This window comes from Copadichromis virginalis, linkage group LG11, assembly GCF_057382275.1.
Source record: "Copadichromis virginalis isolate Kocher_CV1m ecotype Utaka linkage group LG11, C_Virginalis_male_GT1.1, whole genome shotgun sequence".
NCBI classification, from domain to species: domain Eukaryota; kingdom Metazoa; phylum Chordata; class Actinopteri; order Cichliformes; family Cichlidae; genus Copadichromis; species Copadichromis virginalis.
In genome coordinates this window covers 19,716,280-19,787,329 of record NC_140628.1, presented here as the reverse complement: position 1 = coordinate 19,787,329, position 71,050 = coordinate 19,716,280, and the positions used below count along the sequence as shown (strand labels likewise).

General features: G+C 38.9%; 5 protein-coding genes and 1 pseudogene across 5 annotated transcripts; 4 read left to right on the top strand and 2 right to left on the bottom strand.

Moving 5' to 3' along the window:
• Positions 1 to 9,291: 9,291 nt before the first annotated feature.
• On the top strand, positions 9,292 to 12,126 carry LOC146698405 (uncharacterized). Its single transcript, XM_085473494.1, has 6 exons — positions 9,292 to 9,725; positions 10,035 to 10,297; positions 10,493 to 10,683; positions 10,817 to 10,910; positions 11,092 to 11,285; positions 11,906 to 12,126. The coding sequence occupies exons 1-6, from the start codon at positions 9,528 to 9,530 to the stop codon at positions 12,091 to 12,093; spliced, it is 1,128 nt and encodes a 375-aa protein (XP_085329620.1). The 5' UTR covers positions 9,292 to 9,527; the 3' UTR covers positions 12,094 to 12,126.
• A 34-nt stretch (positions 12,127 to 12,160) lies between these two features.
• Positions 12,161 to 14,259, bottom strand: LOC146698404 (uncharacterized). Its single transcript, XM_085473495.1, has 5 exons — positions 13,901 to 14,259; positions 13,501 to 13,694; positions 12,857 to 13,004; positions 12,557 to 12,761; positions 12,161 to 12,477 (listed from the first exon to the last, which is right to left on the bottom strand). Exons 1-5 carry the CDS (start codon positions 14,048 to 14,050, stop codon positions 12,173 to 12,175), a joined length of 1,002 nt encoding a protein of 333 aa, XP_085329621.1. The 5' UTR covers positions 14,051 to 14,259; the 3' UTR covers positions 12,161 to 12,172.
• An 8,924-nt stretch (positions 14,260 to 23,183) lies between these two features.
• LOC146698403 (myelin-associated glycoprotein-like) lies at positions 23,184 to 28,404 on the top strand. Its single transcript, XM_085473493.1, has 13 exons — positions 23,184 to 23,263; positions 24,483 to 24,559; positions 24,882 to 25,277; positions 25,373 to 25,666; positions 25,810 to 25,909; positions 26,101 to 26,136; positions 26,217 to 26,249; positions 27,341 to 27,379; positions 27,613 to 27,636; positions 27,790 to 27,825; positions 27,901 to 27,972; positions 28,093 to 28,120; positions 28,212 to 28,404. Exons 2-13 carry the CDS (start codon positions 24,514 to 24,516, stop codon positions 28,272 to 28,274), a joined length of 1,167 nt encoding a protein of 388 aa, XP_085329619.1. The 5' UTR covers positions 23,184 to 23,263; positions 24,483 to 24,513; the 3' UTR covers positions 28,275 to 28,404.
• A 2,204-nt stretch (positions 28,405 to 30,608) lies between these two features.
• On the top strand, positions 30,609 to 45,485 carry LOC146698402 (uncharacterized). The gene is made up of 24 exons (XM_085473491.1): positions 30,609 to 30,661; positions 30,757 to 31,140; positions 31,226 to 31,513; positions 31,587 to 31,886; positions 36,965 to 37,342; positions 37,793 to 38,080; positions 38,174 to 38,473; positions 38,808 to 39,185; positions 39,508 to 39,795; positions 39,873 to 40,166; positions 40,876 to 40,905; positions 41,007 to 41,345; positions 41,437 to 41,733; positions 41,829 to 41,943; positions 42,074 to 42,121; positions 42,566 to 42,592; positions 42,737 to 42,781; positions 42,858 to 42,884; positions 42,973 to 43,017; positions 44,289 to 44,315; positions 44,431 to 44,469; positions 44,558 to 44,620; positions 44,723 to 44,756; positions 45,117 to 45,485. Exons 1-24 carry the CDS (start codon positions 30,619 to 30,621, stop codon positions 45,138 to 45,140), a joined length of 4,101 nt encoding a protein of 1,366 aa, XP_085329617.1. The 5' UTR covers positions 30,609 to 30,618; the 3' UTR covers positions 45,141 to 45,485.
• A 10,596-nt stretch (positions 45,486 to 56,081) lies between these two features.
• LOC146698401 (uncharacterized) lies at positions 56,082 to 62,889 on the top strand (annotated as a pseudogene).
• Positions 62,890 to 65,863: 2,974 nt separating this feature from the next.
• Positions 65,864 to 67,081, bottom strand: LOC146698400 (uncharacterized). The gene is made up of 4 exons (XM_085473489.1): positions 66,868 to 67,081; positions 66,658 to 66,792; positions 66,286 to 66,396; positions 65,864 to 66,193 (listed from the first exon to the last, which is right to left on the bottom strand). The coding sequence occupies exons 1-4, from the start codon at positions 67,070 to 67,072 to the stop codon at positions 65,994 to 65,996; spliced, it is 651 nt and encodes a 216-aa protein (XP_085329615.1). The 5' UTR covers positions 67,073 to 67,081; the 3' UTR covers positions 65,864 to 65,993.
• Between the last annotated feature and the right edge of the window lie 3,969 nt (positions 67,082 to 71,050).

Genomic DNA, 71,050 nt, shown 5'->3' with positions numbered 1-71,050 from the left:
AGACGGGAAACTGTTCTTGAGGTACACTGAGAAAGAGAGAGAGAGAGAGCTGTGCATGAAGTGTGATTTTATTGTGGTGGAAGCGGAGGTGGTGAAAGAAGACCCCAAACTTCCCACCGACCGCTCATATGTAGTGTTGCTGCGTGCTGTTCTAAAGTGCATTTAAAACAAAGGAGGGCATGGTGCTTCCTGCCAGAGAGCAGCACAGCTCCTCCCGAAAACCCTCAGTGTCTATATGCATTTAAGATTGAGGGTTGGTCACCAGCCCCAGAGGTGGGTTTGAATACACAGACCATCCTCTGGACGCTGTATAACGTGTCCACCCCCAAGGCCCTGTATGTATGTGTTATGAGAGTATGAATATGAGTATGAGAAGACGATTTTTAACATTTCCAATTTTGGAGAACAGTTATTAATGTCTGACATATTTAGGTATATAGAACCAGTTTTCTCTGTGGTGGGGTTGGGTGGACTGTCCCGGGTTCTGTGGGGCCGGGGGGCGCTGCTGCGCTGGGCCCCGGTCTGGATGGGCCTGGGCCCCCTTTCCCTGGCGGGTCGCGGAGTATGGGAGTGCCTACTGGGGTCAGTGGGGGAGCTGACCCCAGGGAGGGGTCACCTACCCCTCCCTTCCTTCCCTCCCCATCTCCAGCTGCCTCCTTCTTCCCGCTCCACCACAACCACCCACACATGCAGGGCCTTGGAGTAGGGGTATGTCACCAGGGTGCAGAGGAGGCTACCCCCCCTTGTCCCCTTCTGGCTGCCTCTGCCTCAATTTTATCCCACAACTTAGAGATTCACATTACTCACACCCTCATTACACATACATATAGGATCTTGGGGGTGGGCACGATACACGGAATCCAAGTTACCATCAGGGTGTACACCCCACCCCTGGCATCGTTGCCCACCTCTCAATTTTAAATACACGTAGACATTGAGGGCTAGCAGGAGGGACTATGCGCTTACCTGCTGCTCTCTGGCAGGTAGCTCCATGCCCTCCTGGGTTTTAATTGCACCTTAGAACACACATGCATCAACACTACAATGAGCGGGTGGAGGGAGGTTTGGAGTCTTTTCTCACCCCCATTCTCTGCGGCCTGCTGGAGTGGGGGGGCTAGGAGGAGTTGGCCGTCCGACTGCGGTCTGGGGTGTGGGGCCTCCCTGCTGCTGCGGAGTCGGGGCGGTCTGCCTCTCCCCACCGCAGGGAAAAGGGTAACACCACCTGGGTCTGGGTGCGGTTCCCCCCTCCAGGGGCAAGAGTACCTAGACCCGGTTTGTAGAGTACGCTTGGGGAGTGTGATCGTGTATACAGCGTCTCTTTATGTCTGTCTCCACGTCGGTTGAGTGTGAAGTGCACATGAGAGCATGAGGGTGGGAATGGATGTTTGTGTCTGTGTGTGCCTGTATGTCTGTGTCTATATGTCAGGTTGGGTATGAGACGCCACCTCTCTGGGGACATCTCGGGCCTTCCAAGGTTTGGAGGCCTATCTCCACCCACCACCACTTCCCCTGCCGGCGGCGGACTCCCTCAGGTGTCGGTGCGTTGGTGGTTCTTTGTATCTGGGGGTGGGCGTCCGGGTACACACCGGCTCACTCCTTGGCGGCCGCTTATTGGGGCTCGCTCGTGCCACTTCGGAGGTGGGGTGCCCCCGGCCTCTCGGCCTGGGGCTCGGTCACTCAGGCACAGCTGGCTGCCGGCGGAGTTCACGGGCGCGTCACTGCAACTCCCCCTGGCTTCTGCTCCGCGGCTGCTGAATGAGCCCTCATCTGGGACTCTCCTTAGCTCTTACTGGGACAGTGGCGCGGCTGCCCCTCTGTGGGTCTTCCTTGGTCTCTTGTGTTCTGGGGGCCTCTGGATGTCTGGAGTTTTGATCTCCTCCATACCTGCTTGATACCATAAAGGACAGGGCTGTGGCTCCCCACACTCCCTAGCAGATCATTACATGGAGAAACCTTTGGAATGCAAGCATGCTGATCCACACAGGTATGCACACAGGTGTACACATGGGTATTCACAGACGCGGACTACAGCTTTCTTGGCTGCTGCCTCAAAGCACACTGTGCGCTGTCTATCTTGCGTGCTGCACAATATCGTTTATTATTTAGTAACTATTGATATCTACGGCTAGCTAGTTTATTGTGATGGTGCTTTTTTTTTCTTATTATGTTGCTCTTTGTTGTTTGCTGTCTCCTCTGTTTTTTTTTCTCCATACAGGTGACCCAGGAGTTTTGTTTTTTCTGTTTGTTTGTTTGTTTTTCTCTCTTCCCCCCCTTCTCACAGTCTCTTCTCCCCTTTGGTTTTCTTTCTTTCTCTCCCTCTCTTTCTTTCATTCTTTCCCCCTGTCATGTCTGTCCCGTTTGCAATTGAAAATAAAATAAATTCATAATTACAATAAAGGTCAATCAAATGGACCAATATGGCAAGGCCATGATGATCCACTTGGTAAAATAAATCCGCTTGGCATCTTTCTTGGCCCCAAGACAACAATTCTGATGGCTAAAGATCCAAACGGGACACAAAAAAAAAGAAAAGAAAAAAAGAAAAAAAAAAAGGTATAGAGAACCAGATATTTTTTGATAAACAAGATAACAACATAGACCACAAGTTCCCAAAAAGATAGCCATCAAAGGTAATGAAAATAGAGGCTCTACGTGATTTTGAGCATCCAACAGCTCTCCAAATTGAAAAAATATTAACTTCAATTTTAAAAGCCTGCTGCAAGTGCAAAACAAAAGTGACATATGCTGGAGACATAAGAACTAAAGATGGCTCCAGTCCAGTTCATGCAGTTCATGTAACATCATCAGGGAAATGTCTGTTTTTAATCATTCATTTCTTAATTTAGGTTATAACAGCTTCATCAGTTTTTAGTTCCCGATTCTGTCTTCTCAGAAATTTAGCACAATACAAGTTAACCCTTTAAGACCTATCATAGAACCAAGTCCGCCAGAGCTTATATTATATTTTTAAATGCTGTGGAGCCATTTTTGGGAGCATTTCAAGTTGCTATACATCAATACAACCATTATATCCCAGATTTTAATAATATGTATTCATTAAGTGCATAGTAATTACATAAATTGCAAAAAAGTGCAATAAACTACAAAAAAATTGAAAATCGTTTTTGCTTTTTTAACATATATTTCTACTTGGAGAAATTTAAGAGGCTTATCCCTCAAAACTGTAAATACAAAAAAGTTGCACAAAATAGTTTCCCACCACAGAAAATTTATTTTGAGTGTCTTCATAGTTTTATTTTTGAAATACACCAATTTTTATACACTGCAGGAAAAACGAAAATAAATATTATACTGCAAATTTGCAAAAAGGCAGCATATGCATCAAAATAAACTATTTCCAGCAGTGCAATATGAGTCCTAAGCATCCCAGAAACGACACAGAAAGTCATAAAGTCAAACATAACTTTTAAAAAGACCAGTATAGGCCCTGAGGCCCTGATGGTTAAAAAAGACTACATTTCCGCGAAAATGACGTCACTTCCGGTTTCGGGCAGGTAATGGCGGAAATGCAAAAGTTCGCGCTGACGTCTATTCCAACGTAGGAAGTGTTATGAACAGCTGATCGGATCGGCAAAGCGTGTTTCTGGAATATTATGTTTTTGTTGCTGCAAGCGCTTTTTATGCAGTTTTTGCAAAGCTTTATGTGGAAGGAAACCGTTACCTAGGACAAGCTAATGGCATAAGATGTAAGTACAACTCCTCCGGTTTCATATGCAAAAAAAATTTTTGCGCTAGCTTACGTGGTTGCAGTGCTACCGGGATTTAAAAATAGTTAGCAAAACAGAGCGTGTCCGCTCCGATCGGCTCTAAAGGGTTAAAGTTTAATTCGATGACTTTTTTTCTGCTTGCCTGTGAAGCCTCCAGAACAGAATTGGATTGGTAGCAATCACACTTCGGAAAATTCTGGGATAAGTGACCGGTGACCCTGAATCATCACGTAGTTCTGCTGAAATAAGCTTTTCACTATTTTTCTCTAATAGTGTGTCTTTCATCCTGGTTCTCTCTGTGTTCGCTTCTATTTTCTGTCACCCCAACAAGTCATTGCAGATGACTGCCCCCTCCAAAAAGCCTTGTTCTGCTGGAGGTTTCATTTGGTTAAAAGTGTTTTTTCCTTACCACTGAAACAGATCAGATTCATGATAGTCTATACAACTGTTTATTTGTTCCAGTCTATACAACACATGAGGGACAGTTTGGCTGTGTTTGTCCTATATCTACTTCACATTGCACATACTTTACTGCTATTGGATCTAGAACAGAATGTAGACCCAGGAACATGGATGAATTTCAAGATGGCTGCTGAGATGAAAAGTTCAAAATAAGATTTAAAGACCTGATTTAAAGATTTAAAGCACTGATGTGCCCATCGGTGCACAGCTGGCAGCTGTGGCTACAACTGTAGCTTGCCTCCACCAGTGTGTGAATGTGAGAGTGAATGAATAGTGGAATTGTGAAGCGCTTTGGATGCCCAGAAAAGCGCTATATAAATGCAATCCATTACGTGGCATGTCTCATTCCTTGGGGAAGACCATTCAGTTTCATCACTTTTTGACATCTATATTTCTCACCTTGCAGACTTGCAGTCACTCTCATCCTTGTCTTTAAACTGACTGTATGACTTCGGTTAAACAATACTGCTATAGCTCACCTGGTTGAGCAGGTGACCTGTTGTGAGCTACAAATTGATTACTTCTGTTCTATCTAATACAGATCAAAAGGTTTCCATGAACTCCTCCTATTTCAAATCTTTGTCTATACTAAAATCACTGAGATTATCTGAGTAGAGAATCTTTTTGCTATCTTAAAGAAAATAAGGAGCAGCACATGCAAAGCTATTTATTTGTTGGGTCTCAACCCTGATTTGCACCAAGAATAGAAGATAGAAAGGAGGAAAATATAGAATACCTCGTGCAAAACAGAGGGTAAACTGTGCAGGCAGGTATAGCTACTTGTAATCTAACAGTGCAGGAACCTTTTGCGGGATAGCAGGCGCAACAGAGAAAACACATACACATGTACAAGCAAATACCCACCTCTGTCATCCCACACACACAAACATCAGGCCACACCGGATGAGGATAGACTGAAGGGCCACAGCACTTCCCCACTTTTACAGACAGAGAGTACAGCAGACCTGAACAATGTTTGTATATTATTACTGCATCTGTTCTAAACATAAAATTAGCCAAAGGCAAGGAATTTGAGCTTGAAATAACAATAAATTGCATAATTTTCCTTTTGGTAAACACTTAAAATGAGTGACTTGTAATGATGTTGTCCTATTACAGTGCCAAGCTAAAATTCAGTGAGCTCTTTAGAACAAGCCACTCTTTCTCAAATACTTGTAAGATCCCATGGCAATGTGTTTAATTTTATGCACCTATGACAAACGGTCTGAAAACACAACACATTTTCCATATGGTATATGTTTAAAGCAGCTGCATTGCATATTTTATCAACTCTCTCACATGTTTTTTAATCCTGTGTCTGTACTAATATTTATTGGTTACCAAATCATGCACGGACTGCTTTTCTGTGTAAACTGTCTTAACTGTGTTCTATTTAGAGTCTAACATGTCACTTCCCATCAAGATGAATTCTGCAAATATAGAAACGAAAAAAGATACTGAGAAAAGCTAAATGACATTGAGAAAAAAGAAGTGAAAATGTTACAAACACAACCAATGGCTAATCACCAGGGGAATGTCTGAGGTTAAATTTACTTAATTTTGTCTGTCTCTAGTAAAACCTTATCTTGACGCATGCTCAATCATCCAGGTAAATCCCAAAAGGTTGATTCTGTTCATCTGGACGTAGCGTTTTCAGTGGGAGAAACGTTTTCGTCACTCATCAAAGTGACTTCTTCAGTCTCAGCTAACTGCAGGTTTCTCCAAATTTATAAACAGTACATTTGCACAATGACTGAAACTAGACCTGAAACAATCGCACAAGTCCTGCTGATTGGCTGAGGAAGAATAAAGTAGTCATGGCAAACCAATCACATGACAAATTTACAGTTTTTCCCAATTTTACACACAATTACTTATATTTCAGACACATGACTACAAAATGTAACTGATGCACCAACTCCCTGAACCAATTTTGCTAAACTACAAGCACAATTCCTGCTTTACTATGGAGGACCACAAGAGCCAAGTGCATCTAAATAAAGAATTCTGTGTTGAAATAATGAATTGTAGAATAAATTCTTCATTTGTAAATTCATTTTCGAATTCCAATTTAATACTGATTTTTAAAATGCTTTTTAAAAACTTCATTTCAAAAAAATTTTTGAATTCCAATTTAATAAACTTCATTTCAAAACCCTTTTTCCAATTGCACTTTAATAAACTGCATTTCAAAATCCATTTCCCTTTCCTGTTCGCTCAGGGATTAACTTTTGGATTATGTGTTGGATTAACAACTTCATTTTAAAAATCCTGCAGCTATTCAAATTAGCCACACCGTGGGACGTAAGGAGCTCTCTGATTGGTTGGACAGACACAGACTGTCTGCCTGGATTTTTTAGCTCATAGCTTCGCCCTGCTAAGAAGCATGTGTGCTTGTACAAAGGCTGTTCAGCCTCGGGATTTACATTCGGCTCGATGCAGATATGTGAAGAATGAAGGGACCCTGCAGCGAAACGGAGAGTGCAACCTCTGAGTGCCTGTTTACACAGTTTGACCACCTGTTGAAGGTAAGGTGCTAACATGGCTAACGCTAGCATCACCGTTTGTAGCCCCGTTATTTTAAGGTCATCTTAGCTTATGAAAATTTTACGTCGCAGCTGTACGAGCTAGCTACGTGTATTGTAAGCTGTTGTGCTCTTCACAATAGTGATGGGATTTCCGGCTCTGTTTGGAGAACCGTCTCTTTCGGCTCCCAACCGGCTCTTCAGGTTGTTTTGTTGCTTTAATTAATTTATTATTAACAGTAATATAAAATTATGCACAAAAAGAATTACTAATGTAAAAAAAAAAAAACTGGTTTTATTTATATATGTTTATATATAAATATATGTGGTGGCCCCTACAGACAAAGCACATATAAACTCCAAAAAACACGTACAAACTCCAAAACACATTTCTAGCATTAACTGAACTCCCAAAACAGAGCTACCTAGATCACTTAAATAACACAATTGAAAGCATATGTGTATTGTTTGTGTATTTATACACAAGCACTCATATATATTCAAATAATTAAAAAAAAAAGTTCATTTAGCTTTTACTACCATCAATCCCTTTCTCCCCTTCTTTCCCCCCGTCAAGTCTGTCCCGTATTCAGCAAGTGAAAATAAAATAAACAATAAAAGGTGAATCAAATGGACCATTACGGCAAGGCTGGGATGGTCAATTTGGTAAAGTAAATCTGTTGGGCATCTTTCTTTGCCTTTAGACAATAATTCTAATGGCATAAGAGCCAAACGGGACAGGCAAAAAGAAAAAAAAAAAGACAACATATTTCAAAATATTGATAGGGTCAGTTTATAAACACTGAACCATTCCTTGAACAGAAATAATCTGAGGATGAACCAGCTCTACGGGGTGCCATTTGAATACAATTCAGAAAGAGTCAAAGAACTGCAATACAACTATGTGCAAGTAAGTCCCATACAGTCCCACAATTGATGCATACTTCAACACTATAAATTACAGTATTGTACAGTAATCATACTCTGATTATGCTTCACAATAGTGACCACTCCAAGTCTATATTATGTATCATGTGTGTTTCAGAGTCGGTAACTGGTTCATTGTCCACCCACACTTTTTATCTCCGTCCATATTCTACATTCTTCTGTTGTTTGTACATAGTAAACCATAGTACACCATAGTATATGCAACTTTGTGTTGGTTGGGATGAACACTGTGTACATTGCATTTTTGGGAAAAATACAGTAAATATATATTTGGTACTATGTATGTGTGTTTTGTATACACATGCACTTATGTAGACCTATGTACTGTCTGTAATAAGTGTAACACTGGGGGGAAAAAAGGCTTACAGTAAGTTATTTTGATGACTGGAGAAGAAGTGGTCATAGTGTTTTACATTAAGCACATCAGTGTTCAACTGTTTCTTATAAATGTCTATTCATGTGATGGTTTGTGTGTCTCGTTTGAAAACAAAATGCCATTTTGACAAGAAATTACATTGTTTTGAATGTAGTTTCATCTTGCAGAAGAATTGAAGGGTTTTATCCATTTTTATTTGTGTGTAGAGTTCTCAAATATGAGGCATGCTTTCAGAAAATGTGTGTAAACAATTGGGAAAAAACTGCAAGATGAAATAGAAACAAGATGCTGTCAACCCAAGACAACCATGATTCTCCATTTTCGTGTTAAAAGTGTGGCCTTCAAATATATATATATATATATATATACACACACACACACCAGTTTTAAATTGTGGTGATAGGCCATGTAAAACCAGAGTCATGATAAAAAAAAATATATATACTCAATGCTTTTCTGAATACTATTGTTCACAGTCTAACTGTTAGGTGTGGCTGTGTGCAGACAGGAATAGGACCCAAGGTGCAGACTCCGGAGACAGTCGTGAACTCAAAAAGGCTTTAATTTGGTACTCAAAATATAACATAACTGAAAAAACTCAAAACAACCTTAAACTGGAGGAATGACAGAACACACAGCTAGGAAACCGGTAGATCGCGACACGGACACAGAGAAACACAGGGCTTAAATACACAGAGGGAGCAATCAGGGAATGAGTAACAGGAGGGAAACACAGCTGGGACAAATTAGAACTGACGAGACCAAAGAAGCGTAATCTGAACACACTGAGATAAGACAGAGACCTTCAAAGTAAAACAGGAAGCACATAACACAGACTGAACAAAGACACAGACTCACATGCAGGCACTACAAAGGGAACAGAGACGTGGGACCCGGGCAGACACAAACACTGACTGGACACGGGGATATAGGAACTAAGGATACACAGAGACGCGAACTAGACAAGGGGATACAGGTGACAGGGGAGACAGAGCCATTAAAGAAGACAGAGACATAAACCATAAGACAGAACTCAAAGAAACCAAAGACTAGAAAGTATACATAATATAATAAACTCAAAAACCCTGGGTCAACGACCCAGGCATCCTAACACTAACGACAGTGCTTGCAAACACTCTGCTTGTGAACAAAAGGAAAAGAGAAGAAAAGAAAAAAAAAACACCCCTTTCCTATTGGTGGAAAAATGTACCATGTTGACCAATCAACAAAGTATGTGGCAAGGTCCGTGTACTTTTCGGTATTTGAAGTTTTGTTTCAGAAACCAAAACGAAAAAACGATATTTAAAAGAATTTTCATTTTTTAAATTTTTGATAAAGAATAAAATGGGCGAAAATAACTTGTTTTTTCATTCGGTGGTAACAAATAGCCGTCATACACTTAAAATTAGACGTGCTTTTTTGGATTTCTTCGTGATTCAAATAATGAAAGTATACTAGCGCAAAAACAAAAAAATAGACGCATTTTCAATGTCTGAAACGGGAAGTACTTCTTCTGCGCGTTTTTTTATGGCGCGCGCACACCGTCCCCCACACAAGAGATCGACGGCCTTAAAGTTACACTGGAATAAACAGAGGATGGACCATTACGTTGTTTTTAGGAAAACTAAGAGAGTGACACTCCGGGACGAAGACATGACTGCAGAAAAACTGGGTCGCATCTTTCAGGTAGATATGTAAACTTCGCAAACTTTGCTTTCAGCAGTTTTTTTATGAACGTTATTGTTCTTCCTTACTGCGGAACGGCTAACGTTAACATTTGGTGATTTCATGTAGGCCTACTTTTACTAATACTATGTCTAGCCGTCTTCATTGTGCTAATATGTGAATTGTGCACATGTGCTAATGTGTAAATAGTTATTCATTGACTTTTACCGGCTACTAGCTAATAAGTAAGCCTTTAGAGCCTATTAACCGTGTGCACAGGAGTAACACGTTAGCAGAGCAACGTGATTTACGGAAACTTTTCTTAAACAGGTATCCGCGCATACTCTGTACATCACGGATGATTCAAACGTGGCTATGTTCCCCGGTGCGGTCTCTGGTGTTTTCAGCGCATTAGACCTTACACCCAGAGGTCACTATGAAGTCCACGGAGAAGACATGGAGTCAATTCCAACAGCAGGTTCCAGCGGGCAGCGTTTTGCATTTATGCGAGCACCAGCTGTGGCAGCGTCTGCACCTTCACGTTCACAGCAGGCTACTTCAAGTTCCCCTATGTCCTCCAAAACATTTCAGAGGTAGGATGAGTCTGTGTTCTTGAATATTAAATTACAGAACAGGCAAAATAAAAAGAAACATAAGGTGCATGGATAGTTGAATTGTTAAGAATAGCAAAGCTGTTTTAGTACAATTTGCCTATAGCAATCACTGAATGGATTTGTGGCCTGCTGTCTTTTACAAGATATGTAAAATTATTATGTTTTGTTTTACAGATCAGTGTACTTTGCAGATGTAGCTGGTGGGAGGTTGATTCCCAATAGAATGGTGGTTGTACGATTCCTGGAGTCTGAGGCTACGCTTCAAGGGATAGTAGGAAAAGTGCAAGATGCCACTGGTAATTACAACCCAATAATTTTGACAGATGCACAGGGCAATGCAATTCTGGAGTCGGAGGGCACAACAGGTGAGCCATAATATTACAGCTAAAGCCCATATCTTATGGAGAGACATGTCTTACCAGACTCTTTGTAATATTTATTGGGTAATATGGTATTGGCTTCTAAACAGGTTTCTTTGGTTTTGTTTTTCATCTGTAGGGTCACAGTACTGGAGACAAAATGCACGAAAAATTCTTGCTGTGCCTGAACAAGACTTTAATTGCCTCCAGGGAACAAAGAGGAAGAAACTGAGGTATGTGAATAAATATGTATATACTATAGGATGAACATCAATATAGAAGAATTAATTTGATTTAAATCCTATAATAGCAGTAAGACATCACTACATAAATCATCATCTATCAGTAAGTGATGTGATGTTTCTTTAAGCCAGTAAGTAGCTTTGACATCTGATTATCCATTTTTATTTGTAGCAGCCGTAAAGATGATGACAGTGCCAGTTTGGGAGAAGTGAGTGACAAAATAGAAGAGTTGGTGTTGGCATCTCAAAGTCTGCCAGCTGTCACAGCAGCAATCAAAGAGCTCACTGATCTTGCAGTTGCCCAGAAAGTCACAACCCCCAAGCTGCAGACACTCAAGGAGGGATTTAGCTGCGTGGTTTGTATGAGTATGTTCAAATGTTGCTTAGTAAATACATTACATCTACACTAACATTTTAATTACAATTAAAACAATGTCAAACCACATTCAATCATTACTTTGGACAAACATTTTTTTACCAAACATAGGCTCTTTATTCAGCAGTGTCCATTTAAATACTTAGGCACAGACAATCAAGATGCAGGTCTACTGTAACATAACATTCAAAAGTTTACATGCACATTTAATTTGGGTTCTCCTTGCAATCTTGACTATGAAAGTATAGCTTTTCAAATTGATTACAATGTCAGTATGGGTGACGGTACACTGTTCACAGTAATGTAAAACTAAAAAGTTCACATTTAAAATGGGACTGTAGTTGCATATATTGAATCAAGTACCTGTAACTTTTTCATTTTTCTTGCTTGCTAATTGAGAAAATGTACTGATTTTGCCCCTCATCAATTATAGACAAAAATATAGACAGGGACTTTCTCAGAACAGCGTGAACAAGAGGAATTACAGAATAACCAAAAATATTCTGCATGCTGTCTGTAAATTTATGTCAAGACTGACTTTGAACCTATAGTTTGAACTAAATTCAACATAAATGGATAACAGTCTCACTTATCTGATTTACTTTTGCAGACATCATTGAGGATCCAGTGTTCTCACTGTGCTGCAGAAGCATTATTGGCTGCAAGACATGTGTGGAACAGTGGCAAGAGACATCACAGCACTGTGCAAAATGCAGGGAGAGTAACAACGGAGTTCTACAAATTACTGGTCTAACAGCTGCATTTTCTGTATTGAAATCTTTTTTTGCAGAGGAGTAATGTAGTGTGTACACACAAATGTTTACAGTCAGTTGATTTTTTTTTTTGTCTGTTCTGTACAGTTTACAGATGCAATGGTTCATACATTTCTCTGAGTTATGTTTATGAGACAGAGCAGAGCTTCTTTGTATGGCATAAAGTCACCATTTACGGCTCTAAAAAACAAATGTGAAATATCAGGATATTTTTCTGCAAAATGACTCTCTGTTCTAAGTTTGTCCTGTTCGGTTGTGAAGGGATCAACTCCAAAAGTCGAATATTCTTTGAGTGCAGATCCCAAGTGCTGCCTGTAAAGGTCCGCTGCTTCAAGTGCATTTGGCAAGAGCTCTGGAGAAATTCTTCTTTTACACCCATGTTCTGCAAAGTGATTTGGTATGCCTTTTCCTGTAAAAAATAGAGGAGGTGTTTAAATGTTCATTATCAGGGTTGTAAGCAATCTGACTTTTTTTTTTTTTTTTTTTACCTGGGATTCTATGAGCATTCCATGATTCTACCACACTTGCAAGACCAATGTTACACAGCTGACAGGTTAGATTGGACACACAGTATCGCACAAGGTTATCCTCCATATCTATCTCCTCCTGGTCCATCAGCTGGAGTAGGGCAGTTTTTAGTGGGTAGTTGACACGGTTGTTGATTTCAGGCCAAATCCTTTCAACTGTGTGGTTCTAAAAGAGTTAAAAGAAACATGTCTTAAATGTACGTAGTAGTACACGTAATAGTATAAGAATTTCAGCTGATGTTAATGGTACTTAAATCTTACTCTTGTGGATGAGGTCTGTAAATAAGGCAGTCTCTCCTGATTGAAGCGATGATGTGACAGCATCTCTTGCATGAACAGTGTTAAATAAAATTCCTTTCCATGGTCTACTCGCACCTGGTCCCACATACCATAGGTGATCACTGCAGGTCTGGTACAGGAAAAATAAAGAACATTTATTAACTATTTTGCTTTAAGACCAGCAAAGGTGTTATTATTTTGAATGTATTCATTCATGTTTTTTTTGGGTAATATTTTAGTTGTAGTAGGACAACATATATTTCTTAAGTTTCTTTGCAATGTCACTGTCATGCTCAGACTTTAGATGTATGTCAGAACAATTGAAAGATATGTGGAAATCCAAGAACCTTGTTCCATTCATAAATGAACACTGATTAATTGCAATAAAGTAGTTAAATGATTCATGTGCAATTCCATTTTATTTATTTTTACATTAATAGAAAATGTTGATCAAAATGTTTGGTAAGTTCTTAATATATTATATTCAGGAACATAACCAGACCCATCTGTTGCATGTCTAATTTAAATTCAAATATTGTAAATTTGGGTGCAGCTCATGTCCAATATGACTAACATGTCCATCAAAACACTTAAGATGAAATAAATGGTTTGAGAGGTTGTATTACCTGAAAACATATTCATAGATGCTCAAGTTGTTTTTGATTGGCATTGTGGAATGACTCACAATCTTTTTACTGAATCCATCTACAGCTAAAACATGGGTGACTCCAAACATTACAAGTTTCTCGTTTTGGTCCAGGTGAACCTTGTGCCCCATGCATTCAGCATGGTACGGTGTGGGATTAAGATTCCGAGCTCCCTTACAAAAAAATCACAAAAATAAATGACAGCTGACTGGATAAAGGCAGATTTGATCATACGTTTGAGGAAGAGTCAAGTAACTGTTAAAGCAGGGCGTACATCTGTTAAACAGAATTAGGCCCTACCATTACATGATGTATATCACAAATATGACAAAGAACATTGGAATACAGTTCTAGTGGAAGATTAAATAACATAGGCTACCTGGCGTCTTGCTTCATGATAAGGTTGATGCACCTCTCTTAAAATTGACCCAATTCGTCCCTCTGCAGCATGTACCCCTTTTGTGGACAGATAGCCCTTCATCATTTTGCGGCCATATGTTGGGCCCACCTGTTTAAAATAAAAGATCATGCTACTACTAGAACAACAAATGTAAAGTAGCTTATTCTGAAAGCAAATGTGTAAAGCTAAAGTATTGTGCTAATTAACTGTACAAATACCAGTGAGAGACATCTTTAAAATAACTAACGTTACCCACCACCCGCAAGACGCTAAAACGCGCGGGCGCGCGCACACAGTCTAGACTAACCCCCTTACAACCCAGTTAAGACAACCATACACAGTCATAAGGTGAAGGAAGAAAGTACCTTAGCTCATTTATAGCTTGTGTCACCTCAAGCTCCAACCGTGTGTCCGAGAGTCGACAGCTAGTGATTTGCTCAGCACAAAACTTTCTAACATTTCTCGCAGAAAATCCTCTCACTTCCCCGTGTTCATATGACAGACGCTCTGATATAATTTCCGATGACAGGCCTTGTTTTGCCATCTCCATGATCACGTCTGAGTATTTTTCCAACGTCATGATGTCCACACTACAGTGTTTGCCATAAGTTTGCGCATCACTTGTACAGGTTGTTGACCTACTAAAACTTCCGGTTCAGACAAAATAAATAAAGGGCCCTTTCTCGTTCTTTTTTCTTGGGTTTTTCGTTTCTGATGTGCGAAAGGACAAAATGAAAAAAACAATTGTTTTACGTTTTTCATTTTAGCTTTTTAAGTTGAGAATTAAATAAGTGTCTCATTTTCTTTTTTAAATTATACTTTCTGAAACGAAACTTCAAATACCGAAAAGTACACGGACCTGGCAACATGGCATTTGGATGTTTAGGCAGAGGGGGAGCTTTTAGGAGTGATGGCAGTGAGAGAATGAAAGAGAGGCCTTTGAGATGTGAGAGATTTGTGATGTTTAGTGTGTTTGCAGTGTGTATCTAGTGTGTAGTGTAGTCAATAGTTTTGTTTTGTGTGTCAGAACAATGAGGTGACTGGTCAATGTCACAGTTCCTGCCAAAAAGCTACTACAGGCAGACTGCAGTGTAAACGCTGTCTCCCGGTGAAAAAAAACAGGAGGAGTGATACACCTCCTGCTATGAGGTGCCGTAAGGGACATTATTACTGAAACGCTCTCACACACACTACTGAAACACTCTCACACACACTACTGAAATGCTCTCACACACACTACTGAAATTTTACCTCTCACACACACTACTGAAATGCTCTCACACACACTACTGAAACGCTCTCACACACACTACTGAAACGCTCTTACACACACTACTGAAATTTTAGCTCTCACACACACTACTGAAACGCTCTCACACACACTACTGAAACGCTCTTACACACACAACTGAAATGCTCTCACACACACTAGTGAAATTTTAGCTCTCACACACACTACTGAAACGCTCTCACACACACTACTGAAACGCTCTTACACACACTACTGAAATTTTAGCTCTCACACACACTACTGAAACGCTCTCACACACACTACTGAAACGCTCTTACACACACAACTGAAATGCTCTCACACACACTAGTGAAATTTTAGCTCTCACACACACTACTGAAACGCTCTCACACACACTACTGAAATGCTCTCACACACACTATTGAAACGCTCTCACACACACTACTGAAATGCTCTCACACACACTACTGAAACGCTCTCACACACACTACTGAAATTTTAGCTCTCACACACACTACTGAAACGCTCTCACACACACTACTGAAAATCCAAGGCATTTCAGTTGAACAGGAAGGCATTTCAGTTAAACAGGAAGGCGTTTCAGTTGAACAGGAAGGCATTTCAGTTAAACAGGAAGGCGTTTCAGTTGAACAGGAAGGCATTTCAGTTGAACAGGAAGGCATTTCAGTTAAACAGGAAGGAGTTTTAGATGAACAGGAAGTTGTGTCCAGACCAGGAAAGTGAAGGAAAAAGTGGTACACTTCAAACCACTACACAGATGTCTACTCAGCAACCTGCTAGTAGCCTAAGTGAAGCAGCCGCATTACTCAACAGTATATTATCCTCAGCAGAGACCATCAGAACTTTGTCAAATGCCACAGTCGTGGGGCAGCAACCTGTTGCAAGTACCAGTGTGGACGGACTGGATAGTCACTTAACATCCCTCTTTCCCTCACGTCAACGTAGCAGCTTGCCCATGCCAGCGACATCTACAGTCAGGAGAGAATGTGCACCTGCACCACGTTATCAAACTCGGCAATGCTTCGGCAGCTGGACATCAGGCACCAGAAGAAAAAGGTAGTTACAAAGTTTAATGAGTTTGTATTCACTTGCCTGAAATGGGGCCATATGTAATAGTCTGATATTTAATAATATACTGTGTGTGAGAGCATTTCAGTAGTGTGTGTGAGAGCATTTCAGTAGTGTGTGTGAGAGCTAAAATTTCAGTAGTGTGTGTGAGAGCGTTTCAGTAGTGTGTGTGAGAGCGTTTCAGTAGTGTGTGTGAGAGCGTTTCAGTAGTGTGTGTGAGAGCTAAAATTTCAGTAGTGTATGTGAGAGCGTTTCAGTAGTGTGTGTGAGAGCGTTTCAGTAGTGTGTGTGAGAGCTAAAATTTCAGTAGTTTGTGTGAGAGCGTTTCAGTAGTGTGTGTGAGAGCATTTCAGTAGTGTGTGTGAGAGCTAAAATTTCAGTAGTGTGTGTGAGAGCGTTTCAGTAGTGTGTGTGAGAGCGTTTCAGTTGTGTGTGTGAGAGCGTTTCAGTAATAATGTCCCTTACGGCACCTCATATCCTGCTGTCAGGCGTGCAGGTATCAGGCTTGTGATGTTCTCCCCTTTCTTATAGTGGACAGAAATGATTTTTTGGAGTTGCACACATAATTTGTGTGGTTAAGTACTTTTTCAAAGTAACTTGCCTAACATTGATGGTGACAGGAAGTGTGCTTAAATAGTGGAATTTATGAGGAGCAGGTGAGTTAACCAGCTGATCTTTGAATATGTGAGTGTGAATATCAGGCAAACATATGGAGACGCTGGGGAGGAGCACCTGTATGAAGAAACGTTTACCACTGACAGGGAAGAGAAAGAGAGAAAAATAAGACCCAGACTGGGCTAAAGAGTTATTGATGATCACAATCTGTTTATTTTCTCCGTTTTTTTCATTCATTCATTCATAATGTGCATTTCATTCATCTTTTGAAAAAAATTTGTTTGCACAGTGGCTTTTTCTTTTCGCAAGGATATTAACAAAAGTAGAGAGACAACAGCATCAATGTTTTTGTTCTTTACAACAAGAGTGAGTGTTGCTGATGTTTGACAATCAGTTGCCAAGCCCTTGGGATTTGTGATCATCGCCTTCTAAGCAACATAATGCACAAATGGAGAAAAAACTGTGAGAAATTCTAAGCCTTAAGTCACCAACAGGCAGATCCATAAACTGACTTATTATGAGATTTTGATCCAGTTTTACTCTGCACATCTGTTTTTATTATTACGGTAAGGTTATTTCATTCTGCACAGCTTTGCTGTCTTTACGGTAGTCAATGCAAGCACACATCCACACTCCAGGGGGCTGAATGCGAACTTGACACGATCCTCCTTGGCAAAGCTCAAACCACCGCTACTAGCGCTGAGCTAGCCGACACAGTGCACCATCCAGCTGCTGTGTCCCAAGATCCCGCCAACAGTCAACACAGGCTCTCAACTTGCGTCGCTGGTGCTTCTGCCAAGGACGAGAACTCCTGGTTTCAGCTAGGGGCCAGACCCAAGGCTCTGGTCAGCTCCACTCCACTCCAACCAGCGCCATGGACCATGGTTGAGACGCGTGGTGGCTGCAGAGGGGGCAGGAGGATCCGTCCCTCGCACCCTCACCCCTCCGGTGCGGTAGTATTGGAGAATAAACTCAATGTCCTGGATCCTGTGGACTTTCCTCCTCTGACCGCTAGCCCTCGCCATCCCGCTGTGTCGCTGAGGTCTGCGCCATCTCCACCACTACGCCCCCGGAGCCGCGGCGGGCAACCTGACGCTGTGGTGCAAACTCACCGCGGAGAGCTGTGCTTTACCCCGGCTCCTCGGAGAAGAGGACCCACGGCGCGGCTACCTGGGAGTCACTCACGTAGTCCGGCTGGCGCATCTCCATCTGAACACCCCCGGTGTCGCGGCGCGGGCGTCTCAGATGGCCAACAGCCCTCGGTGGCACCTCCTCTCTCCACGCTGGTCCTCGGGGATTCCATCGTCAGGAACGTGCGGATGAGGGGGGCGCTCACGCTGTCGTTCCCGGGAGCCACTGTTGTTGACATAGTGGACAGAATTCCCAACATTCTGGCATCCCACCCACAGGTTAACCGGCTCATCATCCACATCGGCACCAATGACATCCCCAAACAGCAATCTGAGCTGCTGAAGTTGGACTTCCTCGAACTCTTCAGCCTCCTTGGTCAGTTGCAGGTGAGTGCTTTTATCTCTGGGCCCACCCCCACCTGTGGCAGAGGGATAGGCCGTTTCAGCCGGCTGCTCAGCCTTAACACCTGGCTTTCCTCTGCCTGTATCTCCCACGGCGTGGGTTTTATTAACAACTTTGATGCCTTCTGGGAGAGGAGGCATCTTTTTGGGGCAGACGGGCTCCACCTCAACGCCTGGGGACGCCGTTTGCTGTTCGCCAATTTGGCATTTGGCGTACAGCACTCCCGCACATCGCCACTGTCTGCCACTGACTGATGTTCCCCTGGTCCCAGCTCCTATATTTGTTCCACTTTTAACAGTAATACACAAAACTCTGGACTAGGACCTTTCTCTCCCACAGTCAACACAATACCCGTCATAATCACAAACAGAGAGCAACAGAATTATCATAAATCCAGTAACTCCAAAAACATTAATAACCTCCGGCCTCTTCAAAAATATCAACATCCATTCAACTCTATTGTCAATAATCCACCAGTCTCAATCAGTATGGCACTTTTAAATGTACGCTCTCTGTCGAACAAGTCTTTTATTATTAATGATTTAATTTTAGATAATAAACTTGACTGTTTATTTTTAACTGAAACATGGCTGGGCTCGGATGCACCAGTTGTTCTCACTGAGGCCTCCCCACCAAATTTTAATTTCTCTTTTTCTATTAGAAGTGGTAAGAGAGGTGGTGGGACTGCATCTTTAGCCAACAACACAATCACCTCCAAACAAATTTTATTTGATCATTTTACCACTTTTGAATTCCATGCTATTGTTTTCAGCAGCCCTCCAGTTTTATCTGTCACAATTTATAGACCACCTAAAGACAGCGCTGCTTTTATCAAGGAATTCTCAGAATTTTTAACAAACATACATTCAAAATATAATATGATAATTTTAACCGGTGATTTTAACCTGCACATAGATAATCCTTCTGACCCTGCAACAAAAGAATTCTTAAACATTCTTCACTGTTTGGATTTTATCCAGCACGTCACGCAGCCGACTCACAACAGAGGACACACTCTGGACCTGGTCATCACCCATGGGCTGTCCACCAGCGTGTCCTCTGTTGTTGACTTGGCTGTCTCTGACCACTACTGTGTGTTTTTTAACATCACCGGTTTTATTCAGCGGAAGACCTCGGTGCGAACTGTGAGGAGGCGCTATCTGACCTCTGAAGTGGCTGCAAATTTTACCAGGGTTTTAGTCAAATGCCCCCCTGTGATTTTACCTGCACCCTGCGATTTGATTTTTAGTTATTTTAACAGCAAACTGAAGAAAAGCCTTGACTCCGTTGCTCCACTCACCACCAAAAAGATTAACGTAAAACATGCATCACCCTGGAGAAACGAAGAAGTCAAAAAACTCAAAAGAAATTGCAGGGCAGCAGAAAGGAGATGGAGGAAAAATAAAAATAATATCAACCATCAAATATTTTCCGAGCAACTTAAAATGTACAATAATACACTAAGGAAGTCAAGAAATTCATACTTCGCCAAAATAATCAGTATTAACAAAAATAATCCCAAGGTCCTCTTTTCCACCATAGATCATTTATTTAACCCTGATTTTAACAGCTCCAAAAGAACCCCCACAGACTCGCTCTGTGAGCAGTTTGCAGACCACTTCAGGGGAAAGATCAGCGCCATCAGATCTGATATTTTATCTAATCGCGATATGATTGTAAACACATCTGAGGGCTCGATTGTACCTGAGGAGACACTGGACAGCTTTGTCCTGGTTAATGCTGAGAACTTTCAGAAGGTTTTCTCCACAGTGAGACCCACCACATGTCTTTTAGATCCAATTCCTTCTTCACTCTTTAAAACACTTTATGGATTTTTTGAGGCTGAGCTTTTATACATGATGAATTGCTCTCTTCAGTTGGGTGTCTTCCCTGCTGCCTTTAAAACGGCGGTGGTGAGGCCCCTTCTGAAGAAGAGCAATTTGGATTGTAATAATTTTAATAACTACAGACCTGTATCCAACTTACCATTTTTAAGTAAAGTCTTAGAAAAACTTGTTTTTACTCAGATTACTGATTTTCTCAATGATAGACAGATCCTGGAGATATTCCAGTCTGGATTTAGGGTGAACCACAGCACAGAGACTGCTCTCCTAAAGGTTTTAAATGATCTTAGATGTAACTGGGACGCCCAAAAGCTCTCAGTCCTGGTGCTACTGGATCTAAGCGCAGCCTTTGATACAGTAGACCACGCTGTTCTTTTAAACAGACTAAAACACATGGTGGGCCTCTCTGGTGCTGCACACAACTGGTTCACTTCCTATCTCTCTGACAGATCTTTTATGGTGAGTATGGATACATGCTCCTCTAAGATCCATAAAATGACATGTGGTGTGCCTCAAGGGTCGGTTCTAGGCCCTGTACTTTTTAATTTGTATATGTTGCCTCTCGGCAGTGTCATCAGGAGGCATGGAGTGAACTTCCACAGTTACGCTGATGACACGCAGCTGTACATCTCCGTGTCTCCTGATGACACCAGACCAATGGATGCCCTTTTTAACTGTATCTTGGATATAAGATCTTGGATGGCAGAAAACTTTTTACAGCTTAACCAGGACAAAACTGAAGTTTTAATTGTCGGTCCTGAGGCTCAGAGAGAGAAACTCTTGTCTAAATTAGAGGCATTTTCACTATATCCTTCGCTACAAGTGAAAAACCTGGGTGTTATTTTTGACTCTGAGCTTGGTTTTATCCCACATGTTAAACATGTGACCAAAATTGGATTTTATCATCTAAAAAATATAGCCAGAGTCCGCCCTATTCTCTCTCGGGCCAACACGGAGATGCTGATGCATGCTTTTATTACCAGTCGCATTGATTACTGTAATGCCCTGCTCTCTGGTCTTCCTAAGAAGAATATTTCAACTTTACAACTCTTGCAAAACTCGGCAGCTCGTGTGCTGACGAAGACCAGAGGGCGGGCCCACATTACACCGGTTTTAGAATCGCTGCACTGGCTCCCCGTGTGTTTCAGGATCGATTTTAAAGTTCTTTTATTGGTTTTTAAATGTCTTAATGGTCTTGGGCCTTCTTATCTCTCAGATCTGCTTTTACCATACGAACCCTCGCGGACCCTGAGGTCCTCTGGCACTGGCCTTTTGATTGTCCCTAAAGTCAGGACACATACTCACGGAGAGGCAGCTTTTCAGTGGTATGGTCCTCGTCTGTGGAACAGCCTGCCGGAGGAGCTCAGGGCCGCAGAGAACGTACATGTTTTTAAGAACAGGCTCAAGACCCACCTTTTTAATTTAGCTTTCACCTAACGTTTATTTATTTTATGCTTATTTATTCTATCCTGTTATTTTATTATTAATTCAGGTTTTACCTAATATTTATTGATTTTATTCTTATCCATTTTTTAATCTTCTTACTCTATTTATATTTATATTGTAACCCGTTCTTATTTATTTTATCATTTTACCCTGTATATAGCCTATTGTGGCATATCTCCAGTGTTTCCTCGGAGGGGGCTCTCTGCACCGGGGCTGTTATTGACCGTGACTGCTGCCCAGCCCGGAGGCTGCGGTCTGTGACCGGCTCCCGGTGCAGACGGCTCCCTGTTATAATGTTTCCTCACTTGGCTCATGCGAGCCCAGCCCAATTTTTACTCTTTAAGTGTGCGCGTGTGTGTATGTGTATGTGGGTGGGGGGATATATGTGCATTGAGAGTGTGGGGAGTGAGTTGGAGGGTGGGGTGGGCTGCTTTTAACTATGTAAAGCACTTTGTGCTACATTTTTTCTGTATGAAAAGTGCTTTATAAATAAAGATTGATTGATTGATTGATTGATTAAAGCCACGGAGCAGTCACGTTTTGTACTTATCACACATGACGCTACCCAACGAATCAAGTCATTCCTTCAGAGTCGAAGTGCCATCGAGGAGACGAGACAAGGAATTCTGAAGTAGTAAATGATATAGGAGGTTAAATGTTTTTGTGAGATTGTTACATTTGAAGTTTAGTTGAGGAAAAAGAAGTAAAGAGGGAAACTGAAACTACAACTTTTCCTTATGTTTTGTTTATTAAGTGATTTATTTGAAGACAACTTTCTCAAAAGTTCTATATTTTACTTTTGAATACAAAAGGTACATTATTATTATTATTATTATTATTATTATTATTATTATTATCATTTTATCAAAGAACCCTCCAGTTCATATAAATTAAATGATAAATGTTATTTAAATTGTTATTGAATTGTAGTTTCTTTCTTTGACTTGGCAGCCAGATGTTAAATAAATAAAGACATGGATTCCATGATTACTGCTATTACTAACACCATTACTACCTCAAAATATACTGCACTGAATCATAATGCACGTGAAACAGTAGAATATTCTGGACCTTTTTTGGGCACATTTTCTCTGACTGGACAACTTTAAATCTTTGAATCTTGAATACACCTGTTAGGCACCCTTTCTGAACTCTGTCTGAATTGATTATTTTCTATAGTGACTGTATGAGTCCGTTTTGACCGTGTTTCAACTAGCCTGCAGTTTTTTGTGTTGCCCCCAGAGGTCAGAGTGGGTATCTAGGTCAGAGTATCTAATAGTAAAACAAAATGCACCCAAATATGGAAGACACAGAACAACAGAGACTCCTCCCAGCAATCTGCACAGACAAATCAGTTGCTACCACCTCGATATCTGCTTTCAGGGTTTTTTTTCTACATAGAGAAATAAACTGACTTTGTTTTCTATTCTGGTCGTTTGGTTTCTTCTTCTTTTCTTTCCCCCTTTTTTCCATTTGACAGACCAGATTAGCTCATCATTATTCTCAAGAAAGAGTACTGAGTGAATGTTGCGTCTCAGATCAGCCAGGCAGCAGCTTTATCAGGTAAGTGAAAAAAAAGTCATCCTTTACAATATTATACACCTGTATGTGGTGACACTAGTACATAGATTTGATAAAGATTCAGTAGATTTTTGTGTTCATTTTATAGGTTTTATCATACCTTTGAAATCAAAATAATGCACCTTAGCTGTTATGGGGTTTGTTTTTGTTTTGGGGGGGGGGGGGGGGGGGGTTCTTAAAGATTTAGGGTAATTGTAGTGATAACATATACAGTACAGCAGAGGATATAAACATTATACAATAAATATGACTACACTACTGTGTCACAAAAATGTTAAAAATTATTTAGAAAGTTAAATATTAGTATATATTGTGTGTAATCAAAATTGATTAACCTTAACACTCTTAAGACCAGAAAAGAAAAACTAATTTAAAATGAACATAAAAAGAAGCCTAATGAACCGCAGAAAATTGCTTGGCTAGAAAGTGAAATATCCACTATTTTTGCTAAAATGTTTGTCAGTCACTGCTTGGGGTTTTCAACCTCAGGTGAAAACTCGATAGGAGAGGCATTATGCGAAGACATGGCATTCATAGTTGTCAGTACTATTGAAATGTTGTATTCCCAAATGCTGAGTGGAACATTAATGTCAGTCTCAACACGCTTCAGAAAAAAATGTCTAACATGATAGTGATCCAAAAGAAACCGCAGCCATCCTGCAAAAGTTTTTAATAGAAAATTAAAAAGAAAACTCTGACTTGGATGAGTATGTGCACAAAATTAAAACAGCTAACTGGCACAAAGAGTGATACACAATATCTTTTATTTTTCATATCTACACAAGACTGACATTCTATTCTTCCATTCAGAAATGTATTTAAAAAATGAAATAAAATTTTAACATTGGATTCTAAATAATGAAGGGTACGCCCTCTAGTGTTGCTTGAAGGTTTTGTTCCATGGCTGTATTTTTGGTATTGTCCGTTTTACCCATTTGTTTAAATTACACACATACATATAAGCAATATATGATACTTTTACTAAAATAATGCCATTATTTATTTGTGAAATATACTTTATTTACATTACACAGAGGGGAAATCCCTTTTCTACTGTGATGCCTCGCATTTGTCAGATAAAAATTGGTATGAATAATTATAAATAAATGTCTATTTGCATTAATGCTGTTTGAACATTCACTTTGACAGCTGTGGTTTATTTTGGTTATGATGGTAAAATGTAGTGTTTTGATTTCTTTAGTGTAAATCAAACATCCCAACATCAGAGAAGAATGGCCAAGCAGAAAATTATGATGGGATTCTGTCTGCTTTTTGCAGGTAACATCACTGGTCAGCTATTTATTTCCAGTCTCTTTATGCTTTTTTTTTTTTTTTTTTTTTCTTTTGGCCTGTCCCGTTTGGCTCTTTTGCCATCAGAATGATTGTCTAAAGGCAAAGAAAGATGCCCAACGGATTTACTTTACCAAACTGACCATCCCAGCCTTGCCGTAATGGTCCATTTGATTCACCTTTTATTGTTTATTTTATTTTCACTTACTGAATACGGGACAGACTTGACTGGGGGAAAGAAGGGCAGTCTCTTTATGCTTAATATGTATAATTAAATAATTTCCTTGTTATTTTCAAAATTCTCTTTCAGCCATCTGTAGCTCCGTGTCCAGTGATGAATGGAAGGCCACTGTTGTAAAAAGCATTGACGCTCTGGTTGGATCCTGTGTTGTGGTACCATGTTCATTCTCCCATACTGGAGGAAACCTGCCCTCCTCCAGACTCAGAGGAATCTGGCATGAAAAAGATGGCACAAAAAAAAACATCTATCATGAGGATTCTAAACTGATTAAGGACAGCTTTAGGGACCGAACAAGGCTGGTGGGAGAGCTGGGTCAGAAGAACTGCACCTTAGAAATAACTCAAATTAGAAATCATGACAACGGCCCTTTCTGTTTCCGGGTTGAACTAGTGCGAACAGAAAACAATGACCCCACCAAGGACAAGTTCTCCTTTGTTGAAGACTGCGTTGAGTTGAACATGATCAGTATGTCACCAACTTTCCATGACTTCAAACATCTATACCAGTTTTCTGTTAAATCATTTTGCCTCTTACTTTATGTCTGACTTTTTCATTTTCAGCTGAGCCTCCAAAGCCTACAGTGATTAAACCAAAGACAGCCACTCAAGGAGAGCCCTACACTGTCACCTGTTCAGTCATCCACACCTGCCCCGCTCATGTTCCTAAACTCACATGGAATCTGGATAGTACAAAGGTCATTGGGCATCATAAAGATATTAAACATGGAAACTGGGAGACACAGTCCACCCTGACATTTATTCCTGAGGAGAAGGATGACAACAGCGAGATAACCTGCACTGCTGAATTTAATGGAGGGCTGAAATCACCTGAAACTTTCACACTCCATGTAAAACGTGAGATATTTTTAATTAGTTGTTGAATTTTGTAATGTTGAATAGAAGTTATACTCTGCTTTAAAAATAAAACTAAGTTTTGTCTCATTTCTACTGTTGCAGCAAAAAAGAAGGGCACTAACACGACTTCTATTTTTTTTCAGGTGTAGAGAACTATAATCACATCATCATTCCCTCTGTGGTGGGGATTGGTACCACTGTGGCCTTTGTACTCGTCTGCATTTTCATGACTAAAAAATACAAGTGAGTAATACAATGTCACCGATCTTAAGTGACAGCAAATATCTGATAGGCAAAACACCTTGAGGAAAAATGAGTATTTTATATTTATAAGGCATGTCTTCAGTTTTAATTTAAAACAATTATGGAATTTAACTTTTTGTGCACAGCATCTTAATTTGCATGCTTCTTAATAAACAACTTTTTTGTTAAAGAAAACGCATTGAAGAGCTTCAAAGTCGAGATGGCAGGTAAAAAAACAACACAGTGATTTTAAATTATTTCAAATGTATTCTTTCATCATCATAATGTAGTTTTCCCCAATTTTTAGCATGTGGAATCGGCTGTCGAGGATGTCTCGCAGGTGAGAAAATAGTATTTGTTGGAGAGGAAATAGAGGAAAAAACCAGCTGCCCTTACCCTCCAGTGTTGTTTTTTTTTTAAAGGCTTAATGCGTCTGGCATTTTTGTCATATAAAATCACATTTGCTTAGCTCATTAGTACGTTACAAAGAGAAACAAACGCATGCCACATTCCTGAGTAAGTTATCCTCCTAAGACCCAAAGATCCACTTTTGTCATCTGTGGAGGACATGAGCCTGAGACCTCTATGTAAAGGACCATTTTTGCAGATATTATGATTCTGTTGCTAAAACAAAGTCAACAAAGTCAAAAGGATTTTACTCAAAATTGTGGAAGGGGAGTCAAACTTGGATCTTTAATGAAATGAGGCAGAGAAAGGCCAAACATTATAGCAGGAAGGTGAAACCTCAGAGCAAGACATATTAGCTTTTGTTTAGGAACAATATAATTGCACCTATAGTAAAACATGGTTTAATGTAGACCTCTGAATGCAAATTCACACATTACACCCCCGCTAAGGCCACAGATGGTTGATTCCCTTCATAGAGGCAACCTCTGTGGTAGCTGAGAAACAAAATCCCACCACTTCAGAGTAATAATACTTCTTATCAATAATGGACATCAGGTGTCATCATTTTGTCCCTCCTTAGAAGCTGTATGTCGCTATCTGAGCTTTTATCTTTTTGCTCTGTTATTTGTCCTTCCACTACCTCATCTGGATGACTAGGATGACTCTTCTTCTGCCTCACTCAGCCCTCTGTCATACCATCCATGGTCATTGTTAGTGCCATGGGTGACATGACTTAACAACCCAGGTTGAGGTGAGTGTTTGGCATGCAGAATGAACTTTATGTCTAGTACAGGGGACAAAATAAAAATCATAATTTTGAAGAAAAAAAATATGTAAAAATATGTAGCAATATATAACATGTTCCTTTCAACCACAATATTTAAATTATCTAAAAATAATGTAAATATCAAAGATTTTTTCTTCTGGGTGTCAAGAGGATAAACACTTAACCATATTTCTTTTTCATGTGGTATTGTAACTGTTAACTGAATTAACGAATAATTTAATTCGTGGAATCTCCAGGATTCGTTCTGGAGCAGGACCATCTCGTTCGGATCAAAGGCAAGAGTAATTCTAATGAACTTTAGTTCTCTGAATGCAGTAGATATTCTTAGTGTGTAGTTCTGTACAACCCCTTCCACAGTTCTGTAAAATGCTGCAGATGTTTGGCCTCACTGTAATTTGCATTTCTGTGCAGAGGTCCGAAGCCTTTTCTCATTTTTGATCAAATCTACACTTCTATTTATGTTTCTTAAAACATATGCCTGTTTCTCTTCCTCTTTTTTGCGTACAAGGTCTATTTGGAGCAGATTTTCAAGGTAGGGTGTGAAAAAAACATTTATAGTGGCAGCCTTGTCAGCTTCTTTTATAAGCGGTGTGTGTGTGTGTGTGTGTGTGTATATATATATATATATATATATATATATATATATATATATATATATATAAAATTTATTTGTATTTTTCAACAGAAGGCCTAAAGGGGACATAGTAGATTTTGGTCATAGGTAAATATGCTCTAAGTTCTTAAAGAAGAATTTGTCTATTGTATTTGTTTTTCTGACTGTCTAATTGTTGTGCAGTCCAAACAATGTGAATTCGAAATCCTGTGATAACCAGAACGTCACAAAACCTCGTTTCCCATCTCCCAAAAGGTACTCATCTTCCTTCCCCTGAATTAACCATGTGGTAAACTGCAGGCGTTCATTTGCATTGTTCTAATGTTATTTTTCCTATGTCTCCTTTGTATTGCTGCTGTTGCTAATGGCTCTTAGCCAGCCCAAATCTTACAATTACAAAGAGGTATTGTTAATTTGCCATCCATATGTTCCTCATAATTAAGTTCACTGATGCTATTACTATCTGTGACACTAACAAACTTCATCTCTCACAGGACCCTGATGAAGGTGATGACTACATTAATACCGCAGACCTCAACATCTATGGAAACATCTGAAAAACAAACAAAAAAAGAAGAAGAAAAAAAGCCAGCAATTAATGTTCTAATAAATTTAAATAAGTATAAAACAAATCTATGTGCACTCTTTATGATCACTTGTCCTTGGGATTTCTCATGCACGTTTCTTGTGATGTCTTCTGTCCATTAATTACTATAATCCTGTAATTTATGTTGTTTGGTGTAACAAATGCTTGTATCCATAATTCTGCAAAATAATATTTGTAAAAATGCTACTCATGTTTTGGCTGAATAAATCAACATGAACCTTTTTTTTTAACTGACTTGAATGCTGTTTTGTTTGGCCCCAGGGTTTGGCTGAGGGAGTCCCTTTTCAAATCATCACTGCTTTTGTATATATGATGTAATTTCACCATGATTTCATATTAAATTACCTAGATTTTATAATTCTTTTAATGTGCACATAGAAGGGAGCATAGAGAAAATTAATAAACAACAGTTGGCTGAAACAAGAGACACTGAATGCCTTGGTGAAAATGTCAAAGAATGAATCAAACAGTCTAAGAGAGGAGTTAATGTTAAAATTAGAATCAAATCTTAGAGATTAAAATGCAGATTGTATCAACTACCCCCCCCCCCCAACAATTTCCAAACTAAGTTAAGCTAAACTAAACAGCTGCTGGCTCCAGTACTATATTTGTCTAACAGTTAGGATAGTATTTAATTTTTTTTTGTCTTACTCTGGGCAGTGTTATGACAAGATAACTAACAAATGTAAGGTTCACCCACCCCCACCCCACCACAACCACAAACACCAGCACCACCATGCATCTGCACAAAGAAAACAAAACTGACTTCTAAAAATTTATGATCTCTCTCAGTTCCTTCAGTGCAAGCATAAAATTAGCCACTTCCTCCAACAATTATGAGAAGTTCCTCAAGAAGTTGGACTGACAAGTTTCACAAAGACAAGTCATACTTATCACCCTGAAAAGTTTAAAAGTGTAACTTATAAATTACTTATAAGTTACACTTATCGCATAAATCACACTTATCACACAAAGGGACATTTTGGGTTCTGGTCATATGTATTTATGAGCAAGAAAATTAAAAGACTTAATGTTTTTCTAACTGCACATTTGCACAATTGATTTTAAAAACCTTTTATCACAAGAAGGTCAGTGAGAAAGAGAACAAAGTGATAGTAACTGTAATTATTCAGTTATGCTTTTTTAAATTAAAATTAAACACTTTTTAAATTCTGTTGTTTTGTTAAGAAAATAACCACAACTTTAATAGTTTATTCAACCTGACACACACCATTAGGTTTTAGAGCTTTTCCCCACTTGTGGGTGGAAAATCATACCCTCCGCCCACACTGGGTGCTTAAAAAGCTGCATTTTTAGTGTTACTTGTATCTTCATGACTATTCATCTGTGTTGGTAAGTAAATCACTATTTTTTTTCTTTTTGCTGAAGTAATATCAACAGAAGTTTTTTTATTAGACAAAATTTGTTCAGAAAAAGAATTGTAGTTTTAAAATGTAGCATTCTCCACTTCTCCATTTTACAAATGGGGGCGGAGGGGATTAATGTTATATAAAGAAAAAAAATTTCCCGTAGGATTGTTTATATATATAATAATTGCCTTTTTTCTGGCGTGAAAACCTGTTCTGGTTGAATAGTCTTTCAGTCAGTAAGAAAGTGGGTTGGGTGCTGACTATATCCATAATGCTTTCCAAGTATTACCCTCTTAAAACCTATTAAAACTCTTTTTTTTGTTTAAGTGACCCTAGAAAACAATGCTGTACCTACTACAGTCTGGGAAAACTCTGTAACAGTACCGTTTATATATTACTCGAAGACACCACTGTACCCCGATGCATACAGTAGTAGGGATGGGACCATAATATAATAGAGATCAATCCCTTAATATTATATTATACTTAATTTTGGTGAAAATGAAGTGATGGTCAAGATCAAGGTAACACCAAACGTAAAAACTAGTAAAGACTTTATAATACATGTAATATCTTATGGATTGTCTTCAAATATAACAAGAAATACTAAGCCTAAGGGGTCATGAGTACGTGTATTGGCTAAGCATTTGATCTTGATCTTCATTGTTAGTGCCCAAGGTCAAAGTTGACCTTGAAAGTTTTTTTTTTTTCAAGAAACCACATCAAGTAATATGTCACATGACAGAACGTGGAGAGAGTAGCACAACACACATTTTATTTTTTCAATATGATACCCTATGACTTCACAAAGACAACGTAACTGACTGATGTCATCATATTGTAATAAAAACATCATAAAATGTCAAGGTTTTAGTAAGTTTATATTTCATATATTTGTTTCAGGAATGCTATACCATTAATAAGATGTCTGGGTCTGGACCATTTTTCCTGTGCATCTATAGCCTAGGTATGGTCATTTCAATATATATATATATACTCGTGTGTTTTTGTGTGTTTTATATTTCAGTTTCTCTCTCTCATTGCGTCATGATTCTCTTGCAGGATATATTTTGTGCAGCTCCAGTGCTTGGCAGGTAACAATGCCAAGAAATATCAAAGGATTGTTGGGTTCCTGTCTTGTTATCCCTTGCAGTTATGATTACTATCAGTATCCACCTAGAAGACCAGATCGTGTAGTGTGGTATCAGTATGTGAGCAGAGGATATCCAATAGTATATGACTACTGGAACTGGAATGATGTGTTGGACATATTTAAAGGAAGAACACGTGTATATACTTCTTCACACCATCGGACATGTAGTCTGTTGATTGACCCAGTGACCTTGGCTGATCACAGTCAGAAGCTTTATCCCTGGGTGGATCCTGAAAATGTTGGATGGAGAACCTACCCTTTCTATGACACAACTGTAACAGTTGAAGTAGTGGGTAGGTAAATAATTTAAGATTTCATTATAAATTGATCACTATGTTGTTATATGATTATGTAAATCTTCACATTTTATGATTTAAGGCACAGCAGATCCACCGGTTATCGAGATCTTTGGAAACACAGTGGTTGGGCAGTCTGTAACAGTGCAATGCAGTGTTTACCACACTTGTCCCACTTATCCCCCAAGTCTGAGGCTCAACATCCCCCTGCGAAACGAACGTCTAACTCATAGCCGTCTATCTGATGGAAGATCCAAAACTATGGTGACAACCACTCTGTTCATAGAGAAAGAATATCAAACTGTGGAGTGCTATGTGGAACACCGTGGTGGTCGCTCTGCATCAGCATCTAAAACCTTAACCTCAAATTGTAAGTGGTGAAAGTAAATTGCATTTTATCCTACGCCATCTTTGATATTTAACCATTTTTAATTGTATCCCAGGCTCCATTTCAGGGCTGACTGTCAGCTCTGCATCATATGAATTTCTGGAGGGAGATCCAAATAAAGTAACCTGCACTGTTTCATACACATGCTATCGAAATATTCCAACTCTGACATGGAATTATGGTAATATGCCAGCCTCCTCTGATACTAGCAAATTATCAGGGGGGGCTCAGTGGAGGACTGTCTCCACACTGACATTTACAGCATCAGCTAATGACAATGGAAGATTGCTGATATGTTATGCACGTTTCGCTGGAGGTCAGACACCACGAGCAACCATCACTCTGCGGGTAAAAAGTGAGTACAAATATTTATTAAATTTAATTTATTAAATGTAACAGCTAACCATACACCCAAAACTCTTACAGCATTTATAGGATTGTCCTGCATTTGTTTTCTCTCACAAACTACATCTGCAATAAAAGTGATATTACCTAATCATAGTTTACATATATGCTTTTGAAATGTACTTCATAATAATGACAATAATAATAGGCAGATGACCAAGTTTTCCAGTGGTGCCTGCAGTCATTATCAGCAATTAAGCATTTTTTAACCATTCATGAATACTCGAATGCATATCTCAGAAACCCCCAAAAGTTGATTCTGTTCATCTGGACGTAGCCTCTTCAGTGGGAGGAACGTTTTGTGACTTCTTCAGTGGCTCGTCACACAGAAGAGCTACCTCAAGGACTCCACGGTCTTTCATTTTGTAACGTATTCTGTTACGTTACTCAATGAGAGTAGAATATTCTGAATAGTCTAAGGAGCTTGGAAAGAAAAGCATCTGGACTTCTTTGAGTTGCTTGAAGACATTTCACCTCTCATCCGAGAAGCTTCTTCAGTTCTAAGGTCAAATGGTGGAGAGTCCCAGATTTAAACCCAGTGGGAGTTTCCCCCCAAAGAGGGACAAAGGATTAATTAATTAATTGATTATATAAATCAGTTGGAAACCCGTCTGGACCAGGGGCTTTTCCACTCTGAAGGGACGTTATTGCATTTTTAATTTCTTCCAGCGTCAGACTTTGTTCCAATTGTTCTTTCCAGTCAGAGTCAATTATAGGAATATTCAGATTGGAAAAAAAGCGTTGAACTTATTTTGAGCTGGTGCTGAATCTCAGTAATATAATTTAGCATAAAACTCTCTAAAATAGTTGTTAATAGCTTGATGATCCTCAGTTGATGAGCCATCTGATAAGATGAGTTGTGAAATAACACGAGACTTCAAAATGAGCTTCTCTGCTTGGGTAGTAGTTAATAGATCAATTTCAGTTTGTAAGGCCACTCTCCTCTTAATCAAATCAGGGGTCGGAGAGCCAGCTATGAGTCCGTCCAGGGTCTTGATTTCTAAGGATAACTCCTCAATCTTCCTATACTTCTTCGTCCTCAAATATGCACAATGAGAGATAAATTGTCCCCGGAGATACGCTTTAAGCGTCTCCCAAAGGGTCGAAGCTGAGATGCCATCCGTCCTATTTACCTGTAGAAAAAAATCTATTTGTTCTGTAATGAACTTCACAAAGTCTGAATCAGCCAGTAAGAGTGGATCCAGCTGCCATCAACAGGGATATTATTATTAATGTAGACCAGCGCCACTGCAGGTTTCGGAAAACCTCAAGCGTTTCCCGTTGTGTGTGAACTGCAGAGTGGCTGGGTAGAAGAGACCGAACTTGACCTTTGCAGTGTGGACCTTCCTTTTGGACTCTCAGAAGGCTGCACGTTGTTTGTTGAGCTGTTCTGGGCTGTAATGGAATACAGTTACTCATATTTTGTATTTTAACCCTTTAAAGCCGGTCGGAGCGGGCACGCTGTTTTGCGTAACTATTTTTAAATCCGTGTAGAACTGGAACCACGTAAGCTAGCGCAATAATTTTTTTTTGCATAGGAAACCGGAGGAGTTGTACTTACATCTTATGCTCTCAACTTGTCCTAGGTCACAGTTTCTTTCCACATAGCTTTGCAAAAACTGCATAAAAAGGACTTGCTGCAACAAAAACATGATATTCCAGAAACACGCTTTGCCGATCCGATCAGCTGTTCATAACACTTCCTACATTGAAATAGACGTCAACGCGAACTATCGCATGTCCGCCATTACCTGCCCAAAACCGGAAGTGATGATTTTTGCGGGAAATGTAATTTTTTACTTGCAGGCCTTATAAGCCTTTACTTGATGTTTTTAAAAGTCATGTTTGACTTTATGCTTTTCTGAATAGTTTGTGGGATGCTTAGACCTTACGTTGCACTGCTTTAAATAGTTTATTTTGATGCACATGCTGTTTTCTTTGCAAATTTGCATTATAGGATTTATTTTTTCTGCAGTATATATAAAAATTGGTGTATCTCAAAAATAAAACTATGAAGACACTCAAAATAAATTTCCTGTTGTTGTAAACTATTTTTTGCAACTTTTTTGTATTTAAAGTTTTGAGGGATAAACCTCTTAAATTCCTCTAAGTAGAAATATATGTAAAAGAACAAAACAAAAAACGATTTACAATTTTTTTGAAGTTTATTGCACTTTTTTGCATGTTATGTAGTTACTATGGACTTAATGCACACATATTATTAAAATTTGGGCTATAATGCTGCCCCACCGTGCCACCGTGCTGGGCACGGTGGTTAGCACTGTTGCCGCACAGCAAGAAGGTCCTGAGTTCAATTCCACCATCAGGCCGGGGTCTTTCTGTGTGGAGTTTGCATGTTCTCCCCGTGTTTGTGTGGGTTCCCTCCGGGTACACCGGCTTCCTCCCACCGCCCAAAGACATGCAGCTTGTGGGGATAGGTTAATTGATTAATCCAAATTGCCACTACGTGTGAATGTGTGAGTGAATGTGAGTGCGAATGGTTGTCTGTCCCTGTGTGTTGGCCCTGCGACAGACTGGCGACCTGTCCAGGGTGTACCCCGCCTCTCGCCCTATGACAGCTGGGATAGGCTCCAGCGCCCCCCGCGACCCTGAAAAGGATAAGCGGAAGCGGATGGATGGATGGTTGTATTGATGTATAGCAACTTGAAATGCTCCGCAAAATGGCACTACAGTATGTAAAAATATAAAGTAAGCTCTGGCAGACTTGGTTCTATGGTAGGTCTTAAAGGGTTAAATATATAACGTCGGTACATGTATTCCGTTACTCCCCAACACTGCTCATAGTCATTGATTAGTGGTCTTTTACCAATGAGCTTTGATCAGTGGTTGTGGATCAATGGTCAGGGGAATTTACATATTAATGATCAAGGAACTGACCTCCCAGCTGATTGTTCATGGAGTGGTGCTAGTTTCAGTCATTATGCAAATGTTATGTTTATAAGATTGGGGAAACCTGCAGTCATCTGAGACTGAAGAAGTCACTTGGATGAGTGACAAAACGTTTCTCCCACTAAAGATGCTATGTCCAGGTAAACAGAATCAACTTTAGGGGATTTACTTACCTGGATGATTGAGCATGCATCAAGACATATTACAGAAATACAATGACTGACAGAGGACTTGCATCTATTATGATACTAGACCTGATGCAGAGACTGAATTGTAAGATTTTTAGGGTTAGAGGGAGTAATGTGCAAGTCCTTGCAATGTCAGCAGAAGCAAATAAGGCAGTGTATACAATGTGCCATTCAGCACATAAGTAATCAAATAGTTTCTTCAGCAGTGGTGGAGACCAAAACAGAAGTAAAATGACATGGAACATTTAGAGATACAAATACAAATAATGGAGGCTAATATTGTTCTCTGTCTTTGAAAAGACATGAAAAGAAAACTTCCATCATGTTTCCCAGATTAACTCCAGATGCACTTGGGTTGTAATAATGTGATCACAAATGTTTTTCCGTTATTATTCCTCAAAGTTGCAAAGAGATGTTTTGTCTAGTGATGGGATTTCCGGCTCTTTTTAGAGAACCGGCTCTATCGGTTCGGCTCACTAAAAAGAGCCGGCTCTTTCGGCTCCGAACCGGCTCTTCAGGTTGTTTTGTTGCTTTAATTAATTTATTATTGACAATAATATAAAATTATGCACAAAAGAAATTACTAATGTAAAAAAAAAAAGTGGTTTTATTTATATATGTCTATATATAAATATATGCGGTGGCCCCTAGAGACAAAACACGTACAAACTCCAAAACACATTTCTAGCATGAACTAAACTTCCAAAACAGAGCTACCTAGATCACTTAAATTACACAATTGAAAGCATAAAAGCATATGTGTATTGTTTGTGTACTTATACACAAGCATTCATATATAGTCAAATAATTTTTTAAAAAAAAGTTCATTTACCTGTTATTACCATAGACCAAATCCGGTCGTTGGTACTTGCTGGCTTGTGTATCCACTAGGTAACAAAAGTTCAACACTGCACACTAGCATCCTGGAGCACTTCTGTTGTCTTTTGTACGTGTTTTGAGTTTTTATGTGCTTCTGAGTTTTTACGTGTTTTGGAGTTTGTATGTGTTTTTACGTGTTTTTGAGTTTGTACGTGATTTGTCTGTAGGGGCCACCGTAAATATACTTTTTTTATTCACTCCACATAAAATGTAATAAATAAATCATTTAATACAAAAATCAACTATTCACATTTCAACTTTTAACTATTTAAATTTTCATTTTTTTCCCCTTTACAAATTTAAAGTGAAACAACACAAAACACTGCAAACCACAACACAATTAAATATAAATTATAATATGAAAACAAAAAGAACATGCCTATTCTCTGTCATATGGACCTGCATGAATAAACTTTCAGAATCCTTTATCATCTGCAACTGAAAATAGTTGTGGATGATTACTATACCTTTCTAATGTGACGTTGTTGTCCCTGGCTCTCTTTCTCTGTCTCTCCCTCCCTCCGCTCTGTTCCTGTGCTACTGAGTGTAACTACCGCCCCTCCCCCCTCTGCCCAGGGCAAAGCACAAGGCTCGCATACGCTGGCGAAGTGAAGCGGAAACAAAGTGCGAGAGAGAGGGTGAGAGAAAGAAAAAAAAAACCACGGCTCGCGATAAAGAGACGGCTCGCGTCGTTCACGTCAAAGACTCGGCTCTAAGAGCCATTTCGCTCGCGACCGACCCATCACTAGTTTTGTCTCAAGTTCATTTCATTTCAAACAGAGTGTGAGCCCTTTTTAAGTGTTAGGCATAAAAGGCTGAGGGTATTGTTGTTGCTCCACCATTGAGGGCACTTGAGTTTGAGAATGCAATAACTCAAGAATTAAGTCATCTGGTTTAAGTTCACAGGACAACTTTTGGAAAATCACCTGGGGTTTTCAAATTTATACCATACCTGCAACATAGGAGGCAGGGGGTAGCACTGGTGGCTGCCAATATTTATTTATTTTTTGTTAAGATCAAAAGTGCTTCAAAAGCTTCTTCTCTTTTGCAGGAAACATACTGAATCTGGGTTGGTCCTTCACTGCTCCAGCCACCATAACTGGGTTAAAAGGGTCATGTCTCACCATTCCATGCAAATTCTCCTACAAAAACTCTCAGCCTAAAGACCTTCAAGTTATATGGTACTTGTATCAGAGTAACGAATACCCAGCTGTATACAACCAAGAAGGGACAGTTATTAGAAAGTTTAATGGTCGAACAAGCTTGACTGGATCAGTAACTGAGAAGAACTGTAGTCTTAAGATTGAAAGGCTGGAGATGTCAGACAACCATAACCAACTTTATCCATGGATAGATAAGAACACAATTACTTCCTACCACACCAAAGGTCACTCATTTTATGATGGATCTACTGAACTTATTGTTTTAGGTAAGCATTCATTAATTTCTTCAATTCAACTTTAATTCCATTGATAGACATCCAAGTTACTACAGAAAGAAACCCTTACCATGACAAACTGAGTCCTCTCTGATTTATTTTTTATTTATTATTTATCTGTATTTTAGTTTTGTGCATGTATAATTTGCAATGATTTGCCTCAGCATATAAATTGTAGTTAGAATCTTTAGCTTTTTCCTGGCACAGTGTTGTCTAAACCCAATAAATGTATTTCAATAACACTTAAAACTACAATACTTATATCAAACCATTAAGAGAGACACATAAAATAATGAGAAGAAATATTTATTTTCAGCTATCTGTATTTTTTCTTCCCTATCACTTTTAACTGAGTTTGTTTAATTGCAGTTATTACTTCCTGCAAATGACTCAAAAGTTGCTGTGTTGCTGTAGCTCTCAATTTTTGCTTTGAATTAACAGAACATGCACCAGAACCACAGTTGAGCATTATTGGTATCCTCAGAGTGGGAGAGCAGGGCACTGTGTCCTGCAGTGTGCAGCATACATGTTTCTCTGCTCCCCCAACCTTAACCCTAGAAGGTTTACCTGGAATTGATCAGAACATGGACAGTCTGGTATCTGAAGGGATTTGGGAAAGGAAAATAGTTCAAACTTGGACAGTAGAAGAAGAGCACCAGAGTGTAAGTTGTGCTGTTAACTACCCTGCGGGTCAGAGTGCCAAAAGGTTGAGTCCACTGAATGCTGAATGTGAGTACCATGTAATATATTCAATGTGCAATATATTTCATGTACTGAATTTAATGTGACATGAAAATGTAACATTTTCCATTTATATCTCAGGCTCCATTTCGCCATTGAATATAAGCTCTACATCAGATGAATTTCTTGAAGGGTATGATAGCAAAGTAACATGCACTGCCTTATACACATGTCACAAGAATACACCAACTCTCACATGGAACTATGGCAGTGTGGCAGCATCCACTAATACAAAAAAGGTACCAGGGGAGACTCAGTGGAAGACCATCTCCATACTGTCATTTAAATCTTCACCCAGCGACAACGGGAGATCTGTTACCTGCTTTGCAAAATTCAAGGGGGGGCAAACACAAGAAGTGAGCATCAGGCTGCGGGTAAAGAGTAAGTGCAAATAGTAATTATCTTCATTTAAAAGCTCAGACAGACAGACAAAAAGTTATTAGAGTAGATATATACCAGAAAAAAATGAATGTTGTTAGTGTGGTAGGAATGACCGTCATTCGGCAATGTGATTGCAAAGTCTTTATTTACAATGGGCTTTTAAGCAGCTTTTCAGTTCCCCATAACTTTACAGCTTATTCATCTTGCTGCTTTTGCTACCTCTTCTCTTTCTTCTCTGGCCATGGCAGCTACGTCCATGTCTGTTTTGTCTGTTAAGATTTATTTTTAAGATTAAATAGTTCTTCAAAAGTTTTTTTTTCTAATTTTTTTGCAGGAAACATACTCAATCGGGGTTGGTCTTTCACTGCTCCAAGCACCATAACTGGGTTGAAGGGATCATGTCTCATCATTCCATGCAAATTCTCCTACAAAAACTCACAGCCGAATGACCTTCAAGTGATGTGGTACTTGTACCAAGGCAATGGATTTCCAGCTGTATTCAAACAAGGAGGGAATGTTATTAGTAAGTTTGATGGTCGAACTAGTTTAATTGGATCAGTGGTGGAGCAGAACTGTAGTCTTAAGATTGAAAGGCTGGAGATGTCCCACAACCATGACCGACTTTATCCATGGCTAGATAAGAACGCAATTACTTCCTACCACATCGTAGGTCACTCATTTTATGATGGATCTACTGAACTTATTGTTTCAGGTAAGTGTCATTGAACTCCCATTTACAGTCACTTCAACTTAAATCCAAAAAATGATTACAGAAAGCTTGAGTCAGGACTTCACTTGTCACTACATTCAGTCATTTAAAATTTATTTTGTTGGTTTGTTGCTTTTCTATAAAAAAACAAACAAACTAACAAATGTGCAGTAAAATATTCAGTATAACAGAGTAACCAATGCATTTAATTCCCACAAACTGGCTGTTAAACAAATACTACAATTATGTAAACATTCATATTTCTGGAACATAGAACTCAGAAGTTACTGTATCACTATAGCTCTTAAATATTTCTTATTCACAGAACATGCACCAGAACCAGAGCTAAATATTATTGGTACTCCCAGAGTGGGAGAGCAGGGCACTGTGTCCTGCAGTGTGCGCCACGCATGTATTTTTGCTCCCCCAACCATAACCCTAAATGGTATACCTGGAAAAGACCGGATCACGGACACACTGGTATCTGATGGGATTTGGGAAAGGAGAGTAGAACAAGTTTGGGAAGTAAAGGAAGAGCACCAGAGTGTGGCTTGTACTGTTAGCTACTCTGGGGGTCAGAAAGCCACCAAGGAAATTCCACTCAATGTTGAATGTAAGTTTAATGGGAGGTTTTACTTGAATTAAACAACAATTGCTATCATTAAGCTTCACTCTAACTTTCTTGCTCAGGTCCATTTCAGGAAATCACTATGAATGAACCACCAGGGGAGTTAACAGAGGGCATGGTGAAGAATGTCACTTGTTCTGTGATCTTTAAGTGCAGGAAAAACACACCAAGTGTCATCTGGAACTACAACAACATGCAAAGTTCATTAAACACCAAACAGACTCCCAACAATACATACACTATAGTGTCAAATCTAACTTTTATTCCCTCCCTAAGTGATGATGGTAAACTTTTGACTTGCACTGCTCAGTTTATTAGTGGGGAGTTCTCAACATCTGCAACTCTTACTGTAAAACGTGAGTTCCTACATGTCGCCCTCCTGATTGTTTGATACTTTACAAAATATACCTATTAGCTTTCTGTTGGAAAACTGATTTTGTTAGATTGGTAAAAAAAATTTAAAAAAATAAAGCCAGCCGCCAATTAGCTCAGGTTAGCACATACACAAGCAGAAGAGGAAGCCATTAGCTTGACTAGAATTAAAGCTAGCGTGTTTGATTTGGGCATTATATATGAACATATAGCTGAGTCATAAGCTGGAAGTCACTGAGAAGGGAAAAGAGGGAGAAATACAAAACTTTTAGATAATGTATCCAGAAAGACATTTTACATGTGCATTAAAGTGCCAGACCTGTAATAGATGGGCAACTTGTCCAGGGTGTACCCCACTTTTCACCCTATGAGCGTAAATTGGATCAGCAGAAGAAAATTGAAGGATTGCTAGATGGATGAAAAGTGCCACAAAACATTTGTAAAGAGAAAACTAGAAAGAAAAGTATAAAACCTGCCTCCATCTAGATTTAAAAGATTGTCTCCATTATTGCCCAGGGACCAACAATTTTTATAACACTTTATAAGTCTTATAACTGTTTCTATAAATCTGAACCAATAGGCTTATGGCTTACACCTTACATATGAGACCTGCTTTCATCTAACTTTCCAAAAACACAAAGATACTCCTCCAGATGTTGAATTGTTATTAATTGGTTGTTATCATTTTCCCAGAATATGAGAGAGATCCATTTGAAAATTACAGTAAGTGCACTTGCCAGCACTCTCAAACTCTTTTTGTTTTCATCATGTCACATCTCAAGAGGATTAATTTAAACCAGCATCTAACATTTTTCCCATTACAGCAACCTCTGCTTTGCCTGCCGACGTCCCTTTAAGATTTAGTGCCTTGACGCGCTCCTGTGTGGTGATTCCCTGCAGTTTCCAGTACAAAGATGATGAACCGATGACCCGTGGCATCTGGTCCAAAAAAAGCGGAGACATTGTATTCCATAATGGCCAAAGCTATGTAATTGACCATTTTAAGGGCCGAACCAAAATGTTAGGAAATCTAAATGAGGGAAACTGCTCACTGGAGATTGATGACATCAAGCCCTTTGACAACGGACCCTTCTGTTTCTATGCAGAGAAAGGACATGAGACACATACATTCAACAACAGCTGTGTATTTATTATCATGAAAGGTTTGGAGTCCCACTGTAGATCACTGAAATGTGACAAACACATTGCTTTCTAAGTATCAAGTATAATCTTCTTTGTGTTTGTCATGCTCAGCTTCTCCAGAAAAACCAGTGATGACCCCCGTTCCAAAAGAAGTTGATGCTGGTTCAACTATAACTGTTTCGTGTTCTGTTACACACACATGTTCATCACATCCTCCGGTGTTCTCATGGAGTGTCTCTCACCTCACCATTGAGGTCTCAGAGATCATGATGTCACGAGGCACCTGGCAGACAACTTCCACAATCACTTTTATTGTTACTGAAGGAGATGGAGTCAGAAACCTCACCTGTAACGCTATCTTTTGGCGTAACAGGGAACAAGCCCACACAGTCAGCTTAAATGTGAAGGGTTAGCAGAGACACTTTATCTCTACTCTATATGTTATCGAAGTATTTCATCTGTTGAATTGTGTTTATTAACCTCAAATGTATCTACATCACCAGGATCACTGATGTACCAGTTTACAAGTGCTGCTCCAGTGGCCTTTCCAGTCTCATTTGTGGCTCTCATCATAATCACCTTAGCTGCAGTGTTTGCAGTATTCATCTGGAGGAAAAGGTTGAGGAAATATAACATTAATTTATATCATATCATATTTCTGATATTGATAGCAGCTGTCTGTGTAACGATGTTACAATGTGTTGACTCTGAAGTTGAAAAGTTTTTTTTCTCCTCCAACCAAATATAGGAAACACACAGATGAATCACTGAAACCACCACCTCGACCAGAAAAAAGGCAAGTTATTTTAACATAAAAAGTGAATAATAATGACATAATTCAGTCATGAGTCAAGACCTCTCATCACAACTGAATACAGGAGTTCGTACTTTAAAGATGTTCTAAAATGATTCAAAAGAATCTAAAAGCATCCAGAGCCTGCTTCAACAACATATCCATATTAATTAAATATAAATAAGTTTTATCAGTCATATCATATCTGACACAGAAAAATGAAGTTGAGATGGTCAAATGAGCTTTATGAGCAACATGATAAAAAAAAAAGTTGATGGTTGCAATGGTTGTTTTATACACCTGATGTCTATAAATGTGATGTTTGAGCTAATATTTGTAGAAGCATGTGTGAAAAATGTCGCTAATTTGTTAATAACTGTTATTTTTTTCTTTTTTAACGTCTCCACCAAAACAACCCTGTAAATATTTCTCCCTGTAATTTCACAGAAGATCACTTTGGGATAGATTATCCAGGTAACCATTTTGAAGGATTCCTTTGTGACTGTTCTCTTCATTGTATCATGTAATGAAATAAAGTGACTCATGTGATTTATTGTGTATAGACTGTGCCTTGCATTTTAAAAAAACTGACTCCTAATTGTCTCACAAAATATTTAGGAGATACACAGATTACAGAGACAGACCACCAAGGCCAGAAAAAAGGTATATCATCAGTGTTCTGCAAACTGAAGAAATACAGTAAAACAAACCAACTAACAATGCTTTGCTTTCAAAATAGGAGGTCCATTTGGAGTCGATTTTCCCGGTAAGGAAAACAAAAAAAGAAAGCCACCATTTGTAACCCTGATATGAATGCTTAACTGGAAATATCCTGTTGATTGTACTCTTAATAGAAAAGAAGAGGATCGCATGGCATGGCAACATGAGAGGAAGCCCAGGTGCTGTTGGATTTTGATTGTACAATTTTTTACTGTTAAAGTTGTTTCTCCTTCTTTTTCTTAAGTAAAACTGCAGAAATGTCTTAAAGACCTATATGGCCTCTAACCACCTGCATTGAAATTCATATAAAACTGAGGTTATTGAACACGGCCCTAAACTATTTAGAAATATTGTATCTAATCAGATGCTTAATCTGGATGGCACTACGTTGACATTCAGTAACACTGTGAGGAATCTTGGAGTTGTTTTGACCAGGTTTGACCTTTGACCTTTCAATGTGCATATTAAAAAATTTGTAGGATTGCTTTATTGTATTTACCTAATATCTCTTAAATTAGAAACATTCTGTCTCAGATGCTGAAAAACTAGTTCATACATATTTTACTTTTAGGATGGACTACTGTAATTCATTGCAATTGGGCTCCCTGAAAAGCCTTCACTTGATCCAAAATGTTGCAGCAAGAGTACTGACAGAGACTAGAAAGAGAGGGCATATTTCTCCCCTTTTGGCCTCTCTTCATCACCTCCCTGTTAATTCCAGAATTAAACTTAAACTCCTTCTCATGACATACACGGTCTTGAAGAATTAGGCCCCATCTTATCTGAAAAACTCATAGTACCGTATAAGCTCTCAGACTGTGGGCTTACTTGTGGTACCTAGTATATTTTAAAGTAAAATGAGAGGCAGAGTCTTCAGCTTTCAGGCTCCTCTTATGTGGAATCAGCTCCCAGTTTGGATTAAGAAGACACTCTTCCTACTTTTAAGATTAGTCTTAAAAGTTTCCATTTTAATAAAGCATATTGTTAGAGTGGGATTAGATGACCCTGAATCCTTCCCTAATTAAGCTGCAATAGACCAATGGGACTTCTTTTTCGTTGACCTTTTTTCACTCACTTTATGTTTATATGCCACACTATATTTAATTATTAGCTATTATTAATATCTGGCTCTCTTCCACAATGTGTCTTTTATCCTGTTTTCCTCCCCGCACCCCCAACCTGTTGCAGCAGATGGCTTCCCCTCCCTGAGCCTAGTTCGGCCAGCTGTTTCTTCCTGTTAAACGAGAGTTTTTCTTTTTCCTGTTGCCAAGTGCTTGCTCTATTTTAGGTCTCTACTGTGCAATGTAAAGTGCCTAGAAGCAACTGTTCCTGTGATTTTGCACTGTTTAAATAATAACTGAATTGAAGTGACTTGAACTGAATTGAAATCTTTCCTTTGTCTTGTCTTCTTCTTCTTCTTATTATTATTATTATTGTTTTCATTCTATAGGCAGTCATTTTGGAGCCGATTTTCAAGGTAGTATTTGTAGTCTTCTTGTTTGTTTTTATATAATTTTTAAATTTCCCTATATAAAAGAAATATACATACACACATTAAGTAATATTTAAAAAAATGTTTATACATTCTGCAGACGCCAAGACTGCACTGCGAACATCAGTGTTGCCTATACGTAAGTATTCATAGCAGTACGACAACTGCCATAATGTCATAGTAAAAACAGTCATAAACTAACATGTTATTTTCTTTAACCCCCATAGTAAACACAGCAGCAATGTAACCTGTGGAGCTGTGTCCAAACCACGCTGTCCATCCCCAAAGGAGTGAGTTTTATTCATGCAATTTTTTCTTTAAATGACATACCAATGTGTTTTATTTCTTTATGTTTGAACAACCTGCTTCCATTTCTATGTTGTTTGATACAGTAACAGGAGACGACCATCCCCTTTCAACCCTGAGGTTAGTGGTGTTGCAGTGAATGACAAAATCCAAATCAACCAAATTTAAGACTTTTTTCATTAAATAACATTACAACATCCAAACTGATCGCAGATTATTACTTAATCTTTTAAAAATGTTATACTTTCTCTAAAGTAATTTATTTTGTTATGCTTGATAACAATGCCAAGGTTAGTGTAAGGAACTTGAATTATTTATAGGGATGAACTTTTTTTGAAACAAATCCCTGCTACGTAGACTTTGATTTATTTAAAGTTAATTTAGTTTGTTTTGTTGTGTTTGGAAAAAAACAAAAAAGCTAATTATTTAAGAATCATTTTAGATTAAAACTGAATAAATTTTTACTCAAAATTCTTGCAGAATCAACTGTACGGCAACCTTTGACTTCTTCAAAGACATCCCACAGACATCTTAATCTTTCAGGCTCATGTCTCCCAAGTCTCCTGTTTCAAAGGTTATCATCTAGCTGAACAGCCATTATCAACTGCAAAGACGCCTGTGGTGGCTTCTGTTATGAATGCATGCTAATGCAAACTGTACTGTTGATGTCGATGCATGATATGTGGGGGAAAGTTCTTAATGATACTGCAAGATCTAATGTTTTTATAGTTTAACTTTCACTTGGCTTTCTTTAAATTTCATTTAACTCGGTCAATTACAAAATGATCTAGTAACTTGCTTTGCTTAATCTTCTCACATGATAAACAGCAATAAACATGTTTTTTCTGACGTTGCCTCAGTTATTTGTACTGTTTAGTATTTTATTTTCAAAATTGCTCAGTTTCCAACTACTGTCTCACAGTCGCTGTGAAAAAGAAAAACCGAGAGTTCACATTTTAAGGCAGGCAAGAATAACAAACGCATTTTCATTCATTGTACGTCGCTCTGTTTGATCCCAAATAGTCTAGGCTACTAAAAGTATTGCATAGTAATCTATCTTTGGGTAAAAATACATTCTGAAAAAAATACATTTAATAAAACATATATTTACAAAGCATGATTCACAATTAGACATAAATGTTTTATGAGAGGTGTGTTATAATTCAAAGATGCTCTACAAAAGCACAAATACATGTGTATTTGTTGGAGGGAAACTTTCCTTTTTATGATATACTGTATGATCTTTGGTACTTTAAAAACTTATGACAACTACTACTAGACCTGGGTATTTTGAAATAAGCTTTGACGTGAAAGAATTCTGAATAGAAGTACCAGTACCAAATCATTTTTAGCAACAAACTAAATCAGTCTGACAAAAAGCTCATCTGTCAGCGTTTCACTAAAGAAACTGACAAGTAACTATTCATACAGTTATATTTAACATTCTTGAAGCAAATGATTTATCAGTACTAAGTTATTCTGTGCAGGGTTGTGACAAAAAACAGACTCGTCTTCTGGGATCAGATTTCATCATTCGTGAAAGTGCCTACAAAATTAGAACATATCAAATCTTCAGAAAATTGTACATCACGGAAAGTGGCCCATTTTTTTTATATAAAATCCATCTGGATGAAGATTGGTGACATCCATCTGGATGTAAATCCATTTGTTAGAACAGCCTTATAATTTTGTTCATGGGTGAATCAAGATGGCGCCGGTGTGTGTGGCTGCTCGTCTGTCACTGCCAAGTTTGTTCCTGTTTATATTATTTCTAACTTTTGTCATCCACGAAACAAAGTCTCTGCTAAAGTATGATCGCCAGACACTACTGGACCTCCAACCTGTGGTCCAAAATATTGTGTCGTTTAGAGCTGGTGGCAGCAACCCCTGCCCCCAGTTGTATCGGCAATCCCGGGTTACCTGTACCGGGTTCCTAGGCTACCTTCTCGGCGAAGGCGTTATCGTTGCCGGGGTAAATGAAGCGGTCGGCTGGTGAAGCTAAAGGTTTAACTAAGGAATTGTTCTGCTGTTTTCCGACCAGCACATGGATTATTTCCAAGATTGTTTGTATCTCGGCATTTCCTAGATCCTGTTGATGCCTGTTTGGTGCCTGTGGTCGGCTTTGATGATGCTCCTTGGCCTCGCTGCCCATGCCCTCCCAGGCTAAACCTCCGCCGTTAACATCATCGAAACCTGAGATTGCTGCGTCGGGTTTCTCGAGTTACTGAAACCGGTGCTCCAGCTCCTGCCAGGATTGCCCTGGTGAACGCCAGATCACTTTTAAACAAAACTTTTATTCTTTGGGACTTCGTCAGTTCCCGTGATCTGATTTTCTGTGACGTGGCTGAGTTTGGTGAGTCCAGTGCTCTATCTGAACTTTTACCAATGGATTGTGCTATTTTAATTCGCCACGGACGTCAGGCAGAGGTGCAGGCACAGCGACTGTTTACAAAAAGGATCACAAATGTAAGCAGTGTTTTCTACAGCCTTCGTTCTCCAGCTTCGAACTTACCTTGTTTTAGGTGAGTCGCTCAAACACGGTTTTCTGCACTGTCATCTATCGTCCCCCGAAATACAATAACAACTTCATAAATGAGATTATGCCCAACTTTAATAGTGTTCTTATTGTTGGAGATTTTAATATGCATGTATGTTGTCCTGATAAGCCACTGGTAAATGACTTTTTTAAGCCTTATTGACTCTTTTAGCCTGGTACAGTCCGTGCCTGGCCCTACACATGAGCATGGACACACACTGGATCTTGTTCTGTCATATGGTCTGCCTGTCACTAACTAGATTTGTGACTGTGCACTCTCAGATCATATGCCTGTGTTATTCAACGTTGGTTTTACACATACTGCAGTTAAATCTCGCGCTGCTGCTCGGCGCTGTCGGGTTATTAACCCCTCCACTGCCGCGCCTTTTTCTGCTGCTTTTAATCAGCTCTGTGGCCCTTCTGACTTTGTTTCCTCTGACACAGAAGAGCTTAATTCCTGGATTTATCTCTCTGCACTGGCTGCCTGTGTCTTTTAAAGATAATTCTCATGTTTGTTTTTAAATGCTTTCACAATCTTGCCCGCCTTACCTCTCTGAACTTCTTCATCTCCGCACACCCTGTCGGTCTCTAAGGTCAGCTGACCAGCTGCTCCTGGAGGTACCGAGATCCAGGAGGAAGCTCAGAGGGGACAGGGCCTTTTCTATCGTGTGTCCTAAATTATGGAATAATTTGCCCTTGCACATTAGAGAGGCCCCTTCACTGTCCACCTTTAAATCGCTTCTTAAAACCCACTTTTATTCTTTGGCTTTCAACCTCAGTGAAACTTAGTTTCTCTTGTAATGAAATTATTAATTTAATTAATTATTTTACTTTTTCTTTTATTTATATCTTATGTACTTTTATTATATAGTTCCTATGTACAGCACTTTGTGTCAGCTGTGGTTGTTTTTAAGGGCTTTATAAATAAAGGATGATGATGATGATGACTACTTTTCTAACAATAAAAAGGCCACTACACTAGCCATTAAAATTGTACTTTGTATACAATATCTACACGCATTTGAATACAATATTTTATGTCATCTATTTTAGACACTAAGAATCTTTAAATCTGAACCTTTGTTTTAAAAGCTTTTGTTTTTTATGAATTCTAATCAGTTGTGAATTAAACAAATATCGATTGTCGATTTTCTTAGTTTCTTATCCGCATGATGCATTTATGCTGCCCCCGCTCAAACACTAACTGTTGTACAACTGGGTACAAATGTATTTGCATCAAAAGCAGGGCTGAACTGGTAATTTGACATTATGGTCATTTTCCCTGTGGGCTGGTGCAATTTTGGGCTGATGGGCCAGCTTGAAGGGATGCTGTGCAACAGACAGACCAGCATTGACAGCACCCCATTTGTTCAATCAAATCTCCTAATGTGATATATATATATATATACACATATATATATATACACACACACACACACACACACACACACACACACACACACACATATATATATATGTGTGTGTGTGTGTGTGTGTGTGTGTGTGTGTGTATATATATATGTGTATATATATATATGTGTGTGTGTGTGTATGTGTATAACTCTCTTCACATTAACTCTGTAATTGCCTTCACATTTGCTCATGGCTTATTCCTACTATTTGTTGCCATTTTCAGGTTGTAACTCTGTAAATAAAAGAAAACAAAAAAATACATATTTTAGCGTTTCATCTGAAAGAGAGCTTGTTACAAGCATTATGCTATAATGAGTTTATCAAACATTATTCAGGCCAAATGTATTTCTGTTACATATTTTGAATGTACAATTACTTTCATATGTACATTTTCTAGTCTGCAGCTCTGTATTTTGTATGTTCCATCTTATTTTGTTGTTTCCCTCGTCTCGTCTCGTCTTGTCTTTTATTTAGTTTCTGTCGCCCCGTATTCCCATCCTATTGTCTTAGTTCCCTAATAACCTCCTGAGAACAGAGAGAACGTTTTATGATTTCCTACCTCTTTGAAGCTAAAAGAGCCCATACAAAAACATAAGATATCAATTGAAAGCCCAGAACGTCCTTTATTTGCCACATTAGGACTTAGTAAGGTACCTCAAATAAGTCCAAATATTATAGACAAAAAAACAAATGTCCATTACAGAGAACAAACGTACAGGGTGGTTCTCAGGAGGATACATCATCTTTTCATTTGTATGCTGTCTTTTTACTTAATTGTTTCCTGTCTTATTTCCACTGTCTCTTTCCCATGTTTCACTTTTTGTGTCTCCTTGTGAAGTCAGTCTTGTCTGTTTACTCAGTTGTCTGTCTTAAGTTAGCGTGTTTGGTCTTTGTGTCCTGCTACTTCCTGTTTTTTGGGGGTTTTTTTTTGTTTTTTTTTCTTGGTGAACTCATGCCCCTTGTGTGTTGTCAAACTTTCCAGTGTTTTCTTCAACATAGGTTTCAGTTCCCATTTTGTGTTTTTTTTCCCCCTTTATTATACTATCTTTGCAATCAGTCTCAATAAAAAGGCCTGTTTGCCGTTAAGCTCAATTCTTGTTTGTCGTGTTTTCCTGGATCTTCACTCACTGAATCTGCACATCTTGCAGACTTTTGACAGAAGTGGATAATTAAATTTTCATATTTCACACATTCTGCAACTTGTGGGGACCAAATGAAAGTCCAGAGTTTGTGGATGTTGCAGATTCACCACCACATTTGAACCTGTGCAACTAACCAAAGGAAAGGAAGATTGCCACAGGTCACCTGATAGGATGCAGGCTTTCTGCAAACAGTCACAGTCTGACTTGAACAGCAGTTGCTTTTAGAGAGATTGTCAAACATTTGTAAAGTAATTGCTGTCAACTGATAAAGAAAGACAGATTGCTAATATCTTGCCATCAGTCTGAATGAGTGTTTGAGCACCACTCAACCCAAGTTGCTGCCATTTGGTTGTATTGTGGTTTTATTCCTATAGTAGTGATCACCTAATGAAGCTTTCTGAAGCACTTAAGGGTTTGTTACTCAAAGATTTTCAATACAGTGATCTTTGGTGCCATCTGCTTGCCAAAAGTATGAAGATCAGATTGAGCCTACAAGTTGAAATGAACTACTTCATTATGATTAACCACTCTACAGAGCTGAGTTGAGTGACTTCTTTACACTTGTAAACATAGATTTAAAAAAAAAAACCATATGAAATAATGTAAAAAACACAATCTTATATTAGGTTGGGCATATGCTTGTACTGTGAGCTCCTGCCTCTACAAGCTTTTGTAATTAACCAATGGACAGATACATTCATATATAATATACTATAGCTTATATGTATACTGGATTTCTTATGGTGGCAGCACGGTGGCACGGTGGTTAGCACTGTTGCCGCACAGCAAAAAGGTCCTGAGTTCAATTCCACCATCAGGCTGGGGTCTTTCTGTGTGGAGTTTGCATGTTTTCCCCGTGTTTGCGTGGGTTCCTTCCAGGTACTCCGGCTTCCTCCCACCGTCCAAAGACATGCAGCTTGTGGGGATAGGTTAATTGGCTAATCCAAATTGCCACTAGGTGTGAATGTGAGTGTGAATGGTTGTCTGTCCCTGTCTGTTAGCCCTGTGACAGACTGGCGACCTGTCCAGGGTGTACCCCGCCTCTCGCCCTATGACAGCTGGGATAGGCTCCAGCGCCCCCCGCAAAAAGGATAAGCGGATGGATGGATTTCTTATGTATGTTGTTCACCTGGGAGAATAATTGCTTGTGAACGAGTAAAAGAAAAATACAACACATATAAAATTCAAATTCAAAATTTTATTTGTCAGCTACACAATCATACACGGAACAACTTGCAGTTAAATGCTTATTGCTGTGCAATTCCCGGCCACTGAAAGTAAAAGAATAAATAAAAAAATAAAAAATCAAGTATAAATGCTCTGGATGGTGCATGAATAGAGGTTCTTAAGCACCTTCAGAAGTAAATGGAAGTCTCTAAGTCTTTTGAGGAAGAAGAGACACCAGAGTGTTTATGTCACGGGACCATGACAGATCCTGTGTGATATGAAGACCCAGGTATCTGAAATTGTCTACTCACTCCATTAGCACACCACTGACGATGCGCTATTTTATTTTATTATATGCATTTCATTAAAATGCATATTACACACTGTTATGTGGGCCACATTGGTGCACTATTGCTCGTAATTTCGCACCTGCTGTGTGATAAAGTCCACAATCAGCTCCTTGGTTTAGGAGGAGGTTATTCTCCTGGCACCAGTTCTGCAGGTTCCTGATCTCCTCCAGGTAGGCCTTTTCAATGTTATCAGAGATCAGGCCCACCCTCACAGTGTCATCAGCAAACTTGAAATGGAGGCATGACATGGCTAACCAGTCGTAGGTGTACAATGAGTACAGCAAGGGCCTTAAAACACAGTACCGTGCCACTCCAGTGCTGAGTGAGATAGCAGGAGAGACATGATTTCACACCCTCACTGATTGAGGTCTGTCTTTGAGAAAGTTGAGGATCCACTGACACAGTGATGAGCTGAGTCCTAGATCCTTCCACTTGGTGAAACGATTTAAGGGGATTACTGTGTTGAATACAGAACTGTAGTCCACAAATAGCATCCTAACATAGTTTCCCCTGCCAGAGACCAAATGGCTCAGCGTCATGTGTAGCAGGTGTGTTATGGCATCGTCTGTAGAGTGATTAAGCTGGTATGCGAACTGTAGTGGATCAATGGCGTCAGTGCTACTGGGCACTACTCATTGAGACTGAGTAGACTGGGGTCACCCAGCACTTGAACTCTTCACCCTCCTGCCCTCTGAGAGGCGCTACAGGAGCCTCCTGATTAAGAACAACAGGTACAGCTTCTTCCCTACAGCTGTCAGACTCCTGAACTCTGCCTTCTGACATCTGACCCACATTAAACTCATGGACTGAACATACACACACCCACAACCAACTGAACTGAACACACACAATGGACAAAAACAAATAAATGGATAACTGTACCCTCTGTACCCTCATACACACAATAACAACATGGACTGAACCACCACTCACAACCACTAGTACTTTATATAGCCTCTGTAGGAGTTATCCACATATTCCACTTATCTTAACTGCACTACTGTAAATGCTGCATATCTAACATTTCTGGAGTCGTCACAGTACACTAGGACCAGTTGGGTTCGACCACTAGAGTAGTAATGAGTGTAGCATGTAATCAAGGCTGGACTGGGACAAAAAATCGGCCCGGGCATTTTGACTAGAGACCGGCCCACCAGGATAAAGATTGAAAATGTGACGTCATTCAGGGGTAAAACCGTAAAGGATTCTGGGAACTTGTGGCAAGAGGTACTAGCGCACGCAGGCTTTCAATTGAACTCAGTTACACAGCGATAAAAAGAAACCCACAAAATGTCAAGAAGCTGTTGTATTATTAACTGCAATAGCCGGTCGCATGACAGCCACGGGAAGCCGACGGGTAAAGAGATCGGGTTTTTTTTTTATCGGATTACGTCGTTGAAGAGAAATTTTTTAAGCCATGTTTCCGAAGTAAGAGCCGACGGATGGTCTGGATATACCAAATATAATGTCTCAGAACACTCCAGCTCACATGTTAGTCTGCTCCAAGCATTCCCACAAAGGTCAGTCTGCTGTTGTAGTTAATGCGTCATTTTTCTTAACATAATTGGTGATATGGGTTACAAGCAAGTCTGGCGCTGAACAGAAATTGTCGCTCCTTTGTTTATTGTGCATAAATAGTAAATTGTCCTGACACAATATTGCGTTTCGCTTCTGTTATTATGGTACATTGACAAAAACATATACTTTTATTCACAGGATAAAACAGTTGTTTTGTATCACTAATTGTCCAGTGCGATTACAGCATACAGTATTATTGTCACTGCTACATTTCTGTGATGCTACCAGAAATTATTTCCACTACTAATTAATTACCGTTGAGCTCAAAGGTTATATTAATAAACGGTTAACGAATGTGTATTTATGACGACGATTTGTGAGACTGGTAAACTTACCTTTGTTCGTACGATGGTCTTTACTTTCTACACGGTCATTTCAAGGTCCTGCACCCATCCGTCGGTAAACTGTACCTGGGCTTGTTGCAGTGATCTGAAGTTACTAAACTTCATGAGTGTATGCACTCACTCCAAGAACCGTATAATTATAAATCTGAGCGTGGTGAAAGTTGGGCAGCACGCTAATGTCTTTTGTCCACTCTGTGTGCTCATAAGGGTCTGACACTTTCACTCCTTTGATTTTTCCTTGCATCTTTTCTTTGTCTTTTCGTCGAGTCTGTCTTTGTACGGACCGGCATTGTTCTCCTTTTGTTTTGTACATTCCTTTTTTGTGCGTCAAAGAAAAAACAAGAAGGTATTGGAACCGGAGAATGAACGTTTTGCGGTGCTGCAAACGCTTGCATTTGATGCGGTACTTGGATTGTTTTGCCACAAGTTCCCGGCATGCAATGCGCGAAAATCACGTGATTGCTAAACAAGGGGGAGGGTGCATCCGGCCTCCTCGGCTGTAATTGGTCCAGCCCAGAGTCGATCATGACCAATTGGCCAATCCAACACCTTTCATTATATATACCCTTCCTAAAAGAAAATAAAAAATAAAAAATCCATCGGCCCATAAAAACAAAAAATCGCCAGCGGCCCACCGGGCAAATGCCCGGTATGCCCAATGGCCAGTCCAGCTATGCATGTAATAAAGACCCCAGACCAGAAAATACGTTTAAATTGCCGGCTTATTATTCTGTAAAAACAGAGAATAGACAGTTGACACACATTACATAAAACATTCAACAACACATTTAAGGAAGAAAAAGAAGATATTTCCTTTCCCTTTTTAGTTCAGTCATTTTGGTTAATTTATCCTATTTATCTGAAAACCTTTTATTTGGCTTTAAAAGGATGTTATTTTCAACCTAGGTTATTGTTTTATTTATTTCAAGTTCTACGTTTGAGTTCTTTAATCTATTTGAATTAACACTGTGTTATTTTAAATCAAGTTTAGTTCTTTAGGCGCAAGATTTAATTTAATTTTCGTCTATTTCACTTTTGGATTTCAACCATTTCTTATTTTGTTTTAACCCAACAAAATTATTTACATTTCCGTTAACACCATTACAGCCTTAGAATGTAAGGTTGACCACAAATAAATTACAAAAAACAAAAAAAATGTAAAAAACTGAAAACAATTCAGCAAAAGGCTGAATAACCCCTTAAACAAACAAACAAAAGAAAAAGAAAAGCTGTCTCTGTGTCCTTTAACTATTAATCCCGGAATTATTCTGAATGGTTATCCGGTGCTTTGAGAGTCCACTGTTCTTTTGCAGAGGTGTATGGATTAATCCTACCAGCTTTTTTTTCAGCGAAAGAGCACAACGTGCAGCAGGGGGCGTTTTTCCTGCTTGGCACAGTTCAATGGGTCCGTTGGTGGCTCACCATCTTGTTTCTTGCTCAGCGAATCAAACTCCGATTCTAATTCGGCATTTCCCGATCCAAACTTTAATGGCCTACCATAACAACAAAACAATGTGCATAAACATTTGAAAATAACACACGGGTAGCCCTTAAAAAACAGTGGCTTTTTTCTGCATTTTGTGCAGCATGAGCTGTTGGAAATGTGCTATATCAATAAACTTGACCTTGACCTTGATAGAACCCCAGCCAACTCCTCATGAAATCTAACTGTCAAATAAGTAGAGGTTCTTTTGACATTTTTACATTTTCAAAAGCAATTTAATTTACAGCTCAATAATAATGTAGTAAATATTGGGATAATAAAGTGGAAAAAAGAAGGTAATGATGTATAACTAGCAAGTTATTACCACTTAATCAGCAAAAAAAGTAATTAAGTAATAGGTAATTATATCAACAATAGCTACAACTGAGCAATATTAAATTGAAATTTATGGATCTTATTCCCATAGTGCTTGAAACTAACAGTGTAAATTTAATGTAATGGGGAAGGCTTTAGGACCTGGAAGATTTAGGGGAGAGTTTAAATCGGAAGTGGTCGTGAGCTCACTTTTTCTCTCTCCCACAAAACACGTAAGAACGATAGTGGCTAGATTTGTGGTGTGCAGAGACGCTAAGAAATTGTTGGAGTGCTAAAATAAAGCAGTAAAGATTCCTTTCATGTCAGGGTCAAGCTCCCATTCAACAGAGAGGTGAGGTATCAAAAATGTTTAAGGTCATGCATCTTTTACTAAAAGAGTATATTAAATTCTAATTGTGTGATGTTCATGATATCCTGTTCTCTTTCAGTATTGTGTAACATCACACTAGCCAAGCTGCATAACAGGTACATAATTCAACCTAAGTTATGACATCATAGTACAAGCTCCTGTAAAGCATTACTGTAAATCCATGCTGGGATGTAGCCTAAATTGTATGCATTCCTATGCAGGGCGGTCTGCATGTGTGACGAATAGAATTCTATTCTATTCTATAATTTTACTTAGTCCAAGATAATCAGGACATAATCAGATGCGAAATGTAATTTTAATTTATTGAATTTATGTTTGAACTTACAGATGGTTAATTTCCTGGAAATAAATAAATAAATACTTTAACAATACTAAGTTTCTTCTAGCCTACAAGATTAACTCAACCACAGAATGCTAATGACTTCTCAGGCTACACAGGCATGCAGCAGTTTTGCTACACAATGTCACCTCAACACAGAAAATCTATGAGAAACGTTTGGAACTTTTACTGATTATAGTTTACAACATCATAACATTATTTTGAAAGGGGAAGTAGAAATCAGAGCCTCACAGCATAAAGTTGAATATGGTTTTCATGCCGTGAAACATGTATATATACGCTTTTCTATGCATCGGGGCACTCAAAGCATTTTATACAATTTGCCTCATTCACCCATTCTTACAAGGTCATTTTATATATTTCAGGAGTCCGATACCATGTACAAAATGTCTGGATTTGGACATGTTATCCTGTGCTACTATATTCTAGGTATGGCAATTTCTAAGAACAGATTAATGGAACACTTTTTAATCACAGTATAGCATCAAATCTATCTATCTATCTGTCTGTCTGTCTGTAAATATTTTGATTTTATCTTGTATATTGGAAATAGTTTGCATTTAAAATTATAATTTATTTTAAAATTATTATAAATTATTTTAAAATTATAATTTATTTTCATTTTTCTCACAACCCTCTTGCAGGATATATTTGGTGCAGCTCCAGTGCTTGGCAGGTAACAATGCCGAGTAAAATCAAAGGATTGTTGGGTTCCTGTCTTGTTATCCCTTGCAGTTATGATTACGATCAGTATCCACCGAAAAGACCAGATCGTGTAGTGTGGTATCAGTATGTGAGCAGAGGATATCCAATAGTATATGACAACTGGAACAGGAATGACGTGTTGGACATATTTAAAGGAAGAACACGTGTATATAGTTCTTCACAACATCGGACATGTAGTCTGTTGATTGACCCAGTGACCTTGGCTGATCACAGTCAGAAGCTTTATCCCTGGGTGGATCCTGAAAATGTTGGATGGAGAACCTACCCTTTCTAAGACACAACTGTAACAGTTGAAGTAGTGGGTAGGTAAATAATTTAAGATTTCACTATAAATTGATCACTATGTTGTTATATGATTATGTAAATCTTCACATTTTATGATTTAAGGCACAGCAGATCCACCGGTTATCGAGATCTTTGGAAACACAGTGGTTGGGCAGTCTGTAACAGTGCAATGCAGTGTTTACCACACTTGTCCCACTTATCCCCCAAGTCTGAGGCTCAACATCCCCCTGCGAAACGAACGTCTAACTCATAGCCGTCTATCTGATGGAAGATCCAAAACTATGGTGACAACCACTCTGTTCATAGAGAAAGAATATCAAACTGTGGAGTGCTATGTGGAACACCGTGGTGGTCGCTCTGCATCAGCATCTAAAACCTTAACCTCAAATTGTAAGTGGTGAAAGTAAATTGCATTTTATCCTACGCCATCTTTGATATTTAACCATTTTTAATTGTATCCCAGGCTCCATTTCAGGGCTGACTGTCAGCTCTGCATCATATGAATTTCTGGAGGGAGATCCAAATAAAGTAACCTGCACTGTTTCATACACATGCTATCGAAATATTCCAACTGTGACATGGAATTATGGTAATATGCCAGCCTCCTCTGATACTAGCAAATTATCAGGGGGGGCTCAGTGGAGGACTGTCTCCACACTGACATTTACAGCATCAGCTAATGATGATGGAAGATCGCTGATATGCTATGCACGTTTCCCTGGAGGTGAGACAAAAGAAGCAAGCATCACTCTACGGGTAAAGAGTAAGTACAAATATGTATCTAAATTTAACAGCTAACAATACACCTAAAGCTCTTACAGCATTTATAGGATTGTCCTGCATTTGTTTTCTCTCACAAACTACATCTGCAATAAAAATTATTTTACCTAAGTTTACTACATGCTTTTGAAATGTACTTTAATACTACTACTACTACTACTACTACTAATAATAATAATAATAATAGTAATAATAATATTTCCAGTGGTACCAGCAGCCATTATCAGCAATTAATCGTTTTTTTAAACCATTTATGAATATCTGAATACATATTTCAGAAATACAATGACTGACAGAGGGCTTAGACCTGATGCAGAGACGGATTTGTTAGATTTCCAGTGTTAGAGGGAGTAATGTGAAAATCCTGGCATTGTCAGTAGTAGCAAATAAGCCTGTGTATGCAATGTGCCTGTCACACACGCAGAAAGGACTAGCGCAGACTGAAATCACAAGAGTTGGTTGTTTATTTCTTCCACAGTCACCAAGTGCAATATCTACAAGTGCGGGGAACGGGTCCAGGGGTTCCAAGGGTCATGAGGGCAGTTTTAGGAAAACACTCCAACACAAATACTCCTCCTCTCAGCTCGCACCAGGCTGACTCACCCACTCACGACTAACCAGGGGTAGGAAGTCCTCAGGCAGGCAGGTAGAATCTAACACAGAGACAAGTGAGTGACATGAGACTAGTTCGCGAAAATTACTCGAAGAGGCTAATGGTAAATGGTAAATGGCCTGTATTTGTATAGCGCTTTTCTAGTCCCTAAGGACCCCAAAGCGCTTTACACAACCTGTCATCCACCCATTCACGCACACATTCACACACTGGTGATGGCGAGCTACATTGTAGCCACAGCCACCCTGGGGCGCACTGACAGAGGCGAGGCTGCCGAACACTGGCGCCACCGGGCCCTCTGACCACCACCAGTAGGCAACGGGTGAAGTGTCTTGCCCAAGGACACAACGACCGAGACTGTCCGAGCCGGGGCTCGAACCGGCAACCTTCCGATTACAAGGCGAACTCCCAACTCTTGAGCCACGATCGCTAGAGAATCGGCGGTACACTAACAAGAGTTACACAATAATCCAGCGACGAGGCACCTCCAGCCAGCTCCTTGAGTGAGCGCTGATCACAGGAGATTGTTTGCAGGTGTGGGAGCCAGGGACGGGAGCCCACAGAGAAATCCGCCCCGGTGGTGCGCTGAGTGCGAGAGGGAAGAGAGAAGGGACAATAGACGCAAAAACACTTGTAGCCAGACTGGGCTAGCCGGGGAGGCACAGGGCCATGACACTGCCATTCAACACATAAGTTATTAAAGAGTTTCCTCAGCAGTGGTGGAAACCAAAACAGAAGTAAAATGACATGGAACATTTAGGGATACAAATACAAATAATGGAGGTTAATATTGTTATCTGACTTTGGGATGTGTGCACTCAAGTTGTAGTAATAAGATCACAAATGTTTTTCTGTTATCATTCTTCAAATTTGAAAATAGATGTTTTGTTTCAAGTTCATTTAATTTTAAATAGAGTGTGAGTCCTTTTTTAGTGTCAGGCATAAAAGGCTGAGGGTATTGTTGTTGCTCCACAATTGTGGGAACTCAAGTTTGAGAATGCAATAAGTCAAGACTGAAGTCATCTGGTTCAAGTTCACAGGTCAACTTTTGGAAAATCACCTGGGGTTTTCAAATTTATACCATACCTGCAACATCTAGGAGGCCGGGGGGTAGCACTGGTGGCTGCCAATATTTATTTATTTTTTGTTAAGATCCAAAGTGCTTCAAAAGTATTTTCTCTTTTGCAGGAAACATACTCAATCAGGGTTGGTCCTTCACTGCTCCAAGCACCATAACTGGGTTGAAGGGATCGTGTCTCATCATTCCATGCAAATTCTCCTACAAAAACTCACAGCCTAATGACCTTCAAGTGATGTGGTACTTGTACCAAGGCAATGGATTTCCAGCTGTATTCAAACAAGGAGGGAATGTTATTAGTAAGTTTGATGGTCGAACTAGTTTAATTGGATCAGTGGTGGAGCAGAACTGTAGTCTTAAGATTGAAAGGTTGGAGATGTCACACAACCGTGACCGACTTTATCCATGGATAGATAAGAACGCAATTACTTCCTACCACACCAAAGGTCACTCATTTTATGATGGATTTACTGAACTTATTGTTTCAGGTAAGCATTCATTAATTTCTTCAATTCAACTTTAATTCCATTGATATACATCCAAGTTACTAGAGAAAGTAACCCTTACCATGACAAACTGAGTCCTCTCTGATTTAAAAAAAAATAATGTATAATGCCACAATCATAAGGCCTTGTGGCAAAAGCTTCTGTGGTTTGAAAAGAATCTTCATTTTATATTTTCATTATTTATCATTATTTTAGTTTTGCGCATGTATAACTTGAAATGATTTGCCTCTGCATCTAAGTTGTACTAAGAACAAGTTGTACTAAGAGTTTTTTCCAGCACAGTGTTGTCTAAACCCAATAAATGTATTTCAATAACACTTAAAACAACAAAACATTAAGAGAGGCACAAAAAATAATTTGGAGAATTATTTACTTTCAGCTATCTGTATTTTTTTCTTTCCTATCTCTTTTAACTAAGTTTGTTTTATTACAGTTAATAACTTCTGCAAAGTTGCTGTGTTGCTGTAGCTCTCAATTTTTGCTTTGAATTAACAGAACATGCACCAGAACCACAGCTGAGCATTATTGGTATCCTCAGAGTGGGAGAGCAGGGCACTGTGTCCTGCAGTGTGCAGCATACATGTTTCTCTGCTCCCCCAACCTTAACCCTAGAGGGTTTACCTGGAACAAACCAGAACATGGACACTCTGGTATCTGAAGGGATTTGGGAAAGGAAAATAGTTCAAACTTGGACAGTAGAAGAAGAGCACCAGAGTGTAAGTTGTGCTGTTAACTACCTGTTGGGTCTGTGTTTCCACAAACCCCGCTAATTCTAGAGACTTATTCATCATGAAGAAAACAAGACAGTCGATCGATCGATTACTTGCGCAAGGGAGGCCTCTCATCTGTGTCCAGCACGACAATGACCCCCGATGATGGCCTCCTCTCGCTGCCTTTTATTAACAAACTTCAAACAATAGTTTACAAAACACCTCCCCTTGCAACCCCCTTTGGTTACAAAGACAAGGCACTGTATGTAAATGTATATGTGTGAACTTCTGTAAGAATGTGTGTGTGTGTGTGTGTGTGTGTGTGTGTGTGTGTGTGTGTGTGTGTGTGTGTGTGTGTTAGACCTCCTGCTGACCAAAGGGTCGTAAACGCAGGAAGCCTACATCAAAAGAAGCAGATCTTCCAGATAGGCTGTATCTGCAATAAAACATTACAGCCCCCCACCAGAACCTCGAGAATCTGGGGGGAAGGACAGTGGAGTTTCATCAGTTAAAACACTGTACAAATGGTAAACATAAAAATGACAAACATCTAACAGTTCAACTCTAACACTACTACTGAATGCTGAATGTGAGTACCATGTGATATATTCAATGTGCAATATATTTCATGTACTGAACTTAATGTGAAATGAAAACTCTTTATATCTCAGGCTCCATTTTGCCATTGAATATTAGCTCTACATCAGATCAAACACAAGAAGTGAACATCAGCATGAGGGCAAAGAGTAAGTATAAATAGTAATTATCTTTATTTAACCGCTCACTTTAAGGGCCGAACCAAAATGTTAGGAAATCTAAATGAGGGAAACTGCTCACTGGAGATTGATGACATCAAGCCCTTTGACAACGGACCCTTCTGTATCTATGCAGAGAAAGGACATGAGACAGGGAGTCCCACTGTAGATCACTGAAATGTGACAAACACATTGCTTTCTAAGTATCAAGTATAATCTTCTTTGTGTTTGTCATGCTCAGCTTCTCCAGAAAAACCAGTGATGACCCCCGTTCCAAAAGAAGTTGATGCTGGTTCAACTATAACTGTTTCGTGTTCTGTTACACACACATGTTCATCACATCCTCCGGTGTTCTCATGGAGTGTCTCTCACCTCACCATTGAGGTCTCAGAGATCATGATGTCACGAGGCACCTGGCAGACAACTTCCACAATCACTTTTATTGTTACTGAAGGAGATGGAGTCAGAAACCTCACCTGTAACGCTATCTTTTGGCGTAACAGGGAACAAGCCCACACAGTCAGCTTAAATGTGAAGGGTTAGCAGACACACTTTATCTCTACTCTATATGTTATCGAAGTATTTCATCTGTTGAATTGTGTTTATTAACCTCAAATGTATCTACATCACCAGGATCACTGATGTACAAGTTAAATGTTCTGCTCCAGTGGCCTTTCCAGTCTCATTTGTGGCTCTCATCATAATCACCTTAGCTGCAGTGTTTGCAGTGTTCATCTGGAGGAAAAGGTTGAGGAAATATTACATAAATTTATGCCATATCATATTTCTGATAGTGATTGCAGCTGTCTGTGTAATGATGTTACCATCTGTTGACTCTGAAGCTGAAAATGTTTTTTTTCTCCTCCAACCAAATATAGGAAACACACAAATGAATCACTGAAACCACCACCTCGACCAGAAAAAAGGTACGTCCTTTGAAAAAAAAAAAAAAAAAGGAAAAAATAATGACATAATTTAGTCATGAGCACTTGATACTGAGCAAAGACCTCTCATCACAACTGAATACAGGATTTGGCAGAAAAGTGTCTACACTTTAAAGGTGTTCTGAAATTATTCAAAAGAATCTAAAAGCATCCAGAGCCTGCTTCAACAACATATCCATATTAATTAAATATAAATAAGTTTTATCAGTCATATCATATCTGACACAGAAGAATGGAGCTATGATGGCCGAAATGAGCTCCATGAGCAACATGATAAAAAAAGTTGATGGTTGCAATGGTTGTTTTATACACCTGATGTCTATAAATTTGATGTTTGAGCTAATATTTGTAAAAGCATGGCAGAAAAATTGTGTTTCTGATTTCTTGATAATTCTTGTTATTTCTTTCTTTTTTTTAATGTCTCCACCAAAACAAACCTGTAAATATTTCTCCCTGTAATTTCACAGAAGATCACTTTGGGATAGATTATCCAGGTAACCATTTTGAAGGATTCCTTCTTGACTGTTCTCTTCATGGTATCATGTCATATGAAATAAATTGACTCGTGATTTATTGAGCATAGACGGTGCCTTGCATTAAAAAAAAAATCAGACTCTTAATTATCTCACAAAACATTTAGGAGATACCCAGATGACAGAGACAGACCATCAAGGCCAGAAAAAAGGTATATCAACAGTGTTTGTTTTGCAAACTGAACAAACACAGTAGAAACAAACCAACAAACAATGCTTTGCTGTCAAAATAGGAGGTCCATTTGGAGACAATATTCCCGTTAAAGAAAACAAAGTAAGCCTTAATTTCTAAACCTGATATAAATCTTTAATTGGAAATATCCTGTTGATTGTACTCTTAATAGAAAAGAAGAGGATCACATGGCATGGCAACATGAGAGGAAGCCCAGGTGCTGTTGGATTTAGATTGTACAATTTTTTACTGTTAAAGTTGTTTCTCCTTCTTTTTCTTAAGTAAAACTGCAGAAATGTCTTAAAGACCTATATGGCCTCTAACCACCTGCATTGAAATTCAGATAAAACTGAGGCTATTGAACACGGCCCTAAAAATCATAGAAATATTGTATCTAATCAGATGCTTAATCTGGATGGCATTACGTTGACGTTCAGTAACACTGTGAGGAACCTTGGAGTTGTTTTTGAAGCAGATATTTCCTTCAATGTAGAAATTTTAAAAAATTTGTAGGACAGCTTTATTGTATTTATCTAATATCTCTTAAATTAGAAACACTCTGTCTCAGATAATGAAAAACTAGTTCATGCATATTTTACTGTTAGACTGAAGTACTGTAATTCATTGCAAACAGGCTCCCTCAAAAGCCTCCCTGTTAATTCCAGAATTAAACTTAAACTCCTTTGTATGCCATACACGGTCTTGAAGAATTAGGCCCCATCTTATCTGAAAAACCTCATAGTACCGTATAACCCCAATAGAGCACTTTGCTTTTAGACTGCGGGCATACTTGTGAGAGCCAGAGTCTTAGCTTTTAGGCCCCTCTTTTGTGGAATCAGCTCCCAGTCTGGATTCAGGAGACACCTTCTCCCTTCTTTTAAGATTAGTCTTAAAAGTTTCCATTTTAATAAAGCATATTGTTAGGGTGGGATTAGGTGACCCTGAATCCTTCCCTAATTAAGCTGCAATAGGCCAATAGGACTTCTTTTTCGTTGACCTTTTTTCACTCACTTTATGTTTATATGCCACACCTTGTGCTGATACATTTGTTCCGGCAGAAAGAGATTACTCTGGTACAAATTCTGCATTCTGAATCACAAGTAATCATACCTAGACAAAGTCAAAACCAACATCAGGTGGATGATTCAGCTCAAGTGACGCAGCAAACACAGCCTCAGTCTCCTACTTTGACTGAGAATTGCACGAAGGAGATTGTCAATATTATGCAAAAACAAAATGACATCACTACTTTGCTTGTAAAACAAAATTTATCTTCTGTCCTCCCAGCCAGAAACATCCCTATGTTTGATGGAGCCCCTTTACAGTACAGATCATTTATGAATGCCTTTGAAAATGGAGTGGAAGCTAAAACTGATAACTGGAGCAACTGTTTGCATTTTTTAGAGCAGTTCACTAGGGGGCAGCCTAAAGACTTGGTGCATAGTTGTCAGCATTTACCTCCTGAGCAGGGCTATTCCACAGCCAAATATCTTCTTGAAGAACATTTTGGGAATGAAAATAAAATTGCCTCTGCATATATGGAGAGGATTGTGAGTTTGGCACCTATTAATGTTTATTTACTCACTCTCAAATACACACATAGGACCAATTTACTAAGATGTCAATTATAAGATTTAGATATGTTCTTGCTATTGGAAGACTTTTTCCCAGACTTTGTACAAGGGAGGCGGCAGATTAAAGGCATGCTTATGGTCAGAGGCAGTGAAACAGTTCTTGCACACAGCCTCACTGAGAAATGTCTAGAAGAGTTCAGACCTGCAGTCGATGTGTGACACGTGCTTTAGTAAAACCTAAGTTCTAATTAGTGTAATGAGACCTGGAGTAATAATATAAAAAAGTATGAATTATGAATTGCCTACAGTGGAGTGCTTGCATGTTGATATTTTTCTCTTATTATTGTGTTTGCGCTATTACTATTGCTACTCCGTCTTACACATGTTTTAAAAGCTCTTTCTGTACTTTCCTCTTCATTACTCTTTCTCCCTCTAACACACATATACACTGACAACACAAATTCATGGATGTTCATCTAACCTCTCTCCTCCTGAAGCACACTGTCTTCATGTAGCAATAAAGATTACATTTAATTAAACATAGTTAGTGTTATAAATAGTAACTTTTCTAAAGGAGGCTGGTTGGCATAAGATGTGCCAAGACAGCTAAATGAGTCTTTGCCATCCCCAGTAGACAATCAGTGGCCCCATCAGACTTTCAGGTAGCAGTGGTACAGTTTGGTCCAATTGGAGCTCAAAAGGATGCCTGCCAGCGCTAACTGGACCAAAGAAGTAAACTGAACAACAAGCAGTGTCAATGTCCTCAATACACCTTGCAAACCTAGAGCACTTATCCTCGATCCTAGGAGAAGAACTCAGTTCCCAAAAAGAAACTTCCACAGTTTAAATGAAAAACGTCAAAAGAAATACAGCAACAGTGAAGGTGGAAGGTGGAAAAAAAAGCTAACTGAATCATACCTTTGTTCACTTATTTTTCAGACAATTTATTTAATATCTTTTTGTTGCTATATATAGACACTTTTGAAAATTGATTTTCCACAAATTGCTTTATTTGCAAGATTATTAAGTCTTAAATGTGAAATGCACAAAATCTGGTACTTTAGAATAATGCAATTGGTGATTTTTAATAGTGATTAATTTATTTTCCTAGCACTATTCCAAACTGTCTTTACAATACATGAAACAGTTAGCACTGTTGCCTCACAGCAAGAAGGTCCTGAGTTCAATTCCAACATCAGGCCAGGGTCTTTCTGTGTGGAGTTTGCATGTTCTCCCCGTGTTTGCGTGGGTTCTCTCCGGGTACTCCGGCTTCCTCCCACCGTCCAAAGACATGCAGCTTGTGGGGATAGGTTAATTGGATAATCCAAATTGTCACTAGGTGTGAATGTGAGTGTGAATGGTTGTCTGTCCCTGTGTGTTGGCCCTGCGACAGACTGGCGACCTGTCCAGGGCGTACCCCGCCTCTCGCCCTATGACAGCTGGGATAGGCTCCAGCACCCCCCGCGACCCTGAAAAGGATAAGCGAATGGATGAATGGATTTGGAACATTTTGACGAAGGACACAAATATTAAATATATTTAGTCATTTTTCGCACTAAACTTTAAATCATCTTTGGGTTCTGGAGAAACGGCTGGAAGCAGTTTGAACATGAGAAAAAATATTAAGACAACAGATTAGCAGAGATTAGCAATGCCACCAAGAGCAGAAAACTTGCACTTGTACTGCTGGTGCTGTTGCAGAAGTCACCCTGGCAGCAGTTAAGTTCTCGAATGAATCCTTTCTCAAATACAGTTTTTGGTTTTTGGCAAAAAAACTTGGAGATGCAGCCCTTTGCAGTTGCCTGTGCCCCTTCTGAATTCACTGAGGAAATTAAAAGATTTTTAGTACACTGCACTTTTTAACAGAGGAATCTCTGAATATTCTTATGAACAAAGGATAAAGAAACCTGTTACCTGTTGCTGAGAAGCAGAAGTCCTCATTTTTGTAGCAGTGATGTGTTTTTTTGCAATTTTGTTGATCACAGTAGAAACACTTTTTTCCATTCAGAGAGAGGATATTGCCAACTGTGAAATATAAAAGTAAATGTAATAATTAGAGAAGAAAGATTATGGAAATTGGATTATGAGGTTGAAGCCTTAATTCCTTTTTCAAAGTTAATTCATCAAGTAGGTTTTTCCCAGCTCGTTAACAGGTTTAACAGCAAATATTACTAATATACAAAATAAAGGGACTCGTCTCTTATTCATTTTGGACACTTTTTGCTCATGGAACAATGCCAGTTCAAACAATAACATCCAAATACTGAGAAACACAATGAAAGTTACCAGAGATTTCTGTGTTGCAAAGGTCAGAACTGCAACACTTGGTGGTGAAAAAGTTCCTGCCGACTCCAGTGCTGAAAGAGCCCTCATCACAAAATCCAGCACAAGTTTTCACTGTGACATCAACTTTTGAACTACCTGCAGCCAAAGTGTAGCCATTGTAAATTGGGCTAGTGCAAAGCTGATTAAAACAAGAACTATAAAATACTATACCTGCATATGTAATCTGTCTGATTGAAGCACACTGAGTACTGAAAGAACATTCTGTTGTCTTATTGCAGTTTTCAGAGGATTCCCCTATGCAATCATAACATTTCAGTGCACAGGCTGACAAAACACAAGATATGAAAAAATAAAGTGAAGTTAAATCAGTGTTTCTTTCAACATTTGTACAAAGCATGAACATATTCTTAAACATTCAGGCTAATTTTAGACAATAACAATTTGACAAGTATTTGAAAATAGGTCTAAAGTATATGTGTTTTAACAACATCTGGGAAAAAACACAGCAAGCAGATGGGGGAGAGAGGAAATAAAAGAGAGCACAAAGAGAGGCAAACAAGAAAAAAATGGAGATCCAAAATGTAATTATTGCTGATGATTAAATGCAACAGTGGTATACAAATGCAGAGAGTGAAAAGATGCCACTGAAGAACTGCTTCATGGAACATCCTATAGTCTAAGCCTACATAACTAAGGGATCGTTGATGGTCATCTGATCCAGCCCTACCTATCAGAATCCAAATCAGTAACAATCTGCACTTTGTGAAACACGGCTGCTAGCAAACTTCAGTGATTTGCAATCCATGTCATTTGTGCAAAACTAGAAACATCTTGTCTCAGAGTGAAGCTGAGAAACTAGTTGTCTTGTCATAAATTCATCATTTATTACTCTTTGGCTTTTTCAGCTGGTAATTCATTAGTTTCAGGTTGTCTTAAAAACTCCATGAAAAGCCTTCTCTCATACTGGCTTTTCTTGATTAGCCCCTTGTTAAATCCAAAATTGAATTTGAAATTTTTCTCATCACATACAATGTCTTGAATAATTAGCCCCCATCTTTTACTAAAGGTCGCCTTGCTCTCAGACTGCTGTTTTAATTGTCGTTTGTGTTGTGTTACAACGGGAGGAAGCCTTAGGTTTTTAGGACTTTTGTTTTGTTGAAACAGTTCCTAGTTTTGATTCAAAAGACAAATACACTATCTGCGTTTAAGATTGAGGAACAAAATTTTCCTTTTTGCTAAAGCATATAGTTGAGATTGGATCAGGGGTCCTAAATCCTCCTTTAGTTATACTGCAATAGGCCTATTTCTTAGTATTTCTTATTTACTCACAATGTGTTTATGCACCATTCTATATTTAATCATTACTCATTGTTCATTTCTGGCTCTCTTCCACAGTGTGTCAATGTCCTGTGTTTCTCCCTTGACCCCAAACCTGTCAGATAACTCAGATGGAAGCCTTGCCTGAGCCTGGTTCTGCCTAAGGGTCTTCCTGTTCAAAGGGAGTTGTTTTTACAACTGTCACCAAGTGCTTGCTCAAAGGTGGTCGTTTGGTTGTTGTAGTTTGTCTTTATTGTTGTAGAAATAAGCTGCCTTGAGGTCACTGTTGTTGTGGCGCTATATATAAATGAATTAAATTGAATTTAAATAACAGATTTTGCTAATGCTAAATAACGTTTTTGCTAGCTAAGCACCTTGACCACCAGCATGTGTGATGTAGAAAATATGGGGTGTGTAAAAGTTTATAATAAAATAACTCCTTTAGGACATTAGCAAGTGTAAGGGCAAGAAATGTGTGATTGTGACAAAAAATAAGACACCTCTCCATAATTGAAATTTCATTATAATAACATATTATGTTAAATGCTCTGGTTGTTCAAATATTTTAATTTCTTTAGTAGTTTCAAAATAATGTGTGTCCCAGTCTCCAAACAGACACACTACTTAAAGAGTAGTTATTCCTCCATTGCACCACAAGAGGGGGTATCTCCTAAAATGAGCAAACAAAAAAATAAAAAAAATTAAAAATAAAAATTAAAAATAAAATAAATAAATAAATATATACAGTGCCTCGGATCATCTGATCAGGGAGATGAAGTTCAATCATCTCCCTGAGATGATTAAGCTTTAATCAGAGCAACACTGAGCTGGACAGCGGACTTACAGCGTATTACAGAGACATTTATGGGTGTAACAGCAATAAAGGCGATTATGAACTTGACAAATACTCCCACTGTGGAATCGGAATGTGTAAAACAAAAGTTGTCTGTTAGATGACAGCTGACGATGTTTGTTGTTAAACGCCACACTTGATGCGTCCTACCCACCCCCCCGTCATTCTCGGCAAGAAGAGTTTAACTGGTCACAGAGGTGCAATGTTGCACATCCGCAACAGGCAGCTTGAGCAGCTAATGTTGAGCTAGTTAATAGCCCTCATTGTCATCTGTTGTGATTTTATTTTGAAAGAATGCTTCCTGTTATGCGGCGGAGTATACACCAGAGTCCACTTCTGATTATTCCTCTATCTAGATAATAAGTATCTTCAGTATTCATGCAGATTCTGCTGGAAGACCCATCTCTGCTAACAGCTAACCTTTTAACACGCTGTTGTGAAATGAATGGAAAGATATTGTGACAAGATTCTCTGCTCAAAGTGACCTGCACACAGTTCTAATATGTGGGGAGGTCATTTATCCAAATTGAATGGCCTTCTCTTCCTGCAAAACTATAAACAAGCTACATTAATTACATACATTAATTACATGTGGGTGCTAAACGAGGTGCTAACCAAAACTTTTGCACGCTGGTTAAGAACTGAAGAACCTCAGGTCACACTGCTAGTGACACAACAAATGAATAGCCCTCTGTAAATACAATTTACAGGTGGCTTACAGAGCCGGTGTGCTCTAATAAAGCGCATGCAGGTTGCAGTATGACATAAGTAAATGAAATTAGGTTGAAATTAATTGAGCTACACATATAAAGTTACACAAAATACCACGCTGTGTTGTAAGGGAAAGAGGAAGTGATGCTGCCTGGTCTTGATTTCTTTAACGACTATGTATTTATTTATTTTAAAGAAAGGTGTTTTTGTTAAAGATTTAATTAAAATTTACTTACATTTAGGGAACAGCACAACCCCAATGGTCAGCATAAGGAGATGCATTTTGAGATGGTCACATACAATTTTGCTCTTTTCTTTTAGTTTCTGTTAAGTTTGTAAGCAGTTCTTATGAGAGGGGGTTGTCTTTTTCCTCAGACCACTTCTCCATTCCTCCTTTGATGACAGATTTTTTTTAAGCGTCTTAAAAAAGAAACTGAATATGAAGCCATTGTAAACTGAATTAAATCATTTACATAGCTTACAATTAGTTCAGCTGTTTATGACTCAATACACTAAACTTGCAATGTCAAACAACCAAAAGGTTCAAGCTTCATAGGGCCGTAATTAACTCAGAAATCTGAGTCCTTGTTTTGCTGCTGCTTTTGTAAAGCTCTATTTTCAATATTTAAATTGTCTCTTTTGTGAATTTGTTTTAAAGTTAATGATGCATTTGAATAAAACTGAACTTGTATTATTATTTGACATTATTATTATTATTATTTGATTATTTGATTATTATTATTATTATTAATTGATTATGTAACAAATAAAATTTGAATTTGATTTATTTTGATTTTACTGTTCCATCAAATAATTATTTTCATACACAGACTTGATGATAACCATTATTTAAAACCTATACCAAGGTTTAATTCCTTGGCCTGTATAAGCTCCGGCAAATATGTCAATATAAAGTCAATGTAAAACAAAACTGTTTTCTTTTAAGGAACTGAAAGCTTCCCCAGTCCACATTTGGTTTCGCTGTTACTGAAATGTCAGTTTTTACTGTTAAACTGTTCATTTGCAGAATTACCCTTGTCCTTAAAAAGACAGGAGCACAATTTTTTTTATCTCAGAAATGTTAGCCATCAGCACATCACAACTACACAATCAAAAAGGACTTAAATATTCTTACATTTTTCTTGAGTGTTACGAAAAATTTCTCACTTACTAGTCACCTTTAGTTGTCAGCACAGGATTTAAAAACATTAAATTTTCTTGTGGGTCGAGGACGGGTCGAATACTTTTTCATGTCATCCCTGCTTCAAAATTAGATAAGTAAATGAACTGTATTTGCACAAACCCAAATTAAAACTACAGCTTTTTAACATGTTGATGGCTTTAGACTTACAGACCAATGTTCTCATCTAATCCATCAGAAAACAAACATATATTTCTAACTGGCAGTAAAATGGCAGTATGCGCATTTGTTGTGTCTCTTGAAAGCCCTCCTTTCATCTTGTTACATCTTAATTACAGCTTAATTTATATCAGTAACTTATTAAATTATTA

Excerpts from the sequence above, each read along its gene's own strand:
- LOC146698405 (XM_085473494.1), top strand. The coding sequence starts at position 9,528 with ATGTCTGAAACGGGAAGTACTTCTTCTGCGCGTTTTTTTATGGCGCGC. Across the intron at positions 9,726-10,034 it reads AACTGGGTCGCATCTTTCAG|GTATCCGCGCATACTCTGTA; the intron begins GTAGATATGTAA and ends TTTCTTAAACAG. Across the intron at positions 10,684-10,816 it reads GGAGTCGGAGGGCACAACAG|GGTCACAGTACTGGAGACAA; the intron begins GTGAGCCATAAT and ends TTTCATCTGTAG.
- LOC146698404 (XM_085473495.1), bottom strand. The coding sequence starts at position 14,050 with ATGATCTTTTATTTTAAACAGGTGGGCCCAACATATGGCCGCAAAATG. Across the intron at positions 13,695-13,900 it reads ATCATGAAGCAAGACGCCAG|GGAGCTCGGAATCTTAATCC; the intron begins GTAGCCTATGTT and ends TTTTTTTGTAAG. Across the intron at positions 13,005-13,500 it reads ATCTATGAATATGTTTTCAG|ACCTGCAGTGATCACCTATG; the intron begins GTAATACAACCT and ends TTCCTGTACCAG.
- LOC146698403 (XM_085473493.1), top strand. The coding sequence starts at position 24,514 with ATGGCCAAGCAGAAAATTATGATGGGATTCTGTCTGCTTTTTGCAG. Across the intron at positions 26,137-26,216 it reads CTTCAAAGTCGAGATGGCAG|CATGTGGAATCGGCTGTCGA; the intron begins GTAAAAAAACAA and ends CCCAATTTTTAG. Across the intron at positions 27,973-28,092 it reads CGTTTCCCATCTCCCAAAAG|CCAGCCCAAATCTTACAATT; the intron begins GTACTCATCTTC and ends AATGGCTCTTAG.
- LOC146698402 (XM_085473491.1), top strand. The coding sequence starts at position 30,619 with ATGTCTGGGTCTGGACCATTTTTCCTGTGCATCTATAGCCTAG. Across the intron at positions 41,346-41,436 it reads TGTATTTATTATCATGAAAG|CTTCTCCAGAAAAACCAGTG; the intron begins GTTTGGAGTCCC and ends TGTCATGCTCAG. Across the intron at positions 42,885-42,972 it reads ATTTGGAGTCGATTTTCCCG|AAAAGAAGAGGATCGCATGG; the intron begins GTAAGGAAAACA and ends TACTCTTAATAG.
- LOC146698400 (XM_085473489.1), bottom strand. The coding sequence starts at position 67,072 with ATGTTTAAGAATATGTTCATGCTTTGTACAAATGTTGAAAGAAACACT. Across the intron at positions 66,397-66,657 it reads TTGCAACACAGAAATCTCTG|TTGGCAATATCCTCTCTCTG; the intron begins GTAACTTTCATT and ends TATATTTCACAG. Across the intron at positions 66,194-66,285 it reads CTTCTGCTTCTCAGCAACAG|TGAATTCAGAAGGGGCACAG; the intron begins GTAACAGGTTTC and ends TAATTTCCTCAG.